The following is a 72,089-nucleotide window of genomic DNA, read 5'->3' as shown; positions in this document are numbered from 1 at the left end:
AAAAGAGTGTAAAATATGATTTTATATCTGAATAACTTTGAATTTTTCCTGAATAATCCTTGAATGAATTCAAAATAATGATTGGTATTACAGATATATTACTTCAATCCTTTTTGTGTCAAACTATCACATGTGTACAAATTTAACTTAAATACATATGGACGAGAAATAAATGTGGCATGCATGCAGAGAGTTAAGAAGTGTTGTATGAAAATTAGCGAAACTTCATAATTTTATAACTTCCTTAATTTTTATCCGATTTGATTAGATTTCGCTTTTCTGGTCATGACGTATGTAATTCTTTCTTATTAGACTAAGTTCTGGTCCAGAATCTCCCTTTAATATCTTTCCGATCTGCAAAGCGATGTAATGCACTCGACGTAACGAATCAACTGGTTGCTCATTTATCATTATTATTATTATTATTATTATTATTATTATTATTATCATTATTATTATTATTATTATTATTATTATTATTATCATTTCGCAGTCTGCAATTGCTCTAGATGAATATCCTTGAATTGTCAGTTAAGGAAATGTAGTCATTATGCAACGTTAGTAGTCGAAGACATGATATACATAATGCGATGCACTAAGGGCTAAATGCGGATTGTGCAGGTATATTCTATAATGTTCGACTCGTTTGTCTTCCAGGCAATCGGTAATCAGCGGAGACAGTCTAGTCGATGAAGCAGACTGAGTTATGAGATAACAAGATTAATCGTCCACTTAATGTCAACCTTCGTCAGGCTCTACATTTTTAAGGGCTGCTAAACCCCAGGGTGCGATTTTATCTGAATCTAAAAAGAGTCTTCTCTCTATCATACTGTTTCTCATCTGATAATTTCAAATCCAGTCTGCGGTGTGATAAAAGGGATTGTTGTCCTCGCGAATGTTACCCATGATTAACGCCCATGAGAGGGGGGGGGGGGTGCACTTTGTCTTGCCCCATTTGCTTTGGCATTTTATTTTTGGGAGTGGAAAGGGAAGTACTCAAGGTAACATAGCTACCCATAATGAGTCCCATCCTAAATGCCCTCAGACACAGAACATGATGCATTATATCGAAATCATTTGTTTCCAACAGGCATTTTCTTGCGATGCTAATATACTATCAGGGATGCCGTACCGTGCTCCATTTAACCATGTATCAAATTTTACGCATGGCAGATATAAGTAGCTGTTTCTTGAGAGTTGAATGTTAGCTCGTTGGATATTATTGGGCTTCAATTAGAGGAAATGATCCTTTGAAAGAGATTATCTTGTACAACCTCACCCACTCTCAACACCCCCCCCCCCCCCACATAAAATATGAGTCTGACAACTTGTATACTTGTATTTTGCTTTTTTGTTTATCTGTATCACTTGTATTGTTTTGCAAATGTCAAATAAATAATGATAATAACATAATAATAATAATAATAATAATAATTATAATAATAATAATGATAATAATGATAATAATGATAGTACTATATAATACAAAGTGCAGGCAAACGCAAACTTCAAAACATAAAGGACGTCGTAAAACATAAAACTAAAGAAAAATAACAAAATTTACTAATCAGGACTAATGAAAGGAATGTCTGATTCTGATTCTATCATCTATACGTTCTAAGTTTGTACTCGTCCTAGAATTGGCATTTGATAAATAGCCCCTAGCACCAACAATAACGATATTGCACATAAATCGGGCAACTACTTCTACGGTTGACCTCTATCATGGCGCCCAAACTCATGGCCGGATAATTAGGCGTGAGTTTGTGTCCATGCCGTTGCTTTTTTTTTTTTTTTTTTTCTTTTTTTAACTGCCTCTGCTTCGAGTGTCATAACTGCTTCGTGTTTTACTGCGAGGCCACGTAACCCAACCATTCTTTTATCATATTGAACTTAAAGGGGAAATCAAGTCCAAAAAAAAAAAATTAATAGTCTGATTAAAAAAAGAGTAAAATCTTAAGAGTTCAAAAAAAAATGTGACTGAAATTGGATGAAAAATGAGGAAGTTATGTGTGAAATTTTGATGTTTTGCTAATTCCTGCAAAACGGTTCTTGTACAGTGGATATGAATACGCAAATGAGTGAGCTGACCCTGTCATAACCTCACAATTTTCCATTCACTATGTACACACACACAAAAAAAGAAAAGAAAAAAAAGACGAAAATTCAAAGTTTCTGTCAATAAAGTCTGAAGCATGATGTTATTCCCGGTTAAATAAGTTTAGAATAGTGATCAGTAAGAAATACAATGTATCAGGATTTAAGCCTCTGGCAAAATTGCGCTTGAATGAAAAACTTGAAATGTCAAAATCTTATGAACAAACTATATGGCAAGTTGAGAGGGGATGAAATGCTCACTTTGCCATTTGCATATTCATATGGACCGTTCAAGAACTGTTTCCTAAAAAAAAAAATTGCGAAACTTTAACATGCCACAACTTCCTTATTTTTCACCCGATTTCGATCAAAATCTTACCACTGAACTCGGAATATTGTACTCTTTCTTTAATATCAGTCTAACTTATAACTGGACTGGATTCTCCTTTAAAAGATACAACGTGAGTGAGCGCACATAGGTCTGTTTATCAGGTGAGGCTGTGGTATACAGGAAAGAGGTAAGGTACCTCTTTTTGTTCAGCGGTTATACAATTCGTTATTACGAAGGTTCGTCAACGGACAAAATGATCGTCAGTCTGGAGGTTCGTTAATCCAAAAACAAATCCAAAAACCGGAAACCGAATGGTTATTAGTATGCACATCACCCCCCCCCCCCCAATTTCGGATTAACAAACCTTGATTATTTCACTTTGGGAAGGACGAACCTTTTGTAATTATACATCCTCAAAATGTTCCGATTAACGAACAACACGTAAATGTGTTTTTTTTTTTTGTTTTTTGTTTTTCATTTCTTTTTCTTTTCTTTTTTTTGGAACAAATATACATGAAATGCCCCTCTAGGTTACAACATGGCTTATGCCTGAACTAGAACAATAGCCTATACTGCGAGTACAGGGTCAACACAAACAACACAATCAGGTGTTGTACGTGTTAACGGGTGCTGTTCGTTATTCCGAAGGTTCGCTATTCCGAAGGTTCGTTATTCCGAAGGGTCGTTAATCCGAAACACGCAAATTCCCTATACCTAGAGGTTCGTTAATCCGAAAATGAAAAAGGTGTCGTTAATCCGAAAATTTGTGGCGTTATTCCAAAGATTGGTTAATCCGAAAATGAAATTCGGAACAATGAACCTTCGGAATAACGAATCTTAGGAATAAAGAGCCTTCGGAATAACGAACCTTCGGAATAACGAGCTGTAACCCGTGTTAACATGTCATTTACACAAGCACCCTTCTGTATGACTATCAACTTTTATCGACATTATTGATCAAGTCACTATCTAAACTATACTATACTACAGGGCTCACACCCGTAAATACAAGGGAATGCCCCAGGCCCCTTCACAAATTCGTACCAAAGATACCAAAATAAATGAAGAAAAAAATTGATTAAAAATCAATAATGTAGTTTGGCAAAAAACTGAATAGCTGTAGATATTGAGTATGAATTCCTCTACAAATTACATTTTGGTTGGAAGATGAAAGCTTTTCTGGTGGAATTTGAGGGGACTATATTTCATTGGGTACGTGTACGGAAAATGGGTGATTTTTTGAGTGATAAGAACTCGTAGTCTGGCTTTGCGGACCCCTGGACAGAATTTGAACTGAATTATCCACCCTGAGAATTTGATGGATGAAAGGGTATATCTAACTTATCCAGGTTAGTGAAGCTGAAACACCTCATTTCTCCCAGCTGTTTTACAGAATTTTTTGAAATTTGATTTTTAACACACATCCCTATGGGGAAATATTTATGGGTGTGAGCCCTATACTATACTATTAGAAGGACAGTCAGCAGAGGAAAACACGATTCACAACATGTCTACATCATTCCAAGGGTCTCCAAGGTCGGTATCCTCGGACCTTCCAATTATCTGTGACTGTTGTTTAGACCCCTTGAGCAAAGGGAATCAGACCGTGGGTAAGATTCCACTGTAAACTTTATGTCACGCTTCCTTCGTGACCATCGTGCCATATCAAACTATTGCGATGGTCTCAGGTGTATACAAACGCTGACGTATATAATTAAAGAAATTTGAACTAAGTCCGTGTGATGCTTTTTCTAGTTCTTTTAGGTATAACGATAGATAATAGTCGTTGTAATGTATGCACTGTATTTTAGCAATCATTATGTATTAAACTCTACATGATACACTTTTACATCGAAGAATAAATACTTTTAATGATAATACTTTATGACCGATTGTGACCATAGCGATTTCTCCTCATTTTTTTTTCGAAAAAAAAAAAACAGATGAAAAGAAGAAAAATCATACATCGAAATTCACTCATGACAGCATGAAGTCACAGATATTCATCTCCTTGAATTGCAGTGATGGTACATAGACAGCGCTGCCAGGTCCCAGCAGAACAAAATCACCAAAAGACATGTGCAAATCACCAAAAGTCATAAAAAATCACCACACAGACACACAAGGAGAACACGGGCATGTTCACAGTGCATAGACTGACTGTATAATAGCCTGTCTATGGGCATGCCAGAAAATTATGTAACCTTCGGGAGATGTCTGACTGACCATCGGGGTCTCACTGACAATCGAGGTCCGTCTGTAAACTTGACCCTCTCCGGGCAGTCTTGACCTTTAAAACAGATCTGCTTTCTTTTTTACAGTACAGCCGAAGAAATCCACTGTGTGGGCTGAGGACATCTATCTGCATTAGAGCTGCATGTTGTATAAGTGCATTCTCCTCTATTGCAAAGCCCTCTTACTGTCTCACCAACGCTCATCTGTAAATGACACCTCCCCCTCTTTTTTTTTTCTGTCTTTTTTTTTTCTTTCTTTTTTAAACGCCGTATCACCGACTGTAGCTGCAGCGTGGAATATTCGAAATTAGGCCCGCGCTGCAAAGATTGCATTCATCTCCTTACATCTAATACTGGTTTTACAATGTATATGAAGTCTCAGCTTTTCAACCCATAATGAACAAGGCATCAAAATGTGCTTCAATATCATAGTCGTAAGTGATAGAGTTACGAGCAACCGAAGATTCGACTTAAATGTGAATTATCGTAGTTGGCTCCATTTATTTATGTCCAGTTCTTCGATATACACCTAACTCAATAAGAAGCTGCGATGTTTTACCTGTTTGTTACAATCCATCAAGACTTTGTTTGTTTTTGTTTTCATCCTGCCAAATACATTAATAAAACATGAGAAGTGGCAAATATTCGCTCAAACATATTTTACGCCAACGAATGCTTTTAGGACAAGGTGTACATGAATTAGAAACATTCATAAAACTATTTAAATCCGTGAATGTTTACGATAACTTCCATTCACATTCGGATCCAAAGAACCCAATGAAGCATAATATGCACCGCATTGTACAGTTTCAATGCAAAGACAATTATGAAAGAAAAGTATATAAGTTCGCCCCAAAATACGCCTATTGTACACTGACAGGGGACTTGTATTCACTCCAGTTGTCTCTATATACCTAGGAGCAGCGAGGGAGGTGGGAAGCCATCTTCCTGCTAGAAGCCATGGAATGATGAAGTTGGGCAGATAGATGCGAATTGAATGTCTGAATTTGAAATGACTCGGCTAATGCAGTCGCCAGACTTGATTCATGATGCTCACTCGGGCTTCTGAAATTGTTCTCTTGACACATAAATCATAACAGTGAGAACATCAGGAAGAAAATAGAAAAGGAAAGAAACGAAGAGAAAAAAAAAAAAGACTGCAGAGCAATTCTTTTTAGTAAAACTTGAGGTAGAACCGGTAAGGATGAATCGTGCTAATTTAAAACAAAAAGAAAAACAAATAAATTTAAGTTAGAGCATTTCGGGAAAAATTATGAAAGACAAGTGAAGAACTTTCAAATAAGGCACATTAGGAGTGTGTTTGCGAAGGTTGCTCATGCGTTATCATGGTTATACCCATAGGCCCCATGCGTTCAGCGTTATTATCTCTCTATTCCTTATAAACATGAAATAAGGTCGGCTTGCGAACGTATCCTACTAAAACACATCCGAATAATTGGAACCTAATTTGTATGCATTTGCTGTTGCTACATCGTGCAAGCCTCAGGCAGACTTTACTGTTCGTCTTGTATCACCCATGTTCTAGAGGTAAGCGTAACATTGCATCGAGTTTAATACAGCTAAAAGCGTATATTCCCATGCACTATGATATATCTGCAAACAGCGTATGCAATGCATTCTATTGGCATGTTTGTAGTACATGTATTGTGTGAGCGGGACCATGGTTATTATTATGTGTGATTTATATTTATTGTGCAAGGGAAAAAAATGGGGAAAACAATGAAATTCCTTCGGTTTCTTGCAACAAGATTGAACGTGTGTGTAAATGCATACAGCAAGTCCTCGCGCGCGCCTGCACGACGTCGTGTCTGCGTGTTATTGTTTTTGTTGGTTTTGGGGTTTGTTCTTTGTTCTTTTTTTTTTTTGGTTTACTACACAAGGCCACAAAGATAGCCACTCTGAAGAAGGGCAAGGCAATGAGAGCAGAGTGGTTGTCTGCGGGCACGAGCACTCCTGTCAACGGACTCGAAACTAGGACCTTAAAGGGATTATATAGTTTTGGTTGAGATGGGTCTTCAGCGTTCCTAATTTGTGTGAGATAATGACAAACCTTTATTGAAATATGAAAGAGCATACAAACCCAAGCGAGATTTGAAGTTTGTTTGTTTGTTTGTTTTGGATGAAATTCGGTTTTGAAAAGATCCAAAAAAAAAAAACACAGCAAAACAATGTGATCCTAATAAAAGGTGGGCCCAACCTTTAATTATAGAATTTGCTTTGCTTTGAATATCTCAGCCAATCAGAAACTCATAATCATTAAATAGACTTTGGATTCCTCTTAGATATTGTATGCTCTTTTTAAAAGAGGTTCCCCCTTCTCTCACAAAAAAAGGCGCAAACCTGAAGCCCAACCAAAACTATAAGCTCGTCAGATCACGTGGTACACTCTAAAAACGCAAATGTTGAATCAACATTTAAAAGGGCCGAGGAGTGACAGCATTTTTTTGAAGTGTTGCATCCAACTTTTAAGATAACATTTTAAATGTTGAATCTAGCAGGAAAACCAACACTTTGAAAATGTTGTCACTCCTCGGCCCTTTTAAATGCTAATTCAACATTTGTGTTTTTAGAGTGTATTATTCACGGAGCCATAATGCGCCCTCCTGTTTGGAGAAACTTTATTGCTCATGCCCATCTAAGCAATATTAAAGTTTTACCTATTACGTACGATCCATCTATATTCGTCTGACATCTCAGTTTTCATCAATTACCAATGAAGTAACAGAACAACAACTATATTTAGCATATTGTTTACCGAGAGATCTACGTATACAAGATGTCCTTTTTCGTGGATCACTCTTTTCCATCACTTTATTTACTTCAATGTCATTTCTGCAAAGTATGCATTTTTATACTATCATATCTCATTCATAATTCGCGCATATATTTACATGATTTAGTACTGCATTATACTGTGTGCACTTCTTTACATTTTGCTAGTAAAATATACTTTGTATTATGTATCGCTTTTTGTTCGATTAATAATAAAATTGACTTGAATTGCAATAAAGGCATACACATGCATAACAGCCATTTCAAAACCAATTTTCATCAAATAAACGTTGAATTCCTCGTGAAATTACACGCTCTTTCATATTTCACAAGAGGTTTCTCATTATCTCACCAAAAAATGTTAGAAACCTGAAATTAGGTCTCAATCAAAACTATACGATCCCTATAATGTCGTTGCCAGAAGTTGGCTTCAATGCAGCATTTATTCAAACCGGGTATATAGAATCAGCTAGCATAAAAGCAGGTCAGAAATAATTATACAGTATAATGTCATTGATTTTCACGAGTTAACATGTTGGTCCTATGCACTCTAGTAAATCAAACAGCATGCGTCCCACAAGTAGAAGGAAATCAGACGATTATTAATTCTTTGTTATCAAATAGGAAACACATTCACACGTGCATTTCATTGACAAGCGTTCAGTGCTATCACACTGCCCTTCACAATTAATCTGTTCACATTCCACGACGACTGACCAAAGCGGGACTAGTTCACAGCTGGACAACGATGCTGTACCCTTTGTGTGTGTGTGTGTGTGTGTGTGTGTGTGCGTGCGTGCGCGCTCATGTGTTTTTCATATTGCCGTTTTCATGGAGCACTTTTTTCCTTTGTTGATTCGTTTTAATTTCGAATCCTAGGTAATGAACCAACATCTGTGTTTGTATATAGCGCATGGTCAAAATGGCTTACTAGTATCCAGATAGATGCAAATACATTGTACTTCTCTGATTGCACTTGCTAAACCGTTCGATAAAAAACAACAACAAACAAACAATAACAACAAACATTGATAAAGGAAACTGTAATCTTTCAATCAAAGTATGGTCAGCATAACACAAATTAACATGAATTCAGGCCATGAATGCAGAGACACTGGTGTACATTTTGGGAACCGGGTATAGTCAGGGTTCCTGGAAGGAACGGGTTAATTTCCTATAAGTGTATTGTTCTTGCGGTAGCATAAAACAGAAGGAAACTGAGTGATTTGTTTTAATAATCACTTCTGTGTCAAGCTATTACTACTAATTAAGATTTACTATATGTGTTTGCGTAAAATTTGCGAGCATCAGTTGTTGCTTCGTCGGGTAATCAGACGTACAGGCCCTGTGGTTAATTGGCTTAAGAAATGCATTAGATTAATGTATGCTTAAGTTTTAAATGTTTATAGTTATAAGCGCTTGAATTGGAGATAATGACCTACACTATGACTGACTCTGAAAAGATTCTAACCATGCAGCCACCATTTGGGCGAGATTGAAGATAATCTCACTCCATCATCACTTTAAAGAGAGAGAAAAAAATATAGAATTATATTAACTCACTTGAGTTCTGCATGGTCAGCTGTGGGGTTGACTTTGCGTGACTTGAAGTCAGCACACCTCCCAAGAAATATTTCCCTTAAATCGGGATCAGTGCCGTTGTTGCCGTACTGCCTCGGTGCTGTCGAGGCCGTAGATGACAGATCCGTGCCAACGAAGGCGACGTCGGTGGTAGGTGCGATGGAAGTGCCGACCAACTCGCGGGTCACCGACGCCAAAATCGCGCAAAGAATGAGCGATCGGAAGCCAAAACTGTTCCCTGGATTGTCCCCACCAGGTCTCATATTGCGGGAGATGATGTCGAGTAGGCGTTAACACACAGTTACCACAGCATTCGAGGAACGTTCTCCTCACACACCCTCGCGGCGCGAGCTTCTATCACCGAACTGAAGTCGTCGCGCCCTGGTCGCGACCCAGTCACCGTTTGGAGACACCACTGTGAAATGCCGACGAATAAATACCAGTCCAGTGCTCTTCGTACGCTTTAAACAGTTCGTATTGTACACGCAGCAGCTGTATCGAATTCGCTTGGTGGAGTGCTGTCCAGAAATAAAAGAAATAAAAAAGAAAGAAAGAACACAAGTTAAGGGATGCAGAAAACGAAGTGATAGAAGCGGGTACATGGGGGCTTTTGACTTGTATTGTACTGAACACGATACCACATGCCAGGTATTTGTCATGCCTCTGGGTAAAAGAGCTAAACAAGGAGAATAAGGACATGTGAGAACAAACCAAAAACAAAATATTCATGGATACAAAAATATTTGAGCGTTCTATTGTCTAATATCTCAGGGTGTGCGCTTGTTGTTGTTGAATTGTACTCTCTTTACTTTATAATCAGATAATCTCAGTAGTAACACAGTTACAGATAACAAGTGTTCATCCATGAACATTATATTGAACTGAGTTGAAATGAGTTTATTTCCACATGAGTCATTAAAACAAGAACATTCTTCATTAAAAAAAAAAGATATATATATATATATATATATATATATATATATATATATATATATACCGAACATGCAAAATGATAGTCGAGAAATGTTGTTCATACTGATCCCCTAAATAAAGTAACACGGGTTTGATTAACAGGAAGCATCTTCAGTCAAAATCAAACATTCAAAATATGAAGGAAAGGAAGGTGTAGTATCTAATATCAATCTCATAAATTGCACAGAAATTCAAGTTTATCAAACATTCTTTTATGAAGTCTCTTGAATTGATTTAAGGATTTAGGCCTACTACACTTTGACTAATCGAATTTGACAAATTATTCAAAAAGATTCAACCAATAATTAAAAATGGAAGATTATGACACTTTAATACGATTGGACGGAGGATAGATACTTAGGGCATTTCTTGTATTGTTATCATGAAATTATGAACAATTCTGATATATTCATTAGATACTTCAGGCAAACAATAATGTTACATAATCTAAGCATAAGCATAAAAACTTTCCAAAGATATCAATAGTAAATGGGCAATATTTTTTTTCTTTTAAAAACAGACTTGTACTGTTGAACAATAATATCATGTGAGTTATCATTCGAATGGTCCATCTTTGTAATTCTTAAACATGATATAATGTAGTATGTTAAGTGAAACCTCAGACAACATCACAATAATTAACATGACATGAAACTGGTAAGTGATATAACAGCTTTAAGATATCATGTGGAAGAAATTACATTCTATATGAAATGGCAACATTCTTTAGACGGCGTTTTACATAAATCATCAATACGATATTTCCAAAAGAACTGTTCATCCGAAATAATCCTTAAAGAAAAACTTAATTTCAAACACTCTATTTATTCTGTCCTTTGCTTAACATAAATTCAAATTCATATCAACTGTAGTTCGAGTTCCAGACAACATAATTTCAGATTATGATTAGATGTTGTATGCGTTTTGATAATTGCAGTGGTGATGTAATGTCTAAAAAAAGAAAGAATGAAAAAAAAAGGGATATAGAACCTCACCATAATCAGTGTAAATCAGGTAAAGTACAGTAAATGTGGTTTACGTAATAGAGAAACATTCCGGCGATATTGATAATGAGGACCTCAGATTGATGACAGAGTCTACAGTTACCGCGACAACTTCCAGGTAGCGTCCGGGTAACTTCTTTTTTAACCTGATTGTTAAAACTGTCCCCTAAAAAATGCTGCTCGGACGTTGTCATGGTAACTTTTGTCAAATTCTACCCTAGCCATTGCAGCGAGGTATCAACCGTACCGCGATATTACCCTGACATAAAACCCTGATATTACCCGGGTAATCTCTCTGTTAGAACGTAACTGCGGTAACATTCCTTCGATACCAAACAAGCATGTTGGCATTGCAGACAGCAAAATATTAATGATTGACACAACGCGCACCGATCACGTGCATGGACTGTTGTTGATATCAAAGTTAGTACACTGTAATCACGTTTTGTTTACAGAGAAGCGGTGTTGTCTGGTGGGCGAGTGTGTGTCTGTTAAAACGGTACCCCTCTTTCTCTTCTTCGGTTTTATTGCCCCAGGCAAGGAATTTTGCTCTCCTGACCCACGGTCAGTTAAACGGGCGTCAGATAATATTCTTTCTTTAAAAAAGACACTTGCTTTAAGATAAAGAAAGATACGTTTGAAATTTACCACGGACACAGACACGGATATTGATAGTAAATGCTCGTACTGAGAAAATGCTTGATTTTTCGCATTTCTTGCTAAAGTGACTTCATGAAAATCGTGAGTTGCAAATGGCTGTGTGCGATGCTCTTTTAAAAGAAACGACATTTGCCATTAAATTTTCATTGATACGTAGGACGTGACCCCTATCGGAGCTTTGTGTTCGCGAGGCAGACATCCTTGACAACTTTTGCCTGATGGACAGACCCCTTATAAGTACCCTCAGGGACGGACTGTTCTGACTCAAAATTTACGCCTTTGTACTTGGAACAAGAAAGGTCACAGTTTACAGATTATGTGCATTGTTTGTGTTTATACACACTCTATTTTTTTTATCGTTATTTTCCGATTGGCATTTCTAAACCGTGACTACATGAAAGGGTTCTGGAATCGAGCGTTTCGATACGGAAGTAAGACACGGTATCAAAAGTCATTTTGGCAAGGTTTCGCTTTTGTTGTCAAAACACAGTTGTAACAGAATTTCATGAGTACTGCCTATTCAATTCAGTTTAAGTCAATTCAAACTTTATTTCTTTTTTCGAAAAGAACATAAACATTTCACTTTCTTTGGTAACAGAGAATAAGGTTGCATAATCAAAACAAAGTAAATTGAGAAAAATATAATTGTGGAACCTTGGGGTAACAAATACGTTGTAATGAAAATTGACTGACTGAAGTGATAAAGACCTATAACACCAAGCCAGATGAATTCATCATTGATCACACCTAGTTAACAATGTTTCGTCAGTGATATCTCACCTTTTCCCCCATTTTCATGCCGCCCTTTCCATTGTTAAGTAAGACGGAATGATGTAATTTTCTATTTTATTGATACACTGTATCTGTCAATATCATTTATTGATTTCTTTCACAACAAAACTTTATCCAGTACGTATAAAGCAGGTCTCATTTTAGTGAATTGTGAAAGTGAAGTCTTCATGACCATACAAAGATATAAAATAGAGACGGAGAGAGAGAAAGAGAGAGAGAGAGAGGGATAGATGTAGAGCTTGAGAGAGAAATATAGAGATTATTTATGATTGCATACATTTTATGTCTTTACATATCTTTTTTATTATATCATCTACATAAATCATAATATCATTTATGTAGATATACATAGATGTACGATAATGTAGATATACATAATGATAATGCAGAAATATAATATTAATACAATACGGACTGGCCTTGAGGGGGATACGACATTTATTGCCTGAACTAGCTATTGCCCGAGTCGAAGACGAGGGCAATACAATTCTAGTGAGGGCAATTAATGTCGTATCCCCCCAAAGTAGACAGCCCATTATCATTATTATTACCCATTTCAGGCATCTTGAGCAGCGAAATAAATCATTACTATGTAAACTTTGTACAACTTCCCAATTCACAGCAACAATTTTCCACTCGGCGCCAGCTAGTATACAAATGATGCACAGGATAGAGTGCGTTAGTGGAGATGTAGCGCACTCGGGGGTATTTACAATTGTGAAACATGCACGACATTGTAAACACCTGAGAGTGAGCTGCATCTCCACTAACGCCACGAAATAATCCTGTGCATCATTGGTTTTATAAAATAGGTCGAAAACTAACAGCACTTTTCACGTACCTTTGTGAATCAAGATGTCCGAAGATGTTCGTCCCAAACATTTACGCACGTCGCACTCGGAAATCCCGCACATAAGTACTGAACGTATAAGGGTACGTTGTACGCCACACATGTTATGCACAAGAAAGGCCGGCCGGCAGCCCGAACTAGAAGTTGTTTACAGGATTGACAGTAGTAGCGCGCGACGCATTTGTAACAACTGATTGAGTGCGCACTGCTAGTGTAAGCATTGTGACGTCAGGCCGCATGCGTGTTAGTGAGAAATTAATACAAGCACACGTGACTCATTTCAGCGCTTCCAATTGGATACATTCTTGAACCCATTTTATAAAGCTCTATACCACATTGCGTGCTACATCCCTATACACAGGCTAGCTCACGGTACGCGGCGCGCGTAGAACAGCCAACTCACACAGGCGCAGAGATTGTCCTCTATTTTTACGTGTTAAACTATGGGAATTTGCCCTCTGTCGCGAACTCGGGTATGCGGCGCGCGTAAAAACAGCGAGCTCACACAGCTACAGCGATTGTCCTTTAGTTTTACGTGTTATAAAATGGGTTCAAGAACGTAGCCAAGAGGAAGCGCTGAAATGAGTCACGTGGGCTTTGATTACTTTAGTACCATTGCACTGCAGTACCAGTGCGCACTCAATCAGTTGTTACAAGTGCGTCGCGCGCTATACGCGCTGTCAATACCTGTAAACAACTTCTAGTTCGGGCTGCGTATGCCGGCCGGCCTTTCTTGTGTGCATAACATATTACAGTATGTGGCTTACGTATACAGTACTCTGATACGTGCGGGATTTCCGAGTGCGACGTGCTTGACTCGACTCTCTCGAGCGAGTGCTTCATGTAGCTGACTGGACTATTGACCCACAAAGGTACGTAAAAAATCTGTTAGTTTTCGACCCATTTTATAAAACAAATGATGCACAGGATTATTTCGTGGCGTTAGTGGAGACGCAGCTCACTCTCGGGTATTTACAATGCAGTGCAACATGCACTCGGCTTCGCCTCGTGCATGTTTCACAATTGTAAATACCCTCGAGTGCGCTACGCCTACACTAACGCACTCTGTCCTGTGCATCATTTGTATATTAACATATGGGAATTTGCCCTTCGTCGCAAAACCACTCCACGAGAAACTGTCAACAGCAAATTTTCCTGACTGGGTGCTCAAGTGGTCGAATGCTATGTTCCCCTCGTTTCTAACACGCAAATCCCGTAGACGTTTGCCAAAGATTGGAATACGAGAAATCTGCTCCGCTTTTCCCTGCTGGCGCGCAATCCCACGCGTAATAAGAGGGGAATACAATTTCGTATAACCACTGCTCAGATGCCTGATACGAGTAATAAAATCATATAGTAACTGTACGGAAAACATGAATGGATTAACAGAAAATGAATTGAAAGTGACAATGTCAACAAATACATTTTTTTTTAAAGTAAATATCAATTCTGTGGGTGTCGCATGCAGCTACGAACAATGCAATTTGGAAAAGCACTTGGAATATCCATTCATTGACGTTACCCCGACGTCATGGATAGATGATTTCACTACCTGACAGGACAGACAGTATCTCAAATATTTAAATCATGCACTTCACAAAAATGCTCCGTCTCAATGACTTCTCAGTCAGTTTATAGGCACTGGGTTTGTGACGTCACTTGTGGATAAGAGGCACACCCCTATAAGGCAACAAGTGAGCAGAGATGACCATTGACGTAAAACATTCAAATCAGTTTTGAAGATGATAATTCTGAGTGGTAGGATAAATGCGGTATTGGAGATACGATTCTATCCAAGCCGCTTGTCCAGAGCGGCTTGGAGCTACACGTACAAATCTGTTTGGCCCTGACCGGAAGAGATAGCTGGAGATTATTTTGCCCTTGAGATATGGTGTTGCAATAGTAACCACGCATTGGTGTAGCTATGGATGAAAAGTAGGACACAGCGTTCCAGAAGTTACATTTGAAGGGGTCGGTGCAATATAGTGCTAACCCACACTTTTGTCAAAATTGAGTTACATGCATTTTCATAATCCTTAGCCTTCACTCTAACCTCCTTGAAAATATCATATTTGAATTCAGCCTATAAGTTGGTAAAAAATGCATGCATTCATGTTTTATTAATGTACAATGTATGGACTTTTCAAACATTCAACAGCGATTATCTCAAAATGACTATTGTGTAGCACTATATTGCACCGACCCCTTCATTTAATACCAACGAAATACACACAAGTAATCTCTTATTCACCATACGGAAAATCTGTTTAATCACGACATCGCTTTGACACATCACAAAATAATGGTGTTAATTGTTAATTGCTATAGGCATCCAACATTTTATGCAATTGTTGGGATTGTTATGACCTCGTACAATCCTGAAGTTTAGTAAACTCGTATGTGCATACTTTCATTTTTGTAGGGCCGCCTGATTTGATTTCCTACAGTAACTCATGCTTTCCTCTGCTATTACATGGCTTGAGTTCATTCATACCGGTTGTCATAATATTATGAATTAAGTGAAATACCAAATGATTGGCGTGAAGCAAAATGTTGTACCAGTCTACAAGAAAGGTAATCGATCTACTCCTGTAAACTACCGCCCCATTTCGCTGACATGTATTTGCTGTAAACTAATGGAACACGTTTTAGCCAGCAAAATTATGCATTTCTAAGACGTAATCTTCGCATAAAATCTTCTGATGTTAAAGCCACAGCTTACAAAACGTTGGTTCGATCAATTATTGAGTATGCTTCCACAGTTTGGGACCCATCTTCCAAGAACCTAATCCACCAAGTGGAAATGGTCCAGAGAAGAGCTGCGCGATTCACTTTAAATCGCTACCATAACACCTCAAGTGTCACCAAAATGTGAACTTGATTGGACCACTCTGGAACAACGCAGAAAAAATGACAGGCTAATTATGATGTACAAAATAATCTTACTCCTCTTTCAGCACAGGACTATATTATTTAACAGGCTACTCAGTTGACGAGAGCCTCGCAACCACACTCCTATCAGGTTCCATACTTGAGAACTGAATCGCATCGCCATTCGTTCTTTCCAAGAACTGTATAGGAACTGGAATTCCCTGTCGTCAGAAATTGTTTCAGCGCCATCTGTGGGATCATTTCGAAACCGTCTAACGGTTGATCACAGTGGCTAGTTATTTTCGTCAAATGTGCTTGTAAATATCTGTAAATAAATTGTATTATAATGTAAATAGCACAGTCTGCTAGAATCCTCAGTCTATTGAAGGAGGAAGACTTTATCGGAAGAAGAAGAAGAAGAAAAAGAAGATACCTTCTTTGTCAGTTTGTAATGTAAGGATAGGTCCCTCTTCTCTCTCTCACCGCTGGGGTTGTTCTGTGTTAAAAAGCAGTACAGTATTGTATTCTTGTCTTGCCCCTCGCAGAATTCCCGTACCTGTCTATACATAGACGTTAAAAAAACAAACAAACAGCCTTTTATCTACAAACCAAGTAAAAAAAAGGACTACTAGCCTGCAGACACTAAGTTAAAACAGGCTCATGAACTAGACACTATAGGCAACTTAGGCCCACAAGCTCGACACTAGCAATGACTAGGCAAAAGTTCCCTGAGCTAGACACACAGCACTGTGATGCAATGTCGAGCTCGTGGACTGTATAACTCGTGGGCCTCGAGCTCGTGATGTGCACCGCCACCCCCTATTTTATCCATCCAACCTTTCATCCTTATACACACAACTCAAGCATCCACCCTCTCTCAGGAATTGATGCCAAGCTTGAAATCATTAAAAACTCAGCATACTTAGTTATCAGTCCAAATGTTGTATCTATCCTTGGCTCTGACACCTCCGACAGTTTTTTTTTCTCTCTCTCTGGTAGTTCTCAAACGGAGCTTGAAATTATGTTAAAATGTGCAATGGTTTCATGACGACATATATTTCACCCCATTTGTTATATATGTCATGAATGTAAACTATTTGACTCTTCCGTGATAGTAGAATTCCTATTCAATGAAATTTCTTTGTAGGTGATAATTATATACGATGATTACGCATGAAGTTTACAATCAAAGGAAAAGGAAACAGATGAACAAAAGAAACGAAAGAAATAAAATAAAACGAATGCTTTAGCAAGTGATCTAAGTTTGTGATTTTGATGTGTATTCGTTTGTCTGTCTAGTCTTTGTGTGTGTGTTTTTTTTAATTGTTATACTTTATGAAGTGTTTTATTACAAGATCATGGTGGCATCTTCTAATCCCACGAGGAGAGTCTATTCATTTAAAATGAAACAAATTTATGTCCAAATACATTGCTAAGGAAGACACTTTGTTCACAGTATGAGCCTCATGAATATACTTTATGATGAGTCAACTTTTTCGTTCAAACCCACTCCTCTTTCATAATTATCATGCCGGCGGTTGTAGCTGTATGATTATTCAGAGTTATACACGGGGCATATTTATCAGGCCTTGAATGTGGCTAGAAATCTTGCCCTGCTGGGATTCCCATCATTCCAGAAATCATATCTCAAAAGCGTGAATATTTGGACTTATTGATGACGTTTCACATTTTTCCCCGGATGCAACCCCCTACCGACTTGAAACGAAACAGCATCCATGGGAAGTTAATGATCGCTGGCACGCGGTATTCCTTTGCGAACCATCCATCTCCTGTCGCTTGTATCCTAAAACCGTGTGTGGTTGCTATGGCAACTTTGACGGCTGACCTGGGAATGGTAGTCCGCCACATCTCTGCATGCATCACCTCTTCAATTTTTCGCGACCTCATTCATATCTCATGTGGAAAATGATACACGTTGTAAAAGGCAACTCATGCGACATAAAAATATCACATTCGGAAATAGGGCAGGAAAAGTAACCTTATACAATTTCGTTCAAAGTCATAGCTAAGTACACTGGTCGAACTGTTAGGGTACTTGTGAAAGCCGCACAGCAATTTTAAAATGCATAATGAAACATTTATAAATATGATTTATGGATATGATCATTTGCTTCCCATCCAAAACGTATCTTTGACACGTACATACATAAACAGATGATTCAGAAATCTGAACTAAAAGTGTTTATCATTCACTATTACCAGGAGGAGCGCTATCCCCTTGCTTTATTGCACTTCATCTCCCTTTGTGTGTAATGATATCATCACCTTGATGAATACCTCTATTACCTGTTTTTACATTGTTATTTTGATTGCTGATGTCAGCGAACATATCATCACTCTTTTACAGTTCAAAAGCTAATTATCAAATGTATGTATCACTTAAGTGATAATAAATTTGTTAAGATCATCATGATCTCTACATTTATGCTTATGCTAGAACGGTATCGGTATAATTTTTATTGTTCTCATTATCTTTATTACTTTTTATTTTTCTATTGTCGTTATCGTTATCATCATCATCAAGAGGGGTCCACCCTTTCGGCTCTTTCAAAACAAGGCAAAACAACACGAAAAAGTTAGTTTAATTCTCTTTGTCCTTAACAACAAATTTTTGATGTACCGAACCTCAACTTTTAAGGGAGAATCTACGTCGTAAAGGGACAAAATATTCACATAAAATGGAATAGTTTTAAAGTAAACAGACAGATAAATGGAAATAGAGTGGATGAGAGTCTGCAGTATCAAGTCAACTTCAATGTCACCTATACGTAATTATGTCATAACATGAAAGCCTGATCTGCTAATGTGATGGCGTTGCTTGCACATAAACTAGTTCATTAATTTTGACATGCAAACGACACAGACACACATTGCACACTACACACATGCAGCCCACACACGTACTTTGCTCTTCAGTGGGGCACTTTTTTTCCCATTCTAATATTCCACTAATATTAACTTTTCTGTCAATCTTCCCGAGTGTGCATTGTTATTCTTGGTTATCCAACGAAAATATATGTATATTTTATCATACTTTATGCTACTTTTACTATGTTTTTTTCCCCTGCAAAATGATAATGCAATAATTGTGTATTGAATGCCTTTTATTTTGTCACAGTTTTTGTGGAAAAAAAAAGAAATAAATGCCAATTGAACTGAATTAAATCAAATTGAATTAAATCAAACTGAATGAAACTAAATTGAATGGATAAAAACAATTCACTCTGTATCCGACGAGGTCTAGTAAAAATTGTAAATCCGATGTGTCTTTTGTCGAGATATGTGCCTCATTAAAAAAAAAAACAAACAAACAAACAAACAAACAATGAGAAGTTGATTCATTTTCATGCCCCTCACCCCCTCCTGAAAAAAAAAAAGAGAATCACAACGCATCTGACGTAACAATCAAATGAGTAAAGCGCATGTTCGAAAACATACTATTATTTATAGACTGTTACCACAATATTATAACCAGATGGCTCAGTTACATTCATGTGATAAGCATTTCAGCATTGTTTGCTTCCTTTGCGGCTCACCATTCTATACTGATATCTTACTCCACGGTTTCGTTTCAGTCAGATAACTGAGACCAAGGCCGGGGCAAGTGAATGGACAAGTCATCTTATGATTTAACCCACTTACTCCGCCATTTGCTTGAAAGGGACAGTTTCTTACTCGATATCTCGAGCGGTGCAAAGTTCTTATTGCATAAAATCCTGAATAACGTAATTTTGTCCTCTCGTGCATTTTCTAGAATGTATGTTCTAGAATATATCACCATGGGAACTTTTTGACATAATCATTCGTATTATATTCAAAATACGTGGCATATTAGAAGCACGTTGTGTATTGATATCCGGTACATTTTCTTCTTCAAAGAAAACAGACTACGATGGGCAGGACGAACAATGTTCTGGAAGATTCATTGTGCATGATTTTGAATGTTAAAGAATTGCATAGCTTCTCATGTCTCACTAAGCATCGCCGAATTTCGACCATTGCATTTTGAATTTTAAACTGCCGTGAGTGCAATATTAAAGAGAAGAGAGAAAATCATAAAGCAGTCCTTTAAGCAGTTGCTTTAATTCTCATTATGCATTATAGATGGAAATATTAGATCAAAGTCTAGGAATTCATTTCTCCCTGGAATTATCAAAACAGACTAGAATTCGATTCTCATCGTAGTAGGATTAACGGAAAATCCTGAAACGCATTCCGACACTGCAATCAAAATCATCATTTTTCGTATACGACCCCAACTTACCATATAATCATTAAATTGCAAATTATTTTTTTCCCTCTTTGCCAAACTCTTTCGAAATCCTTCTTTCAAGATTTAATCTCACGCAATGTACACAGATATCATCTATTTTGTATGTTTTGGACGACCTCGGTCTTCTGGGAAATCACGGAATTGACGTAATCCGTTGGCATTAAAAACGCATATCATTAGACTTTTGATAGCAAATACGTCCAATATGCATGGGTAATGAAGGATGAAGACGTGACAGAAATGTTAATGTTTGTTTTAAAGAACAAATTCACCTTCATAGACATGTGGGTTGAGTGAATGCAGCAATATTAGTGGAGCACATCACTGAGAGTTTGAGGAAAATCGGACAATCCGTTCAAAAGTCATCATAGTGAATTTTTGAAGTTTCTGCTCAGTCACGGCTTAATAGAAGACTAGCTCGTGATGTCACATGAGTACAACGATATAAAGAAAGTGTTAAGAAAATTCAACATATTTTCACTTTTCTTGCATAACAAAAGAACATTCGACTTCTCTCTTTCAGAAGGCAAGGGAATAATGTCAGTAATGAGTCGAAGAAATTTGCACTTTATTAAAAAAACAAAGTTTTGTGAAATTCTCTTTTTATTTCCCTTATACTGTTGTACGCATGTGACATCATGCACTGTAGTAGTCTCCTCATTCAGCAGTGATTGCGCAGATGCTTTGAAAATTCATACATTCTGAACGGATTGTCGGATTTTCCCCAAACTTTCACTGATGTGTTCTACTAATATTGTTGCATTCACTCAATCTATATGTATATGAAGGTGGACTTGTCCTTTAATAAAAGAGCGAGTGAAAACGCGTCATCGTATTAGAGGTCAAATGTTATTTCACTAAAGTCAAGGTTATGCCAAATGAAGCGATTTCCCCCCTTTTGTTGTATTCCCATTTACCCTGAACATTGTCACGGGTATAATGTATCTCTCTGCCCCATATCAATCAATTTCTTGCATTGTACTCGTTTTTGCATGTGAGGTTACCGACAATATTATTGTTGCACCCACACACGAGTTCTGCCTTGGGCCCACGCACGATTGTGTCCCCATGAAATGTTTTCGATTGTTGCATACATCATTCCATGGAAACCATGCCTGTTTTCTGTATACAGACTCATGGCTATGAAGATTCAGCTGCATAGCATTTCTATAAAAAAAAAAAAAAAAAAAAAAAAAAAAAAAAAAAAATCAGTAGACGGGTTCAATTCAATTCGTTTCCCTTGGGTGGCCGCTATAGACAGGTTTGACTGTATAATATCATAGATGCACATACATATACATATAACGTAATATTACACACACACATGTATATAGATATTGTTTGTGTGTGTGTGTGTGTGTGTGTGTGTGCGTGTGTAATTGAATGTGTCTGTATCAGTATTCATATTCACTAAATGTATTTGTAATCTATGTTTACTCAAATTTTCTTTAAATATCAGAACATTATTTTGCTTGCTTATCGCGGAGAAAGGCATCACCAGTCTAAAGCTATACAGACACAACCTCAAGTCTTTCATTGTCTTTCGCAATTACTTTTCTTGTATTGCTCCTCAGAATATTGTCTTAAAAAAGTTTGCATCTTTTCATCCGAAGTAAAGGTCAAGACAATCACGCGTTATTTGCCATGCTTTATTGAGAGCTGAGGTATCGTGAGCATGTATGATATCCTAAAGGCTATGGATCAGCACCAAAATGTCACTGCTTGTTACTGAATTCCATAGAAGGTCAAGCTAACGTTAAAACAAAGAAAGGCGACAAAACCGAGAGAAACAGACCAAAATGATACAAGCAAGTGCGTACATGTGTATGTTTGTTATGTGTATGTATGTACTGTATGTGTGTGTATATGTAAGGGTGTAGTGTATATGTATATGTATGTATGTATATATATGTATGTATGTATGTATGTATGTATGTATGTATATATTTGTGTATGTGTGTGTGTATGTTTACATTCATGTATGAAGGCCATAATATGCTGTTACGAGATAAATGAACAAATTGATGGTGTGTAGCTAGCTGCATGTACACTGGCGGTTACATACCTCGTTAAGCTGGTTCACGTCCGTCAAACAGCCTATATGATGTTCCGTTACTCCTCCTTCGGGTAAATAATAATATATAATTTTCAATAACTATACGATGATAATAATCCTCTACATGGTTTTTTTTTTATCCCTCCGGCAACAAAATGGACATGTGAGAAGCACACGGCACGAAATTCCCGTCAGAACCCTTCGAGTGATGATTCGAGTGTGACCTGTGTTCCAAATCGCCTACGACTATTTCTGGAGAAACTCGCAATTCGTATATCTATTATCACGTTGGCTGTCACGGATGAGTGTTGAAAAAGAAAACAGACATACACAGAAGTTCCCCAAGGAATAAATTTGATAAAAAGGGCAATGCAAACAGTTTAAACAATCTTGTGGCGACACTGTTCCTTCGTGACTTATTATTTCTCTTTCTTTCTTTCTTTTTTAATCAAGGATTCTGTCAGAGACTGGACTTCGACATTTGTACCGAAGAGCAAATATCAACCACACGGTGTCCCACTTAAACGTACACATTCCTTGGGTGGGACATTTTGTGTAGCTTTGATGGCAATCAGTACCACCTTGTGTACATATATACAGTAGTCATGTAAGTTAAAAACAACTCAAACCCGCTTTGCGTGTTGTCAGGGAGTCGCCCTCTGAAACTGAAAAGTATGAAATGTATACCATGAAGGAAAAAAAAAGGGCAAGGAGGGGTGGGGATACTGCGTTCTCATTCATTTATTAATTCGTTTAAATGAAAGTCAATATTTTTATGGGTATCAAAAGTAAAACTTGACCAAGCATTATACAAAAATGTCAAGGAGGGGGGGGGGGGGTAATCTAAGGGTTACCAAATAATTTAAAAGAAAAAAAAATTACCACCCACCCGAGGAAAAATGAGTCCAATTTCGTAACTTGAAAAGTTTAAAAGTCATCAATTCTCGTTTTGCTGATTCTTTTGCAATTTGAAGATCATTAAAAGATTGCAAATCTCGGCTATATAGACCACCGTTGCGTCGACGCCCCATTCTTTGGTATACAGATTATTTTGGCCATGCATGCGTAAATACATTGTAAGATGCGCGAATCTGAATATTGTAAAAAATTGGACCACAGCTTAAACGTCATTCGCTTTAAGCCAATTCTAAGCACCCAGATGCTTATATCACAAGTTTCATGTGGCTCTTTATGCTTGAGGGCAAAGGGTAAAGCATCTGCAAACAATCATTTTGTATCAGTCATGTTTGGGTGCATGAATTGACACATAATTCGCAGTCTTTTGAGAATTGCAAACGCTAAAATCCATGTATTTTCGTTTCAATATGATACCTTAGTCTCCTGAAACATTTTTTTTTCCGCCCACGAGCAAACAAGGACAACTTTTTTTTTTTCTTTCATGAAAGTGTTTGCAGTTGGTGATACTCAAAAAGATTTACCTCGTCGATTTAAAAACACCACAAACCAAAACATTAATTTGTTGATTGCAAAAGTCAACACGTCATAAGCAAGATGAGTGAGCAATTTTGGTCTGTTATGACAAACAAACCCTCTGCTCTAAAAATATGCTGTACGTAATGACAGAAAAATAAAGCATATATTATGCAGAACAGGGGTAGGCAGCCATTGTAAGATATATTCTTTAAAATTCTCCCTGGAAATATGTTGTATTATTTGAAATAAAGAGTAAAACTATTCCTGAAAGATTAAGTGAAGATAATTGAATTAAAACATGAGTGAAGTATTCTTACGTTTTTTTTTTTTGTTTTTTTTTTCTGATGGAATAGGGCATGAGATTTCTTTCCAGTGTCATCGACATGACATCTCATGTCAATTAAAGGGATGGTATCAGTATTGGTGGAGATGAGAATTGGGCTTTAACTTTTTGCGAGATACCAAGAAAACACTTATAATATAGTACAGAACATACCATTTTAAGAGGAATTCATAGTTTATTTGATAAAAATCGGGTTTGGGATGACTGAAACATCCAAAAACAAAGTAAAACAAAGCGATCGTAATAAAATGTGGGATCCATACACTTTATTAGAATCGCTCTTTTTTGGATATCTCAGCCATTTCAAAACCAATTTTCATTGAATAAACGTTGCATTCCTCATAGAATTAGAAGAGGTTTCTCATTATCTCACAAAAAAAAAATGTTAGAAATATGAAATTAGGTCTCAACCCACCAAAACTATACCATCCCTTTAAATACTGTGCTGTTAAATATTTTCAATATTTTTTCAACATTCTATTCTTATCTCACTGAATTCGAGATCTTGATAAGGTTGAAAGCAGTTTCAAGTGAAACTGTAGGACAACTATCTGCTGTATAGCATTCGGAATCGCTGTCGGTGTTAATAGTCCCTCAACGGGGAAAACGTAAAACTTTTCTCCCTTTGGCAACCCTAAAAATTATGATCTTTTCATGAACTGGTACATATTATGAAGGTATAGGGAATTCAGATCTTTCCTAAGAATGATAAAACTGAAAACTTCTTTATGATATAGAGGAAACAATAACTACAGATTTCCAGTGAATTTATTCGGACCCGAAAAAAAAATTCTCGAGTGACATGACGTTAGTTTGTCATTTTAATCTCTTTTAAAACTCTGAGATGGAGCACCGTTAGATTTCATACACAATGTTGGGATACATTATTCTTCAATTATGCAAAATTTAGCGACGTTTGCAAAATGATTATGATGCTTTTTAGGTAATGTGTCAAAACCTGACACTCTTAACTATGTTTCTTCGCAAAACTTCGAAGAAGATGAATCTAATAGCAAGAGGTTTGTCTCACCTATTCAACAGAATCCAAACTACTGTCTAATATGGCTTCCAAATCTTAAGGTAATCATAGGAAACCAATTAATACCGTCGCATCGGTACTTTGGGTAGGAGTAGCGGTCTGGGTTGGCTTCCTGGCGCTGTATAAGCAATGATAAGCCTAAGACGTGCTATCTAAATTATGATGGGTAATATCAAAATTCTCACCAATATTGTTTTCTCTCTAAAAGAAGTAAATAACTCTGACCCCATTACTGCAGCCGATTTTATCAAGTGCTTAGTGCAGGCAAACATTATTCCCTCAAGTTTAGTTATCAAAAATCATATTATGAAGCAGGTTCCAAAAAAGAAGCTTGGTCTTATTGCAATGTATCACATGGCTATTCATTCATTTGAATGACTGCTCACAACACAGCTGTGATTTGTTTTTGTTACTGTTTTGTGTGTGTTTGTACTTTTTTGTTTTGTTTTGTTTAGTTTTTTAATTGTTTTTACTCAGAGAGGCTTGGGGCATTTCTGGGTTGTCTTATACTCCTGCAAACATTAGAGATTGCATTCATGTGTCCATCTGACTTCATCATTAATTACTGAAAGGAAACGCCTGCTTCCTTTCTTTAACCCCGTTAACTGCGTTAAAGGACATCTGAGAAAGATTCCGTTCTTTTCCATGTTCTGCATATGGCCGAGTTTAAGGGTCAAAATCGTGTAAAAAACTCGATCTCTTCAGGTTCTCTTCAAAGTTCTCTTCAGGGCTGTATCAATACTGTGATAGGTAACCACGGTAACCATACTTATAATCCTATCTAGTTTAAAAAAAAAGACTGTGGATTAAAAGAAAAAATGTCAATGGATGCTAACACAGAGTAGGACTCGAACCTCGTTCTCTCTCTCTTATATATATATATATATATATATATATATATATATATATATATATAGCGAAAACTTTGAGCAAAGAAAATGGGTTTTCATCGGGATTCGAACCCGAGACCTCCGGATTGCTAGACCGGTGCTCTACCGACTGAGCTATTGAAAGCCCTAGATCGGTGTTCGTCCCAAACCCTTAACTCTCTTTGCTCGTGTGGTCAGAAGCTATAGTGTGTGTATGTGTGCCGATGAAAACCCATTTTCTTTGCTCAAAGTTTTCGCTATTTATTATTACAATTGTTTCTGGTCATGCAGTTTTTCCTTCCTTGTTTCAATATATATATATATATATATATATATATATATATATATATATATACATACATACATATATAATTATATATATATATATATATATATATATATATATATATATATCAGAATGGACTGCACAAATATGGGGTTACTCCGTCGCGCGGTTCACTGTGCTGCTTACCCTACAGTGGCATGATTGGTAGAGCTTTGTTTTTTACCAGCTCCGCAATTCACACCTTACGTACGGAAGAACCACATGTAACAAAGACGCTAATTAAAGGAGTGCAAATAGGCAAATAGGAAGGTGGGCGGGAGAGATAACACTGTTTGATTTCAATCAATTGCTGGTCAATAAACACATATTGACAGTTGTTTAAGCTGAAATAAACATGTTGAATATATCTGTAAATGAACACTGAAAATGTTATATTCATTGAAAAGAATAAGACATCTTATTTCTCAACAAACGAAACAGGCATTGCTCTTTTATAAAAGAATTGCACACAAAGTAAGTTGGATCATCATGATGTCGTTTGGAATAATACTATAGAAACACAAACATTGCAGGTTTTACAAAATAGGTTGCTCAAAACTGTCCCAAAAGTACAAACTAGATATCCAACTAACCTTCCATTCATTATGGATTTTTCTTAATTCACTTGACACATAATTGGAACTAAGTCGCGAGAAACACACATTACATTTTGATGTATAAAATCATGGGACAATCAACCCCTGCTAATGCTTCTCGTTGCCAAAGATAATAAAGCTTATTTTATAAGGAAAAGCCTCAGTGGGCTAAAATAAGGAATAATTTGTCATCAGATCTTAAATACCAGAATACATTTGATGGTTTCAAAAAGATATTATAGATCAATGTTTTAAAAGAGATGTACATAGAATATGAGTTTGGTGTTTGGTGAATGTTTCGATCCCTAATCAGACATATTGATGTCCATACGATTTAAGAGGTATTATATTCAACCTGATTAATATTGTTTTCGTGTTATGATCTGTGTTGTTGTTGTACAAGTGACTTAATCATTTTGATTTTTTTAGCACATTTTTTTTTTTGCATTATGTGGATGCGTATAGGAATATCAAAACTCAAATCTCTCTCATACTAATCTTGCGAATAAGCATGTATGTAAAAAAAAAAAATAAATAAATAAAATAAAAAAACAAAACAAAACAAAACAAAAAATATCCTACCCATAGAACACCTCCCTCAGTGGCGTTATTTGGACAATATTACATATTATTTCTTGTCCGTTTTTGTATAACTATCATCCATTTTTCTTTCTGATGGGGTTATTTCTTATTGAAAGGGATCCTTAATTGTATTGTCAGTTTACGTGTGCACATGTACAGCGATATTACTCATGATTAACATGAACTTTGCCGCAACGAAAACTCATTACGCAATAACATTCGGTAAACTTTACAGAAATGAACTTTATAAACAAGTATGGTGATCATCCACGTCCATAATTATCACCATCACGCAATCGAGCTATCGCGAAGTCATCATCATATTTTTCCTCCAAATCACGAGAGGATGGGGAAGGAGCATTATGCCACCAAAATTCCAACCGACTTTCTCAGATAATTATTCGGATTGTTTCGTTTCTTTGTTTGCATTTTAAACGTCATTGCTATACTCCCCTGAACCCCCTCCCCAACCATGCACACCCTCCTCAAACACTGCAAACACAAAGACACGCCTTCACACACATTCCGCCACTATCATTACTAACTGAATTACAGATGTGTCTTTCTTTCTTTTTTAAAATCTCCGAATAATAATAGCAGTGCATTATTTCTCCCTTCGTGGTCATTATTTTCACATCAAACTGGGAGTCTAGGGCAATTACCCCTGGCAATTACCCCGGACCCTTCCTCTGACCCTCACCCTAATCCTAATCCTGAACATAATCCTAACCCTAACCCAAACTCTAACTCCAAACCTAACCCTAACCCTGATCTTAACTCTAAACCTAACCTTAACGCTAATCTTTACTATAACTTTATCACTAATCAGTATTTAGCCGGGGATAGGCCTAATTGCCGGGGGGGGGGGGGGGGGGCCTTGATACGCAAACTGGAAATAGTAAAAATAAGAAATATAAAAAATGCGTAAATTAAATTTATACTACACGTATATCACTTATTATCTATGACCTTAGCCAGAGGTAAATAGTGCAAAATGACAACTATGTCATTTTTTTTTTCGCTTTCATGCCGGTATTGGAGCTATTGTTATCGTATACTAAATCAAACACGTGCATATAATACATGATTCAAACAAGTTTTGGTGCATCACAAATATGCATAGAAGTAAAAACTAACAGCTAAGTCACAGTTTGCGAACAGCCTATTGTATATAGGAAAACGCGATTGACACCATTACCCTTCGGAAAGGGTCGCGATTTAGCAAGTTCGTGATCACCAGTGATGGTCTCTAAATATTATGAAAAAGGGAGCGGCCCTCCCGCAATATTAATTGCCCTTTGAGCCCAGACACAATTCATATATCACTTGCCTTAAATATCTAGAAAGAAAGAAGAAGAAGAAGAAGAAGAAAAAAAAAAACCGTCTGCTGAACGACCGCGCAGTTACAATGCAGTGTTTTCAGTATCATTGTTGTTGTAGTTGTGTATACCTGCACTTTGAAATCTCATAGTTTTTTGAAACCAGTGGAAGGTTTAATGTATTGCCCAACTTTGTTCCTTGTAAAAACCGAAATGACGCTTGAAATGAACATTGGGATAATGGGCAAATCATTTCCCGCCCCCCTTTTTTTTTCTTACTAAAGACATCTATACTGTTGAAGGTATGCAGCCTATACGTGTGAATCTTTACCAAATTTTTCCTTGCCGTTTCCACGCACAAGCTTTTTTCTAGTAAATACGTATGCTTTTGTGTTGTTTTTTCTTACACATTCTGCTTCGAACCGACAAGAATTATTCTATAATTATCATATCCTTGAGTAGACTAACCATCGATTGGATCTACATAATCTGTCATGTAATTACGCAGATTCAGATTAGCTGTATCTGTCGACAATCATATGTAATAGTATTGTTATATAGCTATCATCATGATTATCATTATCAAGACGTAGTGTACCTATCAAGAGGTTACAGGCTAGTTTCTTCATCAGAATGGAATCACTGCAATAAACCTGTCATTATTTTCCAACGTTCTGTGTTTTGATTTCCCTGCCCTTCTATGTCTCTGCTACATTGCATTATAACTATGCATATTCAAAATGTGTATAAACATACTGCATGTTACGATATGTATGTGTGTGCGTGCGTGTGTGTGAGCATTTGTTTGTAAATCCGAACCTCTCCCCGCCACAGTACATTTTTAACCTTACATAAGATTATATATATATATATATATATATATATATATATATATATATATATATATATATACAATGTAATACCGATCTACAAATTAAGTACTCTTTCGCATATGCCGCACACATACATGTACACCCTCAACATTCATCACATAATGCATTGTTTGAACGCATGAACACTCCGAGAAAAAAAAAACCCGAACAACAGAACAAAACAAAAACAACCCACCATTCATGGGTCTATTAAAGCAGTCCAATTATCGACCATATTTGATATTTGACCAACATTATTTTGTTCGTTCTACATACATGTATTTTGTGTATTATAATGCAGTGTGTGCAACTGTTGTGATAAGTGTTATTTAAGAATTTTGCATAGACGTCTCTTTCAGTAATCCATGACTACAATATTTTTCAATCAAACTACCCTGTTACACATAACATGCACATAATTATACAAGAAGTATTTACGTCAAGAAATCGTCTGAAAACTATTACCTAGAAGGATACTGAACTACGTGTAGGCCCTACTTCAATTTTCATCTCCCAAGTTACGACGACCTTTTCCGCTAATTGTCATCAAACCCTTTGAGGCATTTTCTCTTTATTATCATTATACATGAACCAAAAGTGACAGGTCGTCTTCTATTACTCCTTAAAGTTATAATTCAAAAGGAAAACATGAACGCGCACGGACACACTTACAATGTCATACGCCATGTTCTTAAGCAAACACACATAATACAAGCAAAAAAACACACAACATGAAATGAACAAAATTATTATTTGGAAGGGAGTTACGCGAAACTGACGAATAACGTTCTTGAACCACACCGATGCTCCAGGAAGTGTGCGATAAACAAGGACACGCCCACCATACAGCTGGACAACAAGGACCCAACATTATGTGTTCCATTCATTGTTTCTCTTTATTACTACTTCTCCAAAATGGTCACCACGATCCGTAATGTACAATTTCTGCTCTATTGGACGACTTAAAACAGCACTTTATTACCTCATACGATTCGTCGGAACTGGTAGTTGCGTGTACGTTCCTAGTTACACGACATCAAGCAAGCGCATGATTACAAGTCGATTTGAATTGTACACTGAATAGACTGACCATTATGCACTAGGGCCCTGTTTTATCAAGCGAGAGATTCGATTGATTGTGAAATCGATGATAACTGACCGACTTACAATCGATCATAACTTTCAATCAACTATAATTTTTTTTTTTTTCGTTTTATGAAGAGACTTGTAACAGATTTGAACTTAGAATTGATCGCCGTGACTGATAATTGATTGAGGAGTAATCACTGATTTATGGACTTATGACAGATTCGTGACAGTTATCATTGATTTCCGGGCCTTATAATCAATCATAAACTTTGATAAAACGGGGCCCTGGTACATAACGAACATCCATGCAGTAACCTTCTGTACTTCAATACCTATCATCGCTGCAAAAAATTTATTTCCCGACAGCAAAATTGCAATTAAAGGAAAAGTCCACCTTCATAGACATGTGGATTGAGTGAAGGCAACAATATTAGTAGAACACATCAGTGAAAGTTTGAGGAAAATTAGACCGTCCGTTCAAAAGTTATGAATTTTTTAAGTATTTGCGCAGTCACTGCTGGATGAGAAGACTACCACAGTGTATGATGTCACATGCGTACAATGATATAAGGAAAATAAAAAGAGAATTTCAGAAAACTTTACTTTTTGAATACAGTGCACATTTCTTTAACTAGTTACCGACGTATGTTAAGGGTAATATTATTCCCCTTGCCTTCTGAAAGAGAGAAGTCGAGTGTTCTTTTGTTATGCGAAAAAAGTAAAAATATGTTGAATTTTCTTTAATCTTCCTTTATATCATTGTACCCATGTGACATCACAAGCCATACATCTTCTCATCCAGCCTTTAGTAAGCAGAAACTTTAAAAATTCATAAATTTTGAATGGCTTGTCCGATTTTCCTCAAACTCTCACTGATGTGTTCTACTAACATTGCTGCATTCACTAAACCCACATGTCTATGAAGGTGAAATTTTGTCCTTTAAGTGATGATGGTGGGTAATAGAAATGGTCTTTCAGTGGTTTTGTTATTTCACACCTTGCCATAACTTGCATAACAGTCTCAGATCGGAGCGAAAATGGGACGTGCTTTCAGATCTCATTTGCTGAAAAAAGGGGTGGATCGCAGTTTGCAGGTCTGTAAGCAACCCTTATCATCCCCTGCTAACAAACAAATTGATGACAGAGAAACATTCTGCAAAACGGGGCTCTAACTCTTCAAATACACCTCGCTAAACTTGGAAGAGTACCCCTACCTTACCCTTCCCACACACCGTTCGTTCCCAGTGCTTTTATCAACCCTCACTTTACTCTCTTTAATTCAGAAATTACCGCAGTAATCTACGAGAAACAAAACTTCATAAGGGAGTCTAGGAAGTAATTTGTTTCGAAAACAAACAACTAAAAAAAAAAACAAAAAACAACAATCATGAGTGTATTCTATGCACAGAGCAGTCCTTACGAGCACAAATTTTACTTCCAATCAGTAACTTGCGGTAACTAGGGGTAAAAAGTTAAGTCACAAGGTTTCAACAGGAAATAGCCACACACGGTCACAGAAATTAGTAATCACTAGTGAAAAACTGACGAAGAAAGAAGAAAAAAAGAAGAAAAAAAAAAACACAACAATACCAACAACAGTATACTGCCCCCACAAATCACTCTAAAGTGGACGGGCTGACACCATTGTGTCAGAGAGACAACGTGGTGTCTTTTGCAATAAGCACAATGACCAACGAAGTCCTTGACATCTATTCGGCGAGGTATGGGATTCCAAGCGCGACCGCCGCCGCCGGACCTTGGCGTTGTCGTTGAGTTCCAGGCACGGCCTTGGCGTTGACCTGAAGTGTCCCATCGAGTTGAGGTCAGCCTTCGCGTCTGAATGTCCAGAGAGTCACGGACCTTCATCCAGTCAAGGCGTACGAAGGTATTTGGGACACAAATCTTGCCTATATTATGTCCTCCACGACGAGCTGCAGGTTTATTTTAAGTTATTTGCCTCGCTGCGCGTTACAAGGACTTCCTAAAGACCCGCGGAATGTATTTTACTGTTCCTGTCCTCTGAGAAAATTTGTATATTTACGAACTTCATAATTCCTTTGTCATTTAACGATGGGTCGGGCGTGTCCAGCATATCAACAGTTGTAATTCTTCTTTATTAATCACATGAGAGCGGGTGCAATTGCAATTGCACGCTCGAGTCTTCAGCTATCATACATACGTCAGGTCTTGCCTGATAGCAGAATGTGTCTGTAGTGACTGGGATTCGCTCTGAGTCGCTCTTTTCTCATCGCTTGAAGTTTTTCTATCCACCGCGCCTCCTTCTCTTCCGACGAGGCAGAAATCTGTTTGAAAAACACAAAATGTACAAGAAAAAAAAAAAGAACTAGAGTAAGAAGGAATATTTTTATGGCAAACAAGAAATGCATTCAATACAAATTCTGGGAAGAGAAGAAAAATGTATATGTACAAGCACAAACACTCTGCGGGGGAAAAGAAAAGAAGAACATAGATCAGGGCAACGTGTGACGCATAACAATCAATATATCTGACGTGACAGTCAAAGAACCAGGGGTCAGGCTTAAATCTATCACGGATGCATACGGCAGAAACATTTAATGTCACAAGCAATTGATTATTTCAGATTTACATGATATTTTCTAACGCATTGTTTGTTTTGGGGTTTTTTGTGAATGAAAATCAAGTGAATGATTAGGAAAAAATGAATACACTATAATTATAAAGTGTGATGACGGCATAAAATCATACGCAAATACGTTTTTGACATTTTTTTTTTTCAAAGTTCAGAGTTCACAGTCCGTTGGGGCGAATGATTTTAGTTTTCGTCGGAAGAGATGATAATATCGCGCTTTAAAATTGCGCGTTCTGTGCAAAGATACTGTTTCATATATCTTGGAACTGGTTCACAAAAACAGACAATGAGGCGCTTCGCGAAAGTGACGTCCCCCAGGTAAAGTGATGTAGTAAACATCGCAGCAATGGGGCACCTCCATCTTTTTGAATAATTGGAATCGGATACCAGCCTACGTCTTCTCCCTGCAGTGGTGCTATACCCTTGTAAGGCTACACTCTAAGAAAAAAAGGTTCTCAAATGGTTCTCGTCGGCTCCAAAATGGTTCTCATCAGATGGTTCTCGCAAAATGGTTCCGATGAGCACCTATAAATGGTTCCCAATCGAAATGGTTCCGTTCGTCACCATTTGCTAGTATGCGATCCAGTCCCCGAGTGTTATTTGTGGTACTCCTGCAGGTCAAACAATATCTTTAGGTCCACTTTCATTTTTCCCCTTGCTGTATATTCGAATGCCAGATGTAAGAATCACCAAAACTGTGGTATTGGTACAAAAATATTGTATGTGTTTCTACTGCTGTGATCATAAAAAGTACATATTGTTTTTATCGTAGACTAATGACTTCTCTTGGCTGCGTGCCAACTGACAGCTGCCACCATCCAATTTTAGCGCTCGATCAGATATGCGTACGCGTAAACGTACACATACTAGTACTGCACTGTAGGACTATGTAACCGCGGCTATATGTATCCCTGGCCTGCCTGCACCTATGCAAACCTACCACCGCACAGCGGCAGAGTGCCAATGCAATACCCATGCATGCATGACAGCAGACGGCTAGTGTATGTAGACACTACACATAAACACATCACACCCATAACGAGCGGCACCCGGTAACGTTAGACGTTAATTTTGACAAAGTGGACTGGAAACATGTCACTGTCAATTCCATTTTCGCCATGGCAGTCATCACAATTTAGGAGAAGAGGTAAGATTTTTAGTTTTAATGTGGTTTTATCTCACTTTTAGATGACATTCGTTGGTACAAAATCAAGTTAGAATGTTACGTGTTACTGTTAGATTCATCACTCACTGCACTCAGTTTTCGTTTTCAGTCAGTGATTAACCTTAACGGTTAGCTAGATCCTAACATGTTAATGTTAGATCTAATTTGATCGAAGCTGCTATCTTGTGTAATGTTTACCAGGTACAGTAGATCCAGATCTAACAATAACATGTTAGGCCTGACACTTCTCCCAATTAGAAATTTGGCATACCGGTAGCAATGGCTCATGGGCTAGCCCGAACAGACGCCGTGCGGGGCCGGAGCATGGCTGTCACGTTTTTACAGCGACTGGGCAGGGCTAAGTTACTTAGCTAGGTATGCATTATTTGTAACGTTTAGACATTTCTATGCCTATTAAAAATAGAGTCTACTGACTCCGAAACATAGCCCAAACGCCGAACGCAAAGATAACTGTGTACAAAGAGCGCCCCGGGGTAAGGTCTATACCGTCTACATGCAATAAGGAAATTTGTTCTATATTCGCACTTATAATAACTGTCAGTGTTAACGTTAGAGCCAATAGAGGTCTGTCCACAGCCCAGTAGGCCTAACTGTTAGGTCAAAATCTCTTCAGTATGTTTTCAGGCTTGTTCTAAGTGACGAGTTACGTCATGTAATGCCGTGTTCTGTTTATCGAATTATAGCAATGAAATTGTTTTATTAACGCGGTGTAGGTCTATTGTATCTTTCAATTCATATATCAGGGAAGTGGACACACCAACATGCACAGCAACCAGGGAACAAGTAAGTCTGGCCGGGACAATGAAGCAGTACGTACGTGTTCGGGTCGCTGGTGCGGTTAGGGAAAAAGGTAGACTCTACATTGATCAGAGAGACAGCCCGTGACAGACCGTTGACAACATCGGCCAGAACCGTAGGCTTAACACTAGCCAAGAATGAGGTGGGCGGCCACAAGAATTCATCGATCAGAATATCAAAGAGCCCGGGATAGCCCATTTGCAGCATCAGCTAGAACCCTGGGCTAGTCAAGAATGAGCTGTGTGGCTAAGACGATACATCGATCAGAATGACAGCCTGTGATAGCCCGTTGACAGCATCAAACAGAACCGATGGGCTAGTCAAGAATGAGCTGGGTGACCAAAAGAATACATCGATCAGAATGACAATTTTAGCCCGATAGCCCGTTGACAGCATCGACCAGAAACCTACGCTAGCCAAGAGTGAGCTGAGTCAAAGAAAAAACACTGATGCTGCCAGAGAAAACCTTTGAGAAATATGTAGATGGGGTAGGTAAGTCCGTTTGCATTGACTTATAGTGTATTTTATAGCTGCTCTTTCAGAATCTGGTCAACCAAATATTCATGTCAGGCGACTTTTTGTTGGTTTGTGTGATGGAGGGTCACATGTTTTGTTATGATCCCAATACAATATTTGGAACTTACAATGTACCAGTGATAATGTTTCACTATAATTTGCATTTAACAGCTTTGAATCAACTGTAGGGGGGGGGGGGTAGACGTAATGAGATCAGACCAGATGCCAATCTTAGAAGTGGAGTCATTCATAGTTCTAAACTTTAAAAGCACAAACGGAAAATGCTCTTTATACTTCTCCAGTCATTGTGTGGTCGATTTCTGCACATTTTTAAAGTTTGCACGTAGACAGGTAAAACTTATTGCATTAATACCCACGCAGGAATTACATATTGTGTAGAGAATTGAAGATTATGTAATTTATTTCAAAGCACTGATGCACCTTTTGTCACCAGTTTATATTGCTATTGCAGAAATACAAAATGTACATGTATGTGGTGGTGGTGTTTAAAAGACTGTTGGCAAATTTGGTGAACAAAATGACAAATGCTAACAACATATTATTGTCATAGGCAGGTTATAGGACAGCAAATTCAAACCTCAGCTTTAGGCCTGCATTGTATATAGTTTACTCTAATGAATTTGTTGCTCTGCTTTAAAAAAAAAAGTGTAAATGAAGAGTTTGTTCGCAAAAACCGATAAGTCCATATTTGCCAAATGGAGATACTTGCGATTAAAGATCAAGAAATATAAAGAGAACAATAAGAAAATTTTTGCTTCTTTTGACCATAACTTAAAAAATGTACCTTTATATGTAGTAACCAATATAAAAGGTATTATTTTGTACTTTATGACAGAGACCGTACTTCAAAATCTTCAAAAATGGACTTATCGGTTTTTGCTATCAAACTCTTCAAATTTTTATCGATTCCCAATGTTATATATTTTAGATCATGGTTGAGGAGTTTTGTTCATTCATGCTTGTGAAACTGTGTGGGTGTGGTATCCTAGCTCTTTTCCCCTTTGGATTCTTATTATCCTTCTCATTATAAAACAATGTGTTCTTTTCTTTTCTTTTCTTTTTTTTTTTTTGGTGTGTTTTCGTAGGACATGCTGTAAATTGTCATAAGTCATGATTAACCTGAATTGATACTCTTCTTGTATTTGCAGTTGTATAGATGTTTCTATGGTGCTTTCAAATTGCAGAACAACAACAACAAAAAAGGTCACTCGTATACAAACAAAGATAAATCAATTCAAGTACTCGACGTTATGAATGTGAAGTGAAGTGAAGCGAAGAAGTGTAAAGCTTATCCTATCCCAAGTATCATACCAGCAATATAATATATGTTTTCTGTGACAATACCAAAGGTCCTGTTTAATGGAATTGTTTTCCTGCCCTTTGTAGTTGCTTTTAGGACAAATATGCGTTAAAAGAAAAAAAAAAACACCGAACAAACTAGCAAATATGTGGAAAAAGTTCCTCATACTACTTAAGCAGGTAATGAACTTGACTTCTGCCTATCTTAAGACTTACACAATTACTGTATCTCATCCATGCAGGAATTATTTCACAGAGAATTAGAAATTGTGTTATGTATTTCAAAAGCCTGATGCACCTCTTGCTATTTCATATCATCTGTACAGAGATGTGTGATGGTGTTTGTGGGAAAAAATTAGTGAACAAATGAAAATATTTTGTTCAGAATATTTGACAGATTATAACATGACAAATACAAACCTGAACTTTAGATTGTAAAAGTGAAGGTGAATAAATACATTTCTGCGAATTTGTGAAAGAGCAAATTTCTATGGTTTTCAGTTATTGAGTAATGTTTCATGAAAAAATATTGGTGAATGTCATGTACATGTATTCATGCTTGTGAAAGTGTGTGTGCATGGGTGTGTTATCCTTGCTCTTTTTTTTCTAGTGTCACTGATAATGTATGATATGCTGATGTATTGCTAATATACATGTTTTGAACGTATGTTTGACTGATCAGATGAAATTCAGATGAATTCATTTCATTTCAAATGAGTTTGTGATGCACATTTTCAATGCAGATAGGTAATGTACCTTTAAGAATGGTGCCAGTGAAGCACCTTACCAGCACTGCATGTGAAACACACCAAAAATACACAGACATCAATTCACATACTACATTCTAAGAAAAAAAAAAAAGGTTCTTTTGAGCACCATTAAATGGTTCTCAGCACTGTCACAATAGCGACACCTTTTTTGGAGCCTGTGAGAACCTTTTTTAAATGGTGCCTGTCAGCACCTTTTAACATTGGTGCCCATTAGAACCTTTTCCAATGAAATGGTTCCCATGAGCACCTTCTGAAAAGAGTCAAAAAGGTGCCCATCTTTAGTCAAAAAGGTGCCCATGGGCACCTTTTAAATGGTACTCACGAGCACCATTTCATCGGGAAAAAGGTTCTAATGGGCACCTTTTGCAAAAGGTGCCGACAAGCACCATTTAGAAAAGGTTCTCACGAGCACCTAAAAGGGTGTCGCTATTGTGACAGTGCTGAGAACCATTTAATGGTGCTCAAAAGAACCTTTTTTTCTAAGAGTGTACCGTGTGTGATACCTTGAGGGATCGCTTTTCACCTTCACCATATCAGTGTCAAAATACCCTCGCGGAAAAGTATTTGAGAGTATACTGACTGACCAAAGAAACGTTTCTATGGGTTTTGAGTACGCAACAACAACAACAACGAAAACAAATACACAAACATAACATATTCAAATGGATAATTCTTTCGTCGAGTTGTTTTTACTGAAAATGCATGACAAACTGTAAACACTGGTTATTCAGTGTTTATGTTAAAAAAAGACAATATTATGAATGCATGTATGCACGTATATATTTTTTTATTCTTTTCTTTATTTAATTATGGCTATTACTCAAACAGTGAACACTATAAGTCAGTGTCTATTTACGTCGATGAAGGACAATTTGTCAATTAGTTGCAAGTAAACAGAATATAGGAACTTTCGGCAAAAGTTGTATGAAAGAAAATACTTTCTCTTTCTTTTTATGCCTCTGCCACGAAGTGTCTCCGGAGGCCCTGTGCTTTAGAGTTGTCCGTCTGTCCGTCCGCCTTCCGTCTTTTTGTCTGAATCATCTTGCGGACACCAAAACTTTAAAACCGTTCAAGGTATCCTAATGAAACTTGGCATAAAGTATGTACGAGTTGTGTCCATCAACTTTTTGGTGCACATGCTCAAGGTCACAGGTCACAGGCCAAGGTCAAATTCTTAGAATTTCACTATCCCCCCCCCCCATATCTATGTAATGCCTGAAGGCATTTTCTTGAAAATTGCTGTATACATGTATCACCAGACAGACTCTCTAAGGAAAGTTTAGGGCCATTGGGTTACAGATCAAAGGTCAAAGGTCTCAAAGGTCAAGAGTCAAGTAAAAATGCTAAAATTGCCTTTTATTTCTCTATATCTCGGAAAAGGTTTAAGGTATCTTCATGAAAGTTTGCACATATGCATGTACTGTCTGACAATGATTCTCTTGGAAATTTCTGGGTCATGGGTCAAATGTCAAGGTCAGGTTAAAATGCTAAAATTTTACTATCTAATGCTGAAGTACATGTTTTCTCCATACTTTGGAGATTACCCAATGCATAAACTTAACCAAACTAGGTATTGTACTGTGCAATGATTTTGCAGGGAAATGTTTTGGCCATAGGGTCAAAGGTCAGGTGAAAATGTTCAAATACCCCAAAATACTTGCTCTCTTACAAACAATTTAGCCATCCACCCAAATGAAACCCAGCGAAAACACTAAACACAATTGTGACAAACATGTAATTTCAATATTTTGCCAATTATATGCAATTGCAGTCTCATATTGTCATGAACTATCGGGACCTACCGGGAGATGGCATACCAGTCTCCATATAGCGATATTACTAGCTTTTTTCGCTTTTCCTTATCTTTTATTAAACAAAAAAAAAAAAACCAAAACAAAACAAAAAAGCTTGGCAACAGTGAACACTACCAACTTTAGCGGCCAGTAATGCGCAGACCATATACTAGTAACCTGGCGTCGCAAGAATGTGCATGCGCAGACACGCACAGAGTGGGAAAAGAGACCGGGGTGCGGGGGGGGGGGGGCAGAGGAGGCCACTTTACAGTTACTGCACAATAATTAAAAGTGCCGCAAATTGACAGCACTTAGCTCTTCCGTACTTTGCATTATCTCAATGTTTATTCCCTTATTAAAATCATTATTTACCATTTGCAGATAAGACAAAAACCCAGCTTCAGTGCTTCAAAATAGTTCTAAAATGTGAGTAATTGATAGAAACAACCAATATAAAATATTTATCAGTATAACCAATGTTGAGTATTGTTAAATATACAGAATGTGAACACAATAAAAATGTTTCTAGAATGAATCGTCTACAGTTATAGTTTACTGAGAAAAATAGTGAGATATCTCCTTAAATCTTAGGCTCTATTTCGAAATGATTATATGGTAGGATGCTTTGCGATACAACTGATCTACACATATGCATCAAATGTGATATCTCGAACATTTTTTTTTTTTTTTTTGCTGATCCCAATAGTAAACAGTACCTTTAACCTTGATACAGTCGTATAACACACACTTTACTGTATCATTCCGTCAATAATTCAGAAAGGGAAGCTATTGGAAAATTGTCATGTGTCCGGGTCATTTTATGTCAGCCAAGCGCATTATATGACCATATCAAACTGCGGAGTTGTTTCCCAAACCACAGTTTTTGAATGACGTCACTCGAGTGATACCATGTACATACACTTGGAAAAATCGCACATCATTAGAAGCAATACGTACAGAAATTTGTCATACACATTACTCTCTTGCTGTAGAAACAGATGGAAAGGGGAACGTCCTTTCCTCATGTCATTTCGCTGGGTATTGGTGTGCCTTAGTCTGTTCAAATACCAAACATGGCGGGGTGAGGGTTAAGCAAAATAAAGAACAAAATCACCCTAATAGCTCGGTATCGTCGATTCTACCGACTCAAATTTTGGTGAAACTTTTTGTGCAAGGATGACATCTTCGAAGCACGGTATACATTCTGGCTTTAATAATAGTCGTCCATATCACCCTGGTATCATCCGCTACATAGATAATCTCTGTATTCACAAAGGATGCGTTTTACGTGAACACCACTCGTAATTTCACGTGTCGCCATGGATAGTTTTAAGACAGTGTTGTTTAGGTAAGACAGATTCGACACGCACACACCAACGCCGATCGAGTGAATGTTTTCAACGAATTCATTGCACACACACACACACACACACACACACACACACAACCACGCATACACACCTGCTTATCTTTGATCCCTTTCTGCTCATTGCAATTTTCCCAAATTAAACCAAATTTCACCCCAAAGTCACCTGAAACTTTGTACAGCATCAACAATTAGATGCTGAATATCATAATTATGATTAATGGGCATCAATAGTAGAGTGGGTTAATGGTTACTTCGCACCTGATTTGCATTGCATGTCTCAAAGTCGATCGGTTGATGACTCCCTAAAGGCCGTGTCACACCAGCCTTGCGTGCGACTTGCAAAGAACAATTTTGACTACCCGGAGGTCCCCGTAGATGATCCGCACATGATAGTACCTAGCATGTATCTCAAAAGTAGTCGCCCGGAGGTGCGCACGCATATCTTTTTACCCGCAACCGTGTTTAGGCCCTGTCACACCTTTCCGGGCAAGCTACTCGGGCTTGTTACCTGTAGGGATTTTCTAGCATACCGGACATTCCTGAGGGCGGAAAAGGATTTGTGCGAGTCAGCGCATGCATGTGTCTTACTTGCTGGACGCGTTATACTTGCGAGTATTGTGTGACCTTTGTACCAGTCGCGTCGGGGCTGACAACTCAGTGAAGGAATTCCTCTATGGAATGGCTGAAATCTCACAGAATTTCATTGATTATCTTGGCTGCATACGGGACTGCGAAGTACCTGCGTGGGAATTGCCTGGGAAGTACTGCCGCTAAGGGTCTCCTACTGGCGTTCTGCGTGGACCTCTACGGGCATTCCCGCGACTGGAGACCCTTTGTCAATTTGGGGGCGCTGAATCCAAAAAAATGTGGTTCCATTTTTTCCAACCAGATCTTCATCCGCCATTTTGAATTTCAAAATGGCTGCCATAGCAAACTGTATTTTAACCCATATCTCATAAAGTGAGCATTGTAGAAGCTTCGAATTTGGTGCAAAATGCATGGTTGTGATGCCAGACACTCTGATAAATCTTTTTTTTTTTTTCATTTTGTGGATTGTTTTGATACGATTTGTAGGCTGCCAACTTGAATTTCAAAATGGCCGCCCTAGCAAACTGTATTTTGACACATATCTCATAAAGTGAGCATTGTAGAAGCTTCAAATTTGGTGCAAATTATTTGCAGGCTGCCATCTTGAAATTCAAAATGGCCGCCATAGCGTTTTTACCCATATCTCAGGTCGCAATTATTGTAGAATCATCAAATTTTCAAGAATGCACATGTTTTTGGTGTACAACGTTCCAGTACAGCTGTTTCCTAATTGTGTTTTAATTTAGATAGGCCACCATGTTGAAATTCAAGATGGCCGCCATAGAAAAATGTATAATACTGTGGTAAGCGCCTCAGATGAATTTGCCAAAATTGTCCTAGTTAGACCGAATTCTTTTCCAGGTCACAGCCATCTCTCGGTTCAAAACTGCTGCCGTAAATTTAAAATGTAAGGACGAGGTTCCAATGACGTCATCAAGCCACGCCGAGGGGCAAAAACTGCGTATGGGGGGGGGGGGGGGGGGGCGAGGAGGGGCCCATACCAAGTTACTATGCCCTACGTGTAGGCAAGCGTGTAAGCGTTACATCTCACATCCCATATAGCCAGGCAAGTATAACCTAACACATGTATGTGGTTTACGTACTGCGCGCTAAAGCTATGAGCTTAAAATCAGACGTGATTTGTTTTTGCCTCTCGGGCAACACATTATTTTGCGTCGTGGAACCTCATTAATGATTACATTTAACCCCAGTCATTAAATATTTGTACAAAAGCAAGCATTGATACAATTGAAGGTGATCTTCAAAAACTTGATGCTGCCTCGAGAGAATGCAGACAAACAAGGAAAAGTCTCGCAATGGCAAGAAATACCATGTTCACCCTACAAGGCATCCCATTCACAAGCTTGTTTGTTGGCCACAAAGTGAAACAAGGTTTGCTGGATATACTTCTGGAACAACACGGAATGAATAAGGAATGATCGAGTAGGCTTTTTCTTGATTACCCTTGTGTGGGTCATCCTCAATTATCAAGACTTCCAAGATGCTTACTGCTGTACAGCCAATGATTCTACAACTACAAAGGAGCAATAATAGCTCACTTCTGTGGCGCGTTGCATGCATCAGAATTCCTCCACAATTTAGAAGACCATCACACGAGGATAATCTCAAAAATTGTCACTGCATTGAAGCTGATGAATGTGGTGTTGGGCAATCGGGTATCGGAAACATTCAAGGGGGATATTCTAGGAAAAGATGAAAAAGGGAAGTTTTCCTGTTCTGTACTAAGAATTTGTATCTGTAAGACTTAAATATAATATAGGGCAAATATATATGTATATATATTTGTTTATATTATATATTATCAAAAACAGAACTGAAACAAAGTTCATGCTGTATTCACCAACAGCTTATTTCGACACACAAATATTCGGTGCCGAAATTCGGCAATTAAGTTCTAAGATATATTCAAGTGATCTGCTCTTTCTCAAGTGTTAATACTGAGAGAACAATAACAATTCTCAGTATCAACACTTGCGAAAGAGTGAATCGCTCGAAAATCTGTGTGCCGAAATAAACTGTTGGTGAATAGAGCGTGAACTTGGTGTTTGGCAATCGGGTATCGGAAACATTCAAGGGGGATATTCTAGGAAAAGATGAAAAAGGGAAGTTTTCCTGTTCTGTACTAAGAATTTGTATCTCAAAGAATTAAATATATATATATATATATATATGTTTATATTATATATCATCAAAAACAGAACTGAAACAAAGTTCATGCCGTATTCACCAACAGCTTATTTCGACACACAAATATTCGAGTGCCGAAATTCGACAATTAAGTTCTAAGAAATATTCAAGTGATCTGCTCTTTCTCAAGTGTTAATACTGAGAGAACAATAACAATTCTCAGTATCAACACTTGCGAAAGAGCGAATCGCTCGAAAATCTGTGTGCCGAAATAAACTGTTGGTGAATAGAGCGTGAACTTGGTTTCACTTTTTGTTTTTGATGATATCATCACGCCAACACGTGGACAACTTACTCAATATGTGTGTGTGTGTGTATATATATATATATATATATATATATATATATATAAGATAAAAAACAAAACTGGAACGAAGTTCATGCTGTACAGCCAACGGTTTATTTCTTCACACAAATTTTCGAGCGACTCGCTCTTTCTCAAGTGTTGATACTTGAGAAAGATACCTGAAACTATATACTTATGTGTGTGTGTTTTACACTGTACACCACCATAAACATCGATGTGCCTAAAAGTTGCTCGTAACCAGAGATATTAGCTGAAAAACAGCCATTTTGAATGTTAACCCTAACCAGGCCGGGCTTTTTTGGGTGTTCTGTGGCCGGGGGTTGATTCAATCCCCCCCCCCCCCGAGATCTCGGCCATCGATCGCGCAATCGCCATGAAATTTGCCACGTGCATTGCCTGTGGCGTATTCTACCACACTATACAAAAAGAAATGGAAATTTTCGTCATAATAATTAATTATGCTAATATATGCATAAAATCATACATTTTGCTCTAAATCAGAAATTAAAGCTCCTAGAATTTTCATTTTTGGTGAAAACATTCTTTGTAGCATTCCTCACAATGTACTTGAAAAAAAAATTTAGTATCAAAATAAATTTCTTATGTATTTTATTGTTTTATGAATTTCTTATGTATTCCTTTGTTTTTTTCGACCTTTTGTTTTATCATTTTTTTTCCGCAAAATTTATGACAGAACTTATTTCAAGCATAATTATGCTAAAATTAATTAGTTTCAGCCTATACAAGTGAAAATAATCATATCTTTATGAATAAGAAGAGAAAACTCCATTTGCATAGACTTTATACACAAAATCACGTTTTTGAGCCATTTTTGGCCTGACAGGCATGTATAAAACGTCATGCAGCGTCGTAACGGTAAGCGCGATTTTCGCGAAAATGGTGTCAAAAGATGCGCGAGACTTGAAAGTAAAAAGTCAGCGAACGGCACGGTCACAAAATTTTGCGCGGCGGAGTAGTCGCGAAAAATGTCGAGGGGGGGGGGGGTTGATTCAAACAACCCCCCCCCCCCCCCCGGCCTTGAAAGTGATCTGGGCAATTCCATGGTAACTCGCGTTACAAATAATGGGTACATTTATGGGATAATGTGCCAATATCTTTGTAATTGGAAGGATCCACAAGTTACTTTTTTCATCATTGGTTAGGTAGACATACACCAACTAAATGAATCCAAAAAGAAAAATAAAGGACAAACACGTTGGGATTCCTGAATCATTTAATTTTGGTAACTCGCGTTACACAAAAAGGACATGGTCAATTCTATAAAGGCCTCTTTTTGGAAAGTCTCCTCATACTAGACAATCCTGATAAAAGTTTTCCTACCTTGAATTGATAGTGGGTTAGGACTCATGAATTAACACTATCAAAGTTGAGTAACAATGACCTGGTAAAATGTAGGGAGCCTTTATATCGGTAACTCGCGTTACGGTAACTCGCGTTACATTATGTCCACTAACACAGGGTGACACAAATTGATGACATACAACTGTTCTGATGGCACTGAACTTGTGTTGAATATTTTGAGAGATGCTTAGTACATAGTAAAATGAATAAATGTTAAAGAAATATTTTACTAATCAACCCAACTGATAGAGAAGAATGTGTTTAAGACTAAAGAGAGCTTCACTCCTCATAGAGACCCTGAATATGTTTCAATATATACCCAGATGATTTAGGTGTATAAGTACATAATTTTCAGAGTGTAAAAATGAAAGATGTTGAAATTTTTTAAAAACAAAACATAAAAGTATCAAACCCTATCAACAAGTTTACAAAAAAGCCTACAATCTTTCAAAAATTAAAATCCTGTCTTTTTGAAAACTCTAATTTCTTTGCAACTGATTGACAAATAGACCAGTTCGTAATTCCACCTTGCGCATGAGCAGAAAAAGTTTATTTGTACCAACAGGCATTTTGGTTTGTAAATTCACTGATATAAGCATCTGTGATGCGATGATTATTCATGTGATCCTCATCTAAATGATGCTTGCCAGCACATCCACCTGACAGCAAGAATGGTATTTTGCAATATAAAAGGAAATAAGCTGTTACTGCATTCAATACAAAACAATGAAATGGATGCTTGCTAAATTAAATTGTAAACTGATGGGAGTATTCTGATCCCCTGATCCAAATGCAAGTTCATTCTTTTTTTGAACATGAATTCCATAAATTGTTATGTCGGGCAAGTTTTATGCATTATGCCGCTTTGAAAAGGAGTGAAGTGCCGAACCAACTGAGAGAAAAGAAAGGTCATTTGTACCAATGTGTACATGAGCTATAGTGTAATTACGAACTGGCTTATTACCCTACATCAACTTAAATTTATTAAGCACTCAATTGATCAGTGTTTTAGTAGTAGCCATGATAAAAAAGTCATGGGCGTGCATACTCGAGCAGTATTCGAACTAAGACCTCCTGATCTCCAGACGGGCATCATCTCGGAACTAGACCACCGAACTTCCGCCCGACAGGAAGTGTTGGTTCTAATCTTTATATCATGCAGCGGGTACTGCGTAATTATTCAAATTCATGAAATTCTTTCGTTGAGATGTTATTATTGCAACTAATTGACAAATTGCCCTACATCAACATAATAAAAACTGAATTGATCAGTGTTTTATTAGTAGCCATGATAAAAAATCATGGGCACACATACTTGAGCAGGCCGGATTCGAACCCACAACCTCCTGATCTCCGGACAGGCGTCATTTTCACTAGACCACCGAATAACGATTAGAACCAACACTTGCTGCTTTATAGCATTCTGTAATAAAAATTCTGTAATACTAATGCAGGAATTTCAGAAGATAAATTTTAGGTTAACCTCGTTCACTGCTGGATGTACATGTACACATGCAGTGAAAGCCTGGCTAGACTCCTCAATGTGGCATGTGATCAGTGGCCTTGATGCTAGTATTATACAATCACAGTTTATTAGGCTACTCTCCTTTGTTTCAGTCCAGCATAGTGTGTATAACACTGCATTTGATTGTTTTCACCATAATATAGCTCAATTAAGTGTTAAAATTTGCTTACGTTGGTAGAAAGTTGTGTTTACAGTCGGTAACTCGCGTTACATGGTAACTCGCGTTACACTTTTCACTGACATTTTTTAATGTGATGACAGTGTTTATTCAAGTCAACATCCTGTGTACAGTATCAGGGTGTGATGAATTTAGAAAATTATGATTCCCAACAAATTACCTCCATTGCTTCCTTCAGAATGAAAAATATTTCTTGTTTCGGTAACTCGCGTTACATGGCTCAAGGGCTGAACTTTAAGGTGGTGATAAAAAAATTTTGAAGGTGGTATAGAAATTTTCTCATGGGAGACTGAAGTAGAACCAATTTGCTTCTTTAAAATGAATTAACTGAAGTGCTAGCAGAATTTTTCTTTAAAAAAAATGTATATCAAGTTAAGCATGCATTTTAGCAATTTGGATGACTGAAAAATTGTCTTGAACATTTGTAGCTGTTTCTCGGGAAATATTGGACCGATTGATATAATTCTTTGAGTTTCTTCAACTTCAATATATGGGTAATACATAATGAGTAATTCTTTTGCAATATAATAAACTTGAAATTTTAGTGCCATGTCCACATTCCCATGGAATTGCCCATCTGCAGTTTCAGGAAGGGGAAAAGTGCATCTGAATGTTCAACATCATGAGCCCGGTTTATGCCCGAAATGTGAACTTTCTGTATTGCTTACAACATGAGAAATGGGTCAAAATATACATTCTGGTATGGCGGCCATTTTGAATTTCAAGATGGCTACCTATAATATAAAAATGAACCATCGTTTCAGAAAAAGATGTTTCAGAATGTCTGATAGCATACGCATGCTCTTTGCCCCTAATTAGAACCTTTCACAATGCATACGATATGAGATACAGGCCCAATTACATTTATTATGGTGGCCATTTTGAATTACAAGATGGCCGCCAATTAAAATGATCCATCATTTAAAAAAAAATGTATATTTAGCATGTCTGACGTCATAAACATGCTTTTTGCCCCAAATATATACTTTTCATAATGCTTACAACCCGAGATATGGGTAAAATATATATTTAGCTACGGCGACCATTTTGAAGTTCAAGATGGCTGCCTAAAAATTGTATCAAAACAATACACAATATCAGAAAATGGTGTATCAGAATGTCTGACATCATAAACATGCTTTTTGCATCAAATTTGAACCTTCTATGATGCTCACATTGTGAGCTTTGGGTCAAAATACAGTTTGCTATGGCGGCCATTTTGAAATTCAAAATGGAGGCTTAAGACGTGGTCGGAAAAAATGGAACCAAAGATTTTTGGATTCAGCACCCCCAAATTGACCAAGTTAGCTTAAAAAAAAAATCAATTTTGGCACGAAAATCTCACGGGACCCAATATTTTGACATAGCAGACTGTACTAATTCTCAAATCCCCCTTTTTCTCTCTCTTTTTTTTTTTTTTTTTTTAAAGGGGGGGGGGGTACGAATCTCCTTTTTGTGTCTATGACAACTCACATATTTGGTATTCATAATGAAATGATACTGAATATTTTGAATATCAAAACATGCTGTTTCAGTTTCTTGTTTTCATGTTTCTTCTCTTTTAACTTGAATGTGTATAATGTATTACTTTGGTGTCTCCCTAAAATCTGAAAAACACATTGGAAATCAACCCATTGAAAATGGAGTAGCTTCAAGCCCAACTGCATTGAACAGAAAAAACTTGTATAGACAATGTTCTTCTTTGTGTGTTTGCTTCTGTTCCCATAAATATCCGTGGTGTGTTGCATAAAAGATGGGCATGCAAGGTTGAAACTACAATCTGTTTGCCCGTTTAACATGCAAAGTAGAGACAAAACTGGAATTTCTCGATTTTTAAGGATTTCTTCAAATGCTACCAAGTTAAACAAGCTCATCTCCATCGATAACGATTCATATGGGTCATTTAATAGGATGTAAAGACATCGAACAAGGGAGGTGTTTCATTTCTTCTTTTTTTTCCGAAATGAAAAACATTATATGTGTTTAATGATCCCGTTCCCTCTACTAAGAGCCAAACACTCTGTCCCTCGGATAAGACATAAAATGGAGGGGGGGGGGGGAGGGGGGGGGGAGGGGGGAGGGGGAAATCCCGCATCAAAGGCCATGTCGGCGCCACGCTGGATCCAGGCACAGGACACTAACAACTTCTACCGTATACATCCTTGGACGGAAGGGCATTGGAGCGATCGACAGAGCAAAACAGATTATTTTGAGGGTACCAGCAAGAATTAAAATCAATAATACGTTTGTTTGACAGTTGCTCACCACATAGAGACGTTTCGCTGAAATGCACTGACCATATTATCACAAATGAAAATGTGAAAACAGATCAAGGAAATAGAGAGATACACAGACGCATCAATTAATAAAAAGAATAGTACAGATCATAAACCTTCAACATAGTTTTTGTCATCATTCAATTTCAATTCATCACGCAAGTGACTATACTTGAATAATTATGCAGTGTTGATAATTATAACCAGTTATACACTCACCAGACTTACATATAATACAAAGTATACTTCATTATTTCCATCAGAGAGCCAGGCTCACTTCTTCATGTCTTTACCCCATACTGATAAGTTTCTTTTTAGATTCATCAGTTCCAATCAAGATTATCAATGTGACATTTGTAACAGAATGAACACATGGGTATTTGTGTGCTGATTACACAGCCTGGTCGGGGGGGGGGGGGAGCTAGACTACTCTTGTCATTGTAGCAGTTCATTCAGTAGTTGTTCATCAGTTGTTGTTGCTGTTGTTGGTACTAGCTGATGGTAGTATTATTGATGGCAATAGTGGTTGTTTGTTGATACACTGTTTACAACATTGTGAGGATACAATTACAGGTTATGTCTAACATCAAATGAAGTCTTGGTTCTGGATTGTTATTCAATCTAAGAATTCACCATGAACTAATCTGAACTCATTGTTGTTTTTCTCTAAACATGTGATCATTGAACTCATAGTCATGACATAACTATCTTTCCACAGAGATGATAGTTTGAAGCAAAGTGTCTCAAGAACAGACCTGGTATAGTCACATGGCCGAGAGTATTAAAGAGGAAATCCACCCCATGAATAAGTAAACTCTAAAAGGAAGAGAAAAAGAATCCCTACAGAACGTACCAAAACGACAAAAGTTGGGTAAGAAATACGGCAGATATGATAATTTGAAATCTCACATTTTTTCGGAAAACATTTCTTGACCAGTCCTTATGAATATTCCAATGAGCAGGATGATGATGTCATGCCCTCACGATTTTTCATGTATGTTATAATGATACACATGTATATGAAAATTCAAAAAAAATTGTTATTTTTAGCGAATACAGGCAAAAGCATATTCCCATTCCAAAATATATGAGAAGTAACATTTGGAAAGAAAGAGAGGAAGGAAAAGGGTACGGGGTGGAAAATATTTTGGAGATTCCCTGACACAGTCACATTTCAGATTTCTTTTTGAGTTTTCTCCGTGCACTGCAGTCATCAATACTTCACCCCTGCACGTGTATCTTCACACCGTTAAACCCGCAACCCGTATTAACCACGATAAACACATCAATAAACTGTAACCCATCACCTCAATCTTAGCATCGCCGGGTATTTGTGCAGGCAATTTCTCCTCCTCGGAATGCAATGCTGGGTTTTTCTTCCCCCCAATCATTTTTTTCTTTTTTATTTCATGTAGAAACACCTTGTGCATATAGCTGAATCATTGCCCTAAAGTTAATAGAGTGAGAATAGCAGAGCAATCTAACTCGGTCTGCATGATCAAAAATGGCATGCCTCCACTTATCAATATATGGTCTTTCATTTACATTTCGATGAACTTCATTGATTTTGACAACAAACCACAGACTGATCTTCAACCCTCCTTGCAGCAATGAAATGTTTTCCAATCTAATCTCATCCATTCCACAAATATATTGTTGTTACTGGACTTACTACTCACAGATCTTCTGGCCACAAAATTAGACTGGAGCCAAACTGAGCTACAATTGAGCTAAGAAAAAAGTGAACAAATCTACTGTTTGGTAATATAAAAACAACATCTTGGACAAACCATGGAATTCCACAAAATTAATATCTGCTTTTACACACACACACACACACACAATTTCTTTTACACTAAAGGAACTTTACGAGCTAGTCCACATTCCCCTAACTTTCCCATTCTAGAAGCAAAAATTTTTGGTAACATTTTTCATTTTTCCTACTTGAGTACAAATGCCTTTTTTTTTCTTTCTACATTAGCAAGATGAAATTTCTACATTCATAATTGATTCAAAAATTCTGCACATCTAAAAATTTCCAAATTAGGCTGGGGCACTCAGAATCATAACTGTTACTTGTTTGATTGTCAGAAAACCTGAGTGATATCCGTAGCATCATCCCCATAGTCTGTGCAGCATTATGAAACCAGTTTACAAAGATGACTTATTAGATAGAATGCAAACTTGGGATAATGTTTGACTGTAGCAAAAAATCACCAAAGGAAAGACGGCTTTCCATCCTTTCCAACGAACTAGGCCACTATGGCAAATGGTCATGATGAAGTGCCTTGCACAAAAAGCTCTAAAATGTTACTATCAATGGACTTGGACCACAGATTTTCAGAATGAGGTTTCCAAGGTTTATCCACAGAACAACAGTTCATCTAATAGATTAAAAAAGAAAATAAATAAATAAATCTTTGAGCTTCTCGGCAAAAACTATTTCACCAGTCCATTTCAGCTGTGAATATTCTGTGTATTTTCATTACATTAAGTGCTTAATTAATGTGATAAATCAAGACTGAATGGACAGAAACAGAGTGAGAAACAGCCAGACTGACAAACAGACAGAGTGAGAGAAATAGATGAATATAATATTTTATGCAACACCTATTTAGAATGTAGCTATCCGATTGGTCGATTGCCCATCACATGACATTTAGTGAAAAGTTCCATCGCACACTCTGGCTGTCAGCCGTGCAATTTTGTTTGAGCAAAAATGGACAGCGCATGGCTGACGTCATCCATTTCCAATGACTCCTGTGTTAAACTCAAGATTGACTCGAAGTTTTTGTTCCACTGCATGGCTCTGATGTCACAATTAACAAACGTTTGCCGCGCGCACTCAACAATTCCAAGCGCGCTTACAAGCGCGTACTTTTGTCACTCATTTTTGTAAACAACTTCGTTTTGCGTACGCACATGCACACGGTGACTGCGACTGTGCGGCTACTCATTCATCTTTCACCAAAAATGGTTGCCATTTCTGTGCTAAATTCAAGAATATGGATGGACCAAATCTGTTGACGTTCGAGGTGTTGTATAAAACAAATACACGTAGTGTATGGTCTTTACTCGTGCAATGGAACCAGATTTCGCACTCGGTGAAAGATGAGGCGCACTATTCAACTGGGCTTCGCCTCATTGAATACAGCGCCTCTATCTTTCACCTCGTGCGAAATCTTGTTCCATCGCACTCGTGACCATTCACTATTTGTATAATATTACATGGGTAAGTCAGCGATTGGTCATAACACAATTACATGACTAATGTAGCAAGATTCATGGCCGTTTTATTGCGTCCAATGACACCACGTAAGGTAATGTTGTTTAAGAATTTGACTGGCTGCCAACAGGGCTAAAATGAAATGATGTGTGTATTTATGTACGCCATACAGTGTAACATATATTGCCTTGTCTGTCATCGTAAAATAACACTCGACACACCCTTGGGAATTACATTTCACCCTTGAGACAATAATTATTCTTCATCAGCACTGAACACTGGGGAAATATAATCCTCTGGAGAATATGTAACTCTAGTGGAGATATTAAAGAGTTATATGATACCTCTAAAAAAAAAGCAATATCTAGTGTATAATACTACAGAAAGAGAGGGAGAGAGAGAACAGTGAGAGAGAGCACAAAAGAAGGGAAGTAGGAAGATAGGAAATTATAAAGTGGAATGTTCAGGAATCATTATAACATCAGTCGCGGTCACACTGGCAAAAGATCACGAAGTTAAAGATCGTGTAGTCTTCGCTATTTCTGGTTGTCAGTCCACACTGGCAGCCAAACTTATTGATCTTTAACCCGTTGAGGATGAGTCCCAAGAATACTCGGGCAGGTGTACATGGGAAATGCGCGTTATAGCAAAAACAGTCTGCCCTCAACGGAAGTCTGGGTCACTGGTGTGTGTGTGCGCAAAAGAAAGAAGAAAGAGCGCCCCATCTGACAGCTAGTGATTGTGACATAATGCACACTCGTACATCACAATGAGCGTGCACTTCAGAGGCACTGCCCGCAAACAGGTGGTGTGCTGGTCAAGTGGCAAACTTAATGAAGCTTCAGTTTCTATAATAGCGTTCACACTGCCCAAAATTAATTGAGAAGATTGGGGGGGGGGGGGGGGTCCTGAAAATTTCTCTTATTTGAGTGGAAAGTTTTGTGAGAAGTTTTGTGAGAAGTTTCTGGGAAGTGTGTGGTCACACTGGCAAAACTTTGAGATCTCAAAGATCACAATATTAAAATTTTACGATCTTCTGCCAATGTGACTGTGGCGGCTAGAATGACTGGGAATATTTCAGCGTCAGGAGGTGCGTTGCATGAACATGTGATTTACAGGTAGCCTGGAAGGACAATCTTAATTTAATCTATCTGGAATTTCAGCTGTCATGTGATTACGGCAGCACCTGGCTTCATGCTAAAGAAAGGAAAGAAAGAAAGAAAGGAGTTCTTGCAACTGTGTTTCTTGGGCTGAGTTTTGTTTTCTATTTTGAAATAAATGAGAGAAACTTACTGAGATTTGAACAAAAAAAAGAAAGACTCTGCTTGCTGAAAATGTTCATATTGGAGAAAGATACATCTCTGAACTATTTTTCTTAACCTTCTGGTATACTTACTGCCTGGCTGACAAAGGTTTTTGTCTTATACCGAGGGCCTCGTATATATGTCTGCTCTGTTGCAGCTGCATCTGATTTGGTTGAAAGAGCACCAAATATGGCAGCATCGTGTGATACATCCGACATGGCACCCTGGTTCCCTTTCTCTACCTGCAGGTTAAAGGGGCAATCCATGAAAATGCATCAATTGACCTTATCGTTTCATCAAGTTTAACAGGGAAGTCCACGCAATATTCATAATTTCACATCATGTAGTACACAAATCAAGAGCTCCTGTTTAGGTTTGTGAAATAAAAATTGTGTTCCTTCAGCAGAGAAACTAGTACTCTGAAACACCCCCCCCCCAAAAAAAAAAAAATAAAAAAAAAATAAAAAATAATAATAATGATAAATTTCACAATATGTAGAGAAAAGAAACAATATCAACTATATCAACTATGAAGGCACCAGTGAATGAGAACACTGTTGTGGATTTAAAACTCAGATGCTACATACAGGAAATTAATGGGAGAGGTCAGATTCCTTTTCATGATTCAAAATCATTTATAGTGATCCAAACACATGATTAACAAATTCTATTCTGAGATGAACTCATATGCACAGAAGAGAAGATTTGAAAGATGAGAAAAAACACACACACACACACATAGGGAGTTGATGTTTTACTCAAGCTTTGCAAAGAAAGGAAATGAAAAGAAATGATATTGTTAGCGACTCCAGCTAAAACAAATCTGAAAGTGAATTTTTTATTCTTCATTCATGGGCAGCTAATTTCTTTTTTAATTTTTCTCAATTTCCATCTGAATTCCCGTCCCCAAGGAAGTTGTCCCTCTTATCGAAGACACCCTCATTGTCATACCTTGGTATCACCAGCAGAAGACAAGAAGTTTTTGGGCTGAAATCCGTCTTTCTCAATCTTGTCGATGACCTTCTTCCTCTTGAGCTCTTCGGCAGGTGTTAGCACTTCTGAAAGATGAACAAGACATATCTTCCTCGATTGTCTTGGCGGACTTGACCTTGCAGATTGATGCTCCGGATATCACAGTCAACTGATATGAACATAACAATCAACTGCTAGAAGCAGGAACAAAAGTATATTTTTTTCGAAAACCTTTTAAGACTCAGTTAAGCCTGGGCCAAGGTGAATTTTGATCTCCTCATATGCAAGGACTTTTCACACATATTGTCTTTTCATCTATTGATTAATTCATTGCTTTTGAAGGACATGTATTTCACAAGTGCTGTCCAAACAATTACAGTGCACTCCCATTATATCGAACACAGTAACTGTTATAATGAAATTCCGGTTACAATGAAGTAAAAATTCAGGCCGTAACATTATCCACTCTCTGTGTTTTCACTGTTTATCTGTTCGGTTAGAATGACATTTCGATATAATAAAAGAAAACTGCTGGACCCGAGGACTTCGTTATAACAGGAGTCCACTGTATTGCTGTTGAATGAGCCGGTTCATGTATAGCTCACATGCACATTTGTACATCATTTGACCCTTCTTCTTTCTTGGTTGGTTAGGCACTTCACTCATTTTAAAAGTGACATAATGCATAAGCTTACTTGATGTAACAATTTACAGAATTCACGTTCACACAAGGAATGAACTTGCATAGACCAGGCAACCAGGAATGGTCATCAACTTGGGGCAGCATCCATTCTTTGTTTTGCATTACATGCATTACCAAACTTTTTTCCTGTTAATCTTGCCAAAATACAAGGCCTGCTGTCAGGTGGATGTGTTGGCAGGCACTATTTATAAGGACAACATGAATAAACACTGCATAACAGATTCTTATTTCAGTGAATTCAAAAAAATAATGCCTGTTGGTATAAACGACCTTTTTCTGCTCATGCGCAAAGTGAAACTACAATTTAAGCGTATGAACTGGATTACTGAAATGAGCTGAATGAAATGCTGATTTGTTTAACCCTAACTAGGCCGGGGGGGGGGGGGGGGGGGGGGGGGGGCCTCCGAGGCCCCCCCTCGACGTTCCGCGTGATGTATCGCTAACGTGAAAAGCTATCGCCGCGACGTTTCATGACTTTTTTCTGTCGAGTCTCTCGCATCTGTTGACACCAAATTTGCGATGCCCGGGCGCGCGGTTCCAAAGTTTCACATAAATATGTACATGCATGTCAGACCAAAAATTGCTCAAAAACGTGAATTTGTGTACAATTTCAATGGAAACTGTGCTTACAGTCAAATTTCATAAAAGCATGATTATTTTGGGGTTTTATTGATTAAAATCAACTAATAACATATTTTCTTGTTCGGAACAATGTCGTGGACAAGTTTCATCGAAAAAACAATGAAAAACATATAGTTGAAAAAACAAAGAAATACATAAGAAATAAAAAAACAATAAAATACTTAAGAAATTTTTTCGTATGGCTCAATTTTTTTTCTCTTATATTTGCTTAGGACACTAAAAAGAATATTTACACAAAAAAATGTGCCCATTTCGAACTTTATTTAGTGATTTATACCAAATTGTCTAATTTCATGCATCATTATGCATAAATTAGCATAATTTAGCATAAATGACAATTTTTTTAAAAATCTAACTTTGTAGTACTTTAGATTACATCATAGGCAATGTGTGTGCCAATTTTCGTCGCGATCGCGCGGTCGACGGCCGAGATCGGGAGGGGGGCCTGGGAGGCCCCCCCCCCCCGGCTCTATAATCTACCTAAATAGCCCGGCCTAGTTAGGGTTAACATATCTGCTGAGGGAAAAATGGACACTTGGTAGGAAACAACCATAGAACCAACAGCTTTCACCCGTTCCTCCCGCAATTCTTCAAGAGAATTGCGGGTCTAAAAGAGATTCTTTTTGCAGGTCGACAGAGAATGGACAGTTTTGTAATCCTCTGTGCAAAAGCAGTCAAGTGGTAGTTAGATCCCCTATCATGGTCAACTACTTTGTACATGCGCCACTGAATAGTGCAAATCATTGATCTTGAATGAAGTATGAATACAGTGTGTGCTGTTGGGCTCACAGACTCTTTTTGTTAATATGCACAAGGGCACCTGAATGGGGTCAGCAAAAGTACAAATCTATGTGTAGTGAGCTCAGCCTTGATAGCTACACACTTCTTCATACGAGTTTTGTGGCAAACCAAGTGGATTACTACATTGGAAAATGTTAAACTGGAAAAAATACAGTTTTGAAACGAGAAATAGCAGATATTGATAGAAGAAACTCTAATCTTTTGATCAAAGTCATTTTTTTTTCCGGGCAGCATACCACAAATAAACATCAATTTAGATCACAAATGCAAACAATCTTGTGTGCATATTGGGAACCTGGTATTCCAGATTCCAGATTTCAGATTTCAGATTTCAGAATCTGACAGGGAACCAGAGCAGTAGTTAAAGGGGAAATCCATTCCAAATATAAGTTAGTCTGACAAGAAAGAGTAAAAAATTACAAGTTCAATGGTATAAATTTGATTGAAATCGGATGAAAAATAAGGAAGCTATGACATTTTGAAGTTTTGCTTTTTTGGGGGGAAACAGTTCTTGAACAGTCAATATGAATATGCAAATGGCAAAATGAGCATGTCATTCCCTCACAACTTACCATATATGTTGTACATACAATTTTGAAATTTCCAGTTTTTCATTCAAGTGCAATGACGTATGCCCGAGGCTCAAGTTCTCATATATCTAACTGATCACTATTCTGCAGTTATTTAAAGGAATAACATCATGTTTCAGACTTAAATGACAAAAACATTGAATTTTCATCATCTTTTTGTACATAATAAATGGAAAATTGTTAGGGTATGACATGGTTAGCACACTCATTTGCATATTCATACCCACTGTACAAGAACTGTTTTGGAGAAATTATCAAAACTTCAAAATTTCAAAACTTCCTAATTTTTCATACGATTTCAATTAAATTTTTACCATTGAACTTGTAAAATTTTACTCTTTCTTTTCAGACTACACGTAACTTATATTTGGGCTGGATTTTGTCTGAATGTTGTCACTCAGGGGGGCATTTCATGAAGGAACTTGTCGGATAAAATATCTGACAAGTCAATTATATCCGACAAGTTTTGAGAAATTCTTTAGTCTGATTGGCTGATTTCTCTGAACTTGTCGGATATAATTGACTTGTCGGACATTTTATCCGACAAGTTCCTTCATGAAACGCCCCCCAGAACTCATTAAAACTTCACACAAACCTTGTTTGACAGTACTTAGCACTCCCTGCTCTCTCAGTTTGGCATCAGCACATGCTGTGAAATGGATGAAGAAAAACACTTGTAACTGGGTGAGCTGTGTCTACATCATGAATGCATGCACTCACTGAAATACGTATACATGCATGCATGCATGCATGAACAACATTGTACAAACATCCAGACACCCCCAGGTGCATACAATAATCACTATTATATCAATTCATACTGATACTTTCATACTAACATATTCTGCACATATGCATGCATGCATACATATATACATACATACATGCATACATACATACATAACAACTAGTAAATGGCACATCTCTGTTCGATATGAACTGACAAATGAATACTTTTATGTCTTACTTTTAATGATGATGGAAATAAAAGCGAATTGACTTGAAAACTTGACTAACTTCTAACTGACAGTTCTAATATAAGAGTATGTTATGGTACTTTAAAACAAGATTACAAGTTAAAATGGTAGGCAAAGCTCACTCTTCTTGGTATATCTTTTTGTGTCCATTTTCTTGCAAAATATATGAGGCACGTGCGAAAGAAAGCTGTTCATGATAGAAAAGTTAAATACTTTCTAATCAAAATTAAGTAGAGTGTTGCGTCAATTTGGGAGCCTGGGTGTAGCAACAGCAATGGTGACCATAATATTGGCTAAAAATGAGCAGATGGAAATCACAGAAAAAGTCCCCCCTCCCCACCCCCAATTCAATACCATCCTGATAGTATTGTCAACGCTGATAATGATACAAAGAAAGGGTGATAGTCTACGTACCAGCCGCTTCCAGCGCCTTCTGCATTTTCACTTTGATGCTTTGGGCAGGATTCTGTGCAAAGTAGAATAGTAGAAACAAAACATGTACCTTTAAAGAGGTTAGTAGCAATTACATCTGAAGATTGTTAAACACTTTGAATTTCAACTCTATAAAAGGAAATAATTTTGAGTCATGTATAAAAGCTATGCTTATTCAAAATTGTATTGTAAAAAATTTAATCTCACAAAAGTTATTATTCACATCACCAGTATTTTCTATAAAATAGTTATATGAATGCTAATCAAATGATTGTTCAAGAGATACAGGCGTACCTTGGCTCCTCCTTGTGTGTTTCAGACTGTTCCAAAGTTACTTTCACATGGATAATTCTCAGCTCATGCCCTCTGCAATGGGCATTATTTGTATACAAAGTACTACAGCTCAAAAATGCTTGAGGATGGCTCATGGTATTTTTACAGCAAAATAGACCTGTGTCAATACTGAGCATCACATCAATTTTACATTTTACTACAATAATATAAACATACCTTTGTGCACACTTGCATCTTTTTTTCTTTTTTTCTTTTTTTTTTTGGCCTCCCTCATGCCTCCATTCTAATCCACTGGGGAATATATTTGTCTTCAGCTCCATATTTTCTCATTATGGTTGCAACAAAACCTTTAGGAGGGTTGCCAAACTTGTAAACAGCATTGCAGAATTCTGAGGGCTGAAAAGGTGCATTTTTTTTAATTTTGTTTGGGGGGGGGGGGGGGTGGAAAAACAGTATTTTTATCTTTCCCTCATTGGATATGTGTCGTAATACAATTTGGGAAAACCTTTTTTCTTTCCTTTCTAATACATACAGCATCCAGGGGCTCAGTGGTTTTCCCCTCAGCAGTGGCGCCTTTACTCTGTGCCTCCTTTCTGGAACTACTCGATGCTCTGCTGCTCTGGCGGTCTCTGGAGACAGACCTGCTGCGTGACCTGCGCCTCTCCCGTGACCTCGACCTGGACGAGGAATGTGACCTTGACCTCCGGCCTCTCCTCACTGGCGGGGAGTCTGAGGGTGACCTTCACAGAGGTGAATCAAAATTACGAGCTCAACAATTATTGGTGAATGTAGTCTTAGTGCAAGAAAATTTTCAAACATGTACACTGTATGTACACAAAAGGAAAGATGCTTGTATATTCGAGCATTTAGAGCATTTGAAAACATGTCAGAATACATTGTATCTTCATACACATAATCATTTCTTGATGCATAGGGTAGTGATTGGAAATTGAAGACATTTATAAACAAAAAAGGAGTATAGAACATTGTCCAATTCTAATTCAATCTATTCAGTTCTTTTAATATTTGATATACATTGTGGGGGGGGGGGTGCCTTTATTTCCTGCATGAAGCAATTGATCATGACTAAATGGCAGTATTGTACAGTATACTGAAGTCATGTTGCATATTGTGGTAGTGTAAAATGATGATGTTCTCTGTGTTAGTAACTTGATTACAGCACTGGGCTCCAAAAGGTCTACACATTCATCCATGACAGTTGCTTCACAGCGATTGCTCATGACCAAATGGCCGTATTGTATAGTATACTGAAGACATTGTGCATGTTGATCTTCTCTGTGTTTTAAATAGTAATATAGCACTGAGCTCAAATAGATCTACGCATTCATCTAGGATACACATAGTTGCATCACTTTGAAGTCCAAAGGGAACAGTGCCTACCTGTGCCTGGACCTGCTCCTAGACCGGCTCCTCCTGTGCCGCTTCTTGCTGGACCGCGGGTAGTCCCTATCCCTAGAGCGGCTGCGAGACCTGGAGCTTGAATAGCGCCGCGAGGAGCGGTGGCTAGAGCGGGATTTCTCCCGGTCCCTGTCTCGTGATCTGCTGCGATTCCTGGAACGGGATCTGTGAGATGGACAATGAGGCACTTTTTAGAACATAGAAAAAACTTCAAAGACCTTATTTAACCTCTGCCACGGAAAGAGGTCTGTGTGCAAAATAAGTCAAAAAGTTGTGGACGGATTTGGATGAACCTTGCAGGAAAAGTTGATAATGACACAGGGGAACACATGATTAGTAGGGATTCGGGAAATTTTAGGGATTTTTTTATCTTTTTGCAGAAAGGGTCAACAAATTTGGGAGTTCAAGCTGCCTGAATTAACAGGGGTGGTTTCATTCAGTCCATTGAATAAAACAAGCATGAAATAGGTACACCTTTGACATGCGCATACAGTATCAATGCGCATTTGTAACTTTACATCTGTTGGCATATATGCAATCTATCATGCGTATTCATGCAAAAGAAATATACTGCATTAACCAAGGTCTAAATTTAAACCACCTTTGAGAATTCGGGCTTATAAGTTTCTAAGACAAAACGAACAAAGATCAAATGACCAAAAAAAAAAAAAAATAAGCAGCAAAAAGAAAAAAAAAATGCTTTCCCCTGTACTAATGGTAATTAGAAATGATGCAATTTACACGATGTAATACAATTATTGTTTGTAGCCTTCAAGTAATATCAAAGATCAGCTTCAATGAAAGCAATATCATTTGATAAACAAAAATCATTTCAGTAATGATTTCATTATTTATCTCAACAAGTTCTGTCAGATAAAAATGCTAGAGAAAGGCATAAGGGAAGTTATATTAGCTTTACACTGACACAAAATTTGTCTTAATTTTGTTCTTACCTGGACCTATCTCGGTCCTTTGATTTCTTCTTTTGCTTGTGACTCTTTGACGATTCTTCCCTACTTCTACTTCTACGTCTTGATCGTGATCGTGATCTACGACTGCGTGACTTGCTGTAACGCCGGTCGTAGTCACTGTCGTCACTGATGGATGTTCGTGATCGGGATCGGGATCGGTGATCACGCTTGTGCTTCTTGCGGCTCCCCATTTGATACCTGTTGGACAACAGAGATTTATATTAATTTACAGTCATATATGTGACCGTGCACCACAAAACGAACAAAAAGTCGCACCCCTTGATTTTACACGAGGACTCAAAGAAGGTGACATGGGTCAACCGAGTCAATCTTTGAGTTTTTCATATTTTCTGAAAGAGCTATCCTTCTTCTACATTATTCTTTAGTTTGGGATCATAACATGAATGGGAAAGTGCGTTTTCAGCAGTTTTTCTACAACCCTTTTTTTTTTGGGGGGGGGGGGGGAGAATAGAATGATCAGGTATATCCGAGAGTCCCCTTTTCATTTCTTGAAATCCTTTACACACTCTTCACTTTCAAGTCTAATAACTTTTGAAAAGATAATTCTAATGCTTTGAAAGTTGGCATTGGCATTGATCATGGACAGAATGTCTTAATAGAACATGCTTAATTTCAGCTTAATCTGATAATCCTTTCATTGTTGTTGCTCCAGTGGTTTACATCCTGTGTTTTGTCCCTTTCATCGCACAGCTAGCGCAGTTTGGTAAAGATTAAACGCTTGAATAGACCCTGTCCTTCAGAGCCTCTTTTCTCACTTCACACTTTTCCCCCTGAGTGTGTGCTTTCTTTCTAGTATTTAGATAGGTTAGGAAAGTCCATTTGATTTGAGTTATACATCATTTTAAAGCTACGGAGGAGTCTGCTCTTTCAGAAACTGCCCTCAACTAAAATCCATATCTGGCGACTTTTTGTTTGTTTTGTGATGCAAGGGTCACATATAAACATTCATCACACTCTCTAGCATGAACTTTGGTCATGACTGGTATTGATTTAACACACGATTTGTTTTGCATTGCCATAAAGAAAGAAATTAAACTTTGTAGTGATGTAGCCAAGCCGAACCAGACCATAGCATGTGGCACGGCCACAGGATCGACAGCTTTGTAGGATGGAAGAGGCGAGACAATTGTCAATGTCCAATAACCAAGGATGAGAACAAACACAAAAGCGCCTGGCCAGCATTGCTTAAAATTGTGCAGGGGTATTCAAAGGTCGCCAGAGATGCTTTAATGGGTAATGCACTTTCATATTCATCAACCATAGAAATGTGATTTCTGGATTAACGTTAGATCACTAACAAGTGTTAACATAATTAAAAGATCTACAGGCCTAACGTTACATGTAAATTTAACGTTAGAACTTGGTCTAGATCTATTTGATAATAATTACTAGACTCTGCTCTAACAGTTAGAAGGCCTACATATAGGACCTAATCTAGACGGTCTAATTGTAAATTTAGGTTTTTAAACTTGGGCACCTACAATGTACGAACATACATATGTTAGGCTTTTGCCATTGGTTAGCATGGGCATGGCATTTACAGGGTTGGGCTTAGAAAACTATGTAGGGTTGGGGGTACCACGTATCGACACCCTAAGGATCTGTAGCTTGTTTATTCTAAAAATATAATACAAATCCGCCTAATTCTTACCTCAAATATGCCATAAATACTGCAGTTTTGAATGTCGTGACCGTCTCGTTGATTATGAATCTCCGTTTTAAAATAGCGCAATTTTAGTGCGTGCGTTCCGTTTTCTTCGCGCAGCTAAAAAGGGAACCTTGCGATCGGCACCCCCTCTCCTCCATAGGTATACACGTGAATTTCACAGCATAGGTAATACACGTGAATTTCACAGGCCATAGGTAATACACGTGAATTTCACAGCCATGCGTTGTTACTGATCGAATGTGCCCGAATGTGTAATTTTTAGCTTGGTTTGTTTGAGTTTGATTTTCGTTTCTTCGTTTTTATTGTTTTTATAGCTAATGACACTTAATCCCGCGCGTACTTTTTCGTTCTATACGCAAACAGCCATGATACGCAGGGTGTCGATGGGAAGGTGCCCTGTCGATAGGTGGTGCCCCAACCATACATAACTACCGCAGGTTCAATACAGGGATTCATTAGATATTTAGAAAAAATCTATACGGTCAGTGCCTAACAAGTTAGGCTTTATGACATTTCATTAGGGGGCTGTACAAAGTACGCAACTTATCTATCCAAACGTAGGGAACCTAACGTAAATTTTAATACAAACCTGGAAAAAAAAGGAGAGATAATCTAGCACTCGCTATTTCGAATAGGTGGGACTACACTACAACTCGCTTTCTGATTCCTAATCCTAGCACTTCAACAGCTATCAGGTTATTAGAATAGTTGCATTACCTGCCGTTCGAAGGAACCAATATTATTGATTCGAAGTCACGAAAACCTCGCCCAGTGGTTAGACGCTGATCATTATCGCAATTATTTCCCTGGACAATAATACTTTCTCAACTCCTTCTAATTACCGCCGTCTTTGCAAATTGTATGTCACGCGTAGTCGACTATGGACTGAATTAACACGGGGGCAAATTGCCCCATCTACGGCGGGCGCGATTGCAGCTCTATCCGCCCGACGCATACGTAGCAAAGGGTGCATGGGTTTTTATTTTTCTTCTTTCTTCCTTTTCTTTTCTTTTTTTTTTTTTTTGACGGGAATTTCATTTATCCAATTCTCGGGAGTGGCAGCTAGGTTTCTCATTTCTTAGATAAAAGGATTTATCTTGAGTTATTTCGCATTTCTTTTTTCTTTTTTTTTCCTTTTTTTCTTTTTCTTTTTTTTTTTTTTTTTTTGGGGGGGGGGGGGGGCAAATTTGATGCCAAAAGGGTGTATCTAGAAAGTTACACCACTTCAACATCCAGTTGCGGACTTTGATCTTTGGCAAGATGGTGTAACTATTAATACATCCCTCAGAGTTTGCGGTTCCAGCGTTAATATTTTTCTTGGCAGAAAGGTGTAAAACTGATCAATGGACATAGGCAATTTCTCATACTTCACAAGGCAAAATAGTATAATAGATAGGCCTATACCCCTTTGTCAGAATACGTATTGACCAATAGAAAGGCATTTCGTGAATTTCACATGGCAAAAGAGCGTATTATTTACATGGTATATATAGAGCCCTTGTAGAATAATAGGTAACGTCGATGTTTTGCTTGACAGAAAAAGTGTATCTGCAGATTCTCTTTGACAAAATGAACATTGAAAATATTTTCGTGGACTTCATCATGGCAAAAAAAAAAGAAAAAAAAAGTGTATGTTTTCTCATAGCGCCCAGTCTGTGTGACTGTGCGGGAACGCATGATGCTTCGAACCTGCAGCCGATTACAAGGATTCTATGTACAGCCGAATCGCTCGGGACCTATTAACCACGTCGACATCGGCTACAAGTATTCATCGAAGCCAGAAATAACAGTCCGTTGGCAGCACCTGCCCTACTAATTATATCTCTTCAGTTTTTGGTGGTGTTTGTTTTATTTCCGTGGTTAATGTCTATTTCAGTCACAACTGGGCTTCAATATGTCTAACAATATTCAATTTAAATGAAAGAAAAATATTATTCAGAGGGGTGAAGGCTCAGGTTTGAGTTTCTTCAGTTTGTCTCCCTCTTTGTAGAGGGAGACAAACTGAAGAAACTCAAACCTGAATATTCAATTTATCCACTGGCATAGCAATGCACCCCCCCCCCCTCCCCCTCGTTATGGCCGACTTAGATTAAACCCAAATAATCATGTGACAAACATGTGGATTGAGTGAATGCAGCGATATTATTAGACCATAGGCCCTAAGTGAAAGTTTGAGGAAAATTGGATCCGTTTAAATCTTAATCCGTTTGAAATTTATGATTTTTAAAGGTTGTTTTTTCCCCGCCATTGATGGATAATACATCGCATATCATGGGAAACATTTCAAAGAAAACATAGAGAAAATCAATATAATTATACCTTTCTAGCACAATGAAAGAACACTCGACTTGCCTCTTTCAAAAAGCAACTTGCAGGAAGAATATAACACTACTCTTACAGTCTCACCATGTGTTAGTAACAAGCTGAGGGTATGCGTACTTTTCCATGATATGATACATTATGATCTGTCGTAGTCTTTTCATCCAGCTATGGCAGCATCAAAACTGTAAAAATCCATTACTTCTGAAGGATTGTCAGATTTTCCTCAAACTTTCGCTGATGTACTTTACGTACAGTAAAATCAAATAGACATTGCTGCATTCAGGCAATCCACATGTATTTGGGGGTTCATTTCCTTTATGTCGTGTATTAATTATGTTAAAACCGATTAGGTCTATAACCGCTTGACGTTTTGTTTTGTTTTATTTCCTATATTTTTTTTCTTATCAAAATTTTCATGCGAATGACGTAATGACGTGTTTGATAATGTTGCGTATAGTATTGTTGTTATTGTAACACACCCATGCAATACAGAACTTTGATTTCTATATTAAATTGGTTGTATTTGTTGTGGTACTATCAATGTCATGTGCTTTTGTTGTTTGTTGTTGTTGTTTAGTTGTTGTTGTTGTTGTTTTTTGCTTTATTTTGTTTTGGGTTTTTTTATGTCGCTGTTTCCTAGTCTTTTGCAAATGGCATTAACTTCTAGCTAGGTTTTTATCTTTTGCTTGCGCTATAACTGGTCTTTGGTAGGGGAAAGGAGACACGAAGTGCAGATGGTTTCAACAGAAGCAACAGAGAAGAACAAGGAGGGGCGAGCTAAATATACGTTAATGTTCCGCATTTACGATTTCATTATACGATGACGGTGGTATAAAACCCGAATCACCCCCTCCCCCACCCCAAAAAGAACTGATATTACAAAAACCGCAGAACGGCTCATGTTCACCGGGAGGCCGTCGATATCATGTTCATCAAAATGAATAAATCATATAACTGGTATTTCACTAAAGCCCATTTTAAGATGTAAAAGCGCTGATTGTCCCGCTTATACAGTCACGCTGACACTCTGGCTCGGCTGAAGCGCGAATATAGTCCGTCGGTGCGGTCATTTACCTTTGGCATTCGCTTTACTACCGGACAAGCACTGATCAATTTAATCTTGACGGGTGTAAAAATCACATCAGATCTCAAGAGCGCTTCTGTCTATACTAGCATGCTTGTCTTCTCACGCAGTGAATCTATGAATGATTGCATATTACATGTACATAATTTTATGAATGTCGTATTGTAAATTGCTCTCCACGTTCACTATGATGACTTTGATAATAATAATGATCTTGACCACTGACCGAGGATCTATATTTGGCCTTTAATGCACAAAGGACATAATTTTCCAGTTTCTCTTTATCTCATTTGTCACTGGATTTACATAATGGAATTTGCAACATGACATGGACGTAAATTAGCACAGATTATTCAGTGTTTTATAGTAGTAGCAATAGTATCATTTTACCTCGATGAGAGGCAATTTTGTCAATGATTATCGGTTGCAATAAGATCAGCTTGAATTTATTAATTTGAATTTGTCAGCATCAGCCACTAAGGGACAGAACCAGCAACGCCTGTCGAGCGAAATGTCGTAGGTCTGTAGGGCCATGCTTCTCAGCCTTTTTAAACCCGATCCCCACTTTGGTTCATGCATTTCTTTTTTTTAAAGGGATCGTTTAGTTTTGGTTGAGACCTAACTTCAGGTTTCTAGTATTTTGGGGCAAGATAATGAGACACCTCCTATGAGATATGAAAGATCATGTAATTCCAAGAGGAATTCAACATTTATTTAATGAAATTTGGTTCTAAAATGGCTGAGATATCCAAAACAGAGTAATCCTAATAAAAGGTGGGACCCAACTTTTATTACAATCACTTTATTTTACTTTGTTTTTGGATATCTCAGACATTCCAAAACCGATTTCCATCAAACAAAATTGGAATTTTTGTCTTAGAATGGTATGCTCTGTACTATTTCATAAGAGGTTTCTTGGTATCTCGCAGAAAGTTACAAGTCCAATCATCTTTTCCACCAATACTGTACCATCCCTTTAATGCCCAGATAGATAGAAAGTACGAATCTTCTTTAATTCGTTTTTGGCCGACATCTCGCCACACCATGGCAGAGCATTGCGGTCCACCGATGGGCCGAGGCCCACTCGATGAGAAGCACTGCTCTAGTGGATGCGACGCCTGTCAATGCTTGTCTAGCATTACTGAGTAGGTTGTGGGTTCAAATCCGGCCACAATATGTATGCCCACGATTTTTATCATGGCTTCTATTCGAGCCTTGAACATGTTGAAAATAATATGTCCGCCAGTTGCGATGAAATAAATCTACGCAAAAAAAAAACAAAACAAAACAAACAACCAAGCAAAAATACGAAAGCATTGTAGATTGAGACATGACTCATAAGTCTGCATTATTATTTGAGTAGGTATCTGATCTAAAAGTAGAATTCATTTCATTTGAATATTTTCTACAGAAGATTGATAGCTATTGTATCCGAAAGGCAAAGTAACCACACCTTCAGTGAGCCAATTAACAAAAGATTTAATTTGACACTTGTCACAAAGTGCTACAGGTTAAAATTGTGATGATATAATTTTGCCCTTCTTGTATACATTATGTCCCACACAGTGACTGTGGTGGTACTCAATCTTTATAGGGGTGTTTATTACCCCACCTACGTTCACTTGAGACGTAGACCCATAGAGCTCTATTATACAGCTCTATGCGTAGACCCTACTTCATCTTTGTCTCCTGTCTGTTGCATTATACGCCTCAACGTCGATGTCGTTTTCTTTGCTGACTTTTACCTAGAATTCTGACTGGCAGCTTGAATAATGCAGCGTGTCACGTTTACGTATAATGGGCATCAACTATGCCCTCAAGAAATTATTTTCTAATAGCTGTCAGTGACTGAAACTGGATATGCAATCACTCAGTTAGACATAGAAATGCTCTCATATAGTAGAGTTAATAGTTAATCAATTTTGACAGACATTTACACACCTCCATACTCGCATATCACATCAAACACGATGTCCGCACATATATAACACATGTTGATATCTATTTCAATGTTATATATCTGTGACATTGATACTGATATCATTATTATTGTTAGATGTCTCTTCTATACGTCTATCATTGATATCTATGTATCTGTTTTACCTCTGCTGTAATTATGTATATAGTATGCATTTTATGTACTAGTATGTACCGATGAAATGTGAAAGCATGCAAAGAAATATCCAGAAATTGACAATAAAGTTGAATTGTATTGTTTGAATTGAATTGAATTGAATTGAATTGAATTGAATTGAATTGCATCAAATTAAACTGAATTGAATATGATTACAAACAAAATAGATATCACAGGTTTACAGGATCATGATTGGGTTTTGAACCCATTTTATAAAGCTGCATCGCCTACGTTAAATAGAAAAGCAAAATTAGTTTCAGTTTCAGTTTCAGTAAGTTTTATTTCTCCACTTGTATAAAACACGAATAAGTATGACAATATCAAACATATTCACAAGTCATGGGCATAAAAGGGAGTTCTCAGTACCTAATCATGTGAATTACACATGTATTTCATTATTACACACAAGGGCGAAGGGAAAAATGTAATAATGGTACAATATGTGTGTTTGCAAATAATAATTTCACAGATGAAAGAAACAGAAATTAAAGAAACAAAATAGATGAAATAATTCAGTTTATTGAAATACTTGACACAATATTATTTTTTATACCAACATTCCGTGCGTGAACGTAAGAGGTAGTCGTTTGTAATAGTTAATTGAGTGAGTTAACTATGCAGCAAGAAATGCTTAAATGTTTATCCATACATGACATAAGTTCATAATTATTCTTTAATTACTAACAATTTATCAATTTTAACAAATTAAATGTGTAACTATAATTCCACATATTCCCAAGATTGACTAATGTGACTGTCGAAAACTAACCATTTGTGTGTGTGTATGTGTGTGTGTGTGTGTGTGTGTGTGTGTGCGTGTGTGTGCGTGTGTGTTCATTCATCCATGAATCGAAAGATCACTGTCATTTTCACACAGAAGTTGGTTAATCTAGTGTAGAAACAACCCCCTGCCTTTGCCTGCAATGTTGATCTGTACACCACCCTTTTCAATAAAAGCAAACTGAAATAGAAACAGTTAACTAGGGGCTGAGTTACTTGTTTCGTGTTTGGACTATCTAGCGGTGGATCCAGAGGGGGCCCACTGGGCGCGTGTCGCTCTGTATTTGTTGTTAAAACAAAAGAAATAAAAAAAAATGAAATAAACCCGAAAGTAGCACCAGAAATATTGTTATGCATAGCGCCCCCCCCCCCTCTTTACGGAATTCCTGGATCCACCCCTGCTATCTATCTATAATATATTCATACCATGACACGTATACAACGAATCATCCGTCTGCCTATCAATCCATCCATCCATCTACCCATCTATATTTAGATATTACGTCAGAACCTCTCCCTACCTTCCGTTCCCCTCCCACTCTAAATCGGTAGATGATTTGATGTGGATCTGTCGCGGATTGAAGGCAAAAGTGGAACTAAGAAGATAATCAGACAGAAACTGTAACGTGTCGTCCTGATGGAAACAGAAGAGTCCAACCACATTTTGCTTCTCTTTGAAATCGGCTTAAAGTTTAAGGCCAATATCGGTATGTATTGTATAGAAACTTTAGGATGGGTAATAAAAGGGTTGGGATTTCCGTAAAGTCCGTACCTACAGGCGTCTCGCTTGATAATAATTGCGCAAACAAGACTGTCTTTGCCGCTGTTAATACTTTGAAAGGTATGGCAAAATAAGTTGGCATCCTCCCCCTCCAACCCACACAATCTCGCAATGGCGGTAAACCAGTACACATAGAAACCGCTTGTGATACCTTGGACTTTTACACTTTCCCTGATAATCATCAAATGCCACGGACAACAGATAACAGCAAACTACTCAAGGACTCAAGTACAGGCTCGCCCCCAACGGCCACCTGGCACGTACCACTTTCCGGTACATCCAAAGTTTGAAGTAAACCGAAGCCCAAATTTACATGTGGTTTGCGCTAAAGCAGCAATATCAATAGAACACATAAATAAAGTTTGAGGAAAATTGGGCAATCCTTTTTAAAGTTATGATTTTTTTTTTTTTATAGTTTGGATGCCGTCATCGCTGGATATTAAGGAGACAACCACACTCTTTTTGAAATTTTCTATCAATGAATTAGCACTTCACTTACTAGTACTTCTTTCAGAAAGTATGGGGAAAAATAACACTCTTACAATTAACTAATTATGTCAGTGACTAGTCGATGCAATGCAGTGTGTACTCTTCATGAAAATTAGATTTTGTGGAAATCTCCTCATATTTTCTTAATTGTTGTCTAAAATTACGTCATTAATGTATGATTCAATGTTAGTGTAGCAGTTTCCTTACCAGGCGATGACAGGGCTGCTTTAAAACTTCATAACTTTTGTATCGATTGTCCGAATTGCCTCAAACTGTCACTGAAGTATTTTACTAAAATTGCTGCCTTTACCTAATCCACATTGATATCAAAGCTTTGGTTTCCTTTATATCAATTCTCGGCCGGTGTGATACCAACGAAAATGACATCTTTTGTATCATTGCTGCAGGGGTGGATCCAGGAATTTAGTATGTGGGGGAGGGGGACAAAATATTTCTGGTGCTACTTCATTTCATTTGTTTTCGTTTAACAAAAAAAAAAGGACACTCCTGGTTTGCCCCCCCCCCCCTCCCCCCTCCTCCCCCCTCCCCCCCCCCCCCCCCCCCTGGATCCACCACTGTTGGTGCGTTATCATATTCGGGATAGGAATGGGAGTGACAATGTAAAATGATAATCAAAATAGGGGTATTAACTTCCACTTGTTGACTTT

The 72,089-nt window shown here is 37.6% G+C and overlaps 1 protein-coding gene and 1 non-coding gene across 2 annotated transcripts; both read right to left on the bottom strand.

The window, feature by feature from the left end:
- Positions 1 to 26,292: 26,292 nt before the first annotated feature.
- Trnaa-agc (transfer RNA alanine (anticodon AGC)) lies at positions 26,293 to 26,366 on the bottom strand. Its single transcript has one exon. It is a non-coding gene; the product is annotated as a tRNA-Ala (tRNA).
- A 3,767-nt stretch (positions 26,367 to 30,133) lies between these two features.
- On the bottom strand, positions 30,134 to 64,683 carry LOC140244210 (uncharacterized). Its single transcript, XM_072323843.1, has 9 exons — positions 64,549 to 64,683; positions 62,124 to 62,339; positions 61,153 to 61,335; positions 60,284 to 60,491; positions 59,440 to 59,491; positions 58,644 to 58,697; positions 55,292 to 55,398; positions 54,433 to 54,582; positions 30,134 to 33,306 (listed from the first exon to the last, which is right to left on the bottom strand). The coding sequence occupies exons 2-9, from the start codon at positions 62,330 to 62,332 to the stop codon at positions 33,184 to 33,186; spliced, it is 1,086 nt and encodes a 361-aa protein (XP_072179944.1). The 5' UTR covers positions 62,333 to 62,339; positions 64,549 to 64,683; the 3' UTR covers positions 30,134 to 33,183.
- Positions 64,684 to 72,089: the final 7,406 nt, after the last annotated feature.

Source organism: Diadema setosum, chromosome 21 (genome assembly GCF_964275005.1).
Source record: "Diadema setosum chromosome 21, eeDiaSeto1, whole genome shotgun sequence".
In the NCBI taxonomy this organism is placed as follows: Eukaryota; Metazoa; Echinodermata; class Echinoidea; order Diadematoida; family Diadematidae; genus Diadema; species Diadema setosum.
This window is presented reverse-complemented; position numbering and strand designations above follow the sequence as displayed.

What these genes read in the sequence shown, in the direction of transcription:
- LOC140244210 (XM_072323843.1), bottom strand. Translation starts at nt 62,332, where the DNA reads ATGGGGAGCCGCAAGAAGCACAAGCGTGATCACCGATCCCGATCCCGA. An exon ending in GAAGGCGCTGGAAGCGGCTG is followed by an intron (nt 58,698 to 59,439) that starts GTACGTAGACTA and finishes TCCATTTCACAG; the next exon opens with CATGTGCTGATGCCAAACTG. An exon ending in CTTCTGCTGGTGATACCAAG is followed by an intron (nt 54,583 to 55,291) that starts GTATGACAATGA and finishes TTTAACCTGCAG; the next exon opens with GTAGAGAAAGGGAACCAGGG.